This window comes from Acomys minous (assembly GCF_964271855.1).
Source record: "Acomys minous genome assembly, chromosome: 15".
Taxonomy (NCBI): Eukaryota; Metazoa; Chordata; class Mammalia; order Rodentia; family Muridae; genus Acomys; species Acomys minous.
In genome coordinates, this window is record NC_140497.1 from 81411694 (window position 1) to 81482172 (window position 70479).

The 70479-nt window shown below is 47.5% G+C and overlaps 4 protein-coding genes and 1 pseudogene across 5 annotated transcripts; 4 read left to right on the forward strand and 1 right to left on the reverse strand.

Annotated features, from left to right (window-relative positions):
* Window positions 1–1304: 1304 nt before the first annotated feature.
* On the forward strand, window positions 1305–2246 carry OR1I1 (olfactory receptor family 1 subfamily I member 1; the record flags this gene model as incomplete). Its single annotated transcript, XM_084759259.1, has 1 exon — window positions 1305–2246. The coding sequence occupies one exon, from the start codon at window positions 1305–1307 to the stop codon at window positions 2244–2246; it is 942 nt and encodes a 313-aa protein (XP_084615385.1).
* Window positions 2247–12280: 10034 nt separating this feature from the next.
* Window positions 12281–12619, forward strand: LOC311584870 (large ribosomal subunit protein eL39-like). Its single transcript, XM_084759553.1, has one exon. It carries the CDS (start codon window positions 12379–12381, stop codon window positions 12532–12534), a length of 156 nt encoding a protein of 51 aa, XP_084615679.1. The 5' UTR covers window positions 12281–12378; the 3' UTR covers window positions 12535–12619.
* Window positions 12620–26024: 13405 nt separating this feature from the next.
* On the forward strand, window positions 26025–33125 carry SYDE1 (synapse defective Rho GTPase homolog 1). Its single transcript, XM_084759756.1, has 8 exons — window positions 26025–26198; window positions 27772–28113; window positions 28270–28914; window positions 29090–29304; window positions 30132–30258; window positions 30541–30701; window positions 31315–31540; window positions 31745–33125. Exons 1-8 carry the CDS (start codon window positions 26111–26113, stop codon window positions 32146–32148), a joined length of 2208 nt encoding a protein of 735 aa, XP_084615882.1. The 5' UTR covers window positions 26025–26110; the 3' UTR covers window positions 32149–33125.
* ILVBL (ilvB acetolactate synthase like) lies at window positions 33123–43362 on the reverse strand. Its single transcript, XM_084759757.1, has 16 exons — window positions 43203–43362; window positions 42652–42796; window positions 40871–41072; window positions 40610–40737; window positions 40388–40526; window positions 40183–40294; window positions 38486–38585; window positions 38050–38147; window positions 37803–37939; window positions 36403–36537; window positions 34490–34604; window positions 34229–34398; window positions 34084–34154; window positions 33924–33995; window positions 33653–33758; window positions 33123–33565 (listed from the first exon to the last, which is right to left on the reverse strand). The coding sequence occupies exons 2-16, from the start codon at window positions 42784–42786 to the stop codon at window positions 33387–33389; spliced, it is 1899 nt and encodes a 632-aa protein (XP_084615883.1). The 5' UTR covers window positions 42787–42796; window positions 43203–43362; the 3' UTR covers window positions 33123–33386.
* On the forward strand, window positions 42970–59984 carry LOC311585031 (elongation factor 1-gamma-like; annotated as a pseudogene). The gene is made up of 2 exons: window positions 42970–42997; window positions 58724–59984. The product of its transcript is annotated as an elongation factor 1-gamma-like (transcript).
* Window positions 59985–70479: the final 10495 nt, after the last annotated feature.

A 70479-nucleotide genomic window follows, 5' to 3' on the forward strand; every position in this document is an offset into this window, starting at 1 on the left:
TAACCACAGCAACCCTTAGAAAGGAAAGCATTTAATTAGGGCTTGCTCATAGCTTCAGAGATTTAGTCCACATCAGCATGACAGAAAGCACGGTGGGAAGCAGGCAGACGTGGTGCTGGAGAAGGAGCTGAGAGTTCTACATCCAGATCTGCGGGCGGCAGGAAGAGAGAGACGCTGGGCCTGGCTTGAGCAGTTGAAACCTCAAAGCCAACGCCCTGTGACACACTTCCTCCAATAAGGCCACTCACCACACCTAGTCCAACAAAGCCACCTCCTAAATCCTTATCAAGTGGCGCCACTCCTTAATGACCAAGCATTCAAATACATGAGCCTATGGGGGCTATCCCTGTGCAAACCACCACAGTGCTCTTCACCAGGTTGGTTGGTTGGTTGGTTGGTTGGTTGGTTGGTGACAGAGTTTTTCTGTGTAGCTTTGGCTGCCCTGAAACTTGTGCAATAGACCAGGCTGGCCTTGAACTCAGAGATGTGCCTGCCTCTGCCTCCCAAGTGCTGGGATTAAAGAGATGTGCCACCCTTTCCTGATGAATAGCAAGTACTTTTAACAGACACTTCTCCAGCCTTCAGATTAGTTCTTTTTAGTAGAAATGTAGAAGGGCAGGATGAAAGGAGAGGGAGAAAGCTCTAGGAAAGGAAATAAAATGAGATGCCAGGTTCCTTTCACTGTAGATGTTTTAAGTTGAGATCTGATGCATGTTAACTTTCACTGACTATCCCAAAATACCTAAGATAATCAATTTAGAAGGAGGAAAGGTTTATTCTGGCTCAAGGTTTCAGAGGTCTCAATTTATGGTAAGTTGGCCATTACATCACAGTGGGAGATCCTGGTGGAGGTCTGTCCAGAGGTCAGACAGACACCCAATATGAGTGCTGGGAATCAAACATGGGCCCTCTGCAAAAACAGCAAGTCTTCTCAACTGATAAGCCATCCCTCCAGTCCCAGAAACACCTTTTATCACCTCCCACAGGCTGGCCATCTGAGCTTTTACCATGTGGGTATTTGTGGAACTTTCCAGAACTGAACCATAGGCAAAGGTCACCAACTTTGGACAACATCCAAATTGATCATGTACCTAAGTTAGAAATTTGAGACACTAACTACTGCAGATTTAGATAGCTTGGAGGTAGCTTTAATTTTTTTATTTTTTTATTTTTATTTTTTTTACTTAAAGGAGTAGATGAATTTTCACAGAATCTTACAAGTTTCCACAGGCTTAGCGTCTCATCTCTGACTCCAGCTCTATGTTGCTTCCAGCCCCTTCTGTTTCTGCAGACACAAGCTCTCTATGGCACCAGAAAACGAGACAACAGTTTTGGAATTCCATCTCATAGGACTCTCAGAGGACCCAGACTTGCAGCCCATCCTCTATGGACTGTTCCTGTCCATGTACCTGGTCACTGTCTTTGGGAACTTGCTCATCATCCTGGCTATCATCTCAGACTCTCACCTGCACACACCCATGTACTTTTTCCTCTGCAACCTGTCTCTGGTTGACATCTTTTTCTCCTCCACTACTGTCCCCAAAATGCTGGTAAACATCCAGACTCAGAGCAAAGCCATCCCTTTCGCAGGGTGCCTTGCCCAAATGTATGCCTTCCACCTCTTTGGGACGGTAGACAGCTTCCTCCTGGCAGTGATGGCCATTGACCGGCTGGTGGCCATTGCGTACCCACTGCGCTACTCAGTGCTCATGAACCCACGTATCTGTGGGCTACTGGTGTGTGGGCCATGGGTTGTTACTAATCTCCAATCCCTGGTACACACTTGTCTCATGGCCCGACTGACCTTCTGTGCAGGGTCAGAAATCCCTCACTTCTTCTGTGACCTCATGCCCCTCCTGAAACTCTCTTGCTCAGACACGCACACCAACGAGCTGGTGATCTTCGCTTTCGGCATCGTCATGGGCCTCAGCCCACTGGTGTGCATCCTAGTCTCCTACATCTGCATTTTCAGGGCAGTCTTCCGGATCCCTTCTGCTCAGGGAAAGTGGAAAGCCTTCTCCACTTGCGGCTCCCACCTCACTGTTGTGTCACTGTTCTATGGGACCATCTTTAGCATGTACTTACAGCCAGCATCCCCCACCTCATCCCAGAAAGACAAGACGGCTGCGTTAATGTGTGGGGTGGTCATCCCTACGCTGAACCCCTTTATCTACAGCCTAAGGAACAAGGACATGAAGGCGGCCCTGAGGAAGCTTAGCAGAAAAGCAGTCTCATGCCAGTCCTAACGCAGAACAGTAACCTGGTGCCCGCTGTGTTTCGGGACCTCTGCTAAGTGCTTAGGATACAGAGATGAACCCCATCCTGTTCCCAAGTTGTACAAAGTCCAGCATGGAAAAGAGCCACCTAATAAAATCTTACAGTACAATGTGGTAAACGTGTCACAAAGAACTAGATGAGATCTGTGGCTGTGGTTAAAAGCACTTGGTATTTTTACAGAGGACCCAAGTTCAGTGTCTCAGCCTCCTGAGTGTTGGGGTGATGGGTGAGCAACATCTGGATTGGAAATTTTATGGAGTTCCTTTTCTGTGGCAGTACTAGGAAACCCCTGTGGGTCATTTGGGAAGATTTAATGACTTGCAAAGACCATGTCTAACTACGTCAGGTCCGTGACCCATCCTGTATCAAGGAAAAACAGGTGAAGGATTAAAAATTCTTTTGCCTGGTCTTGGGACTCTTTTTCTCCCACTGAGTTGCCTCGCCCAGCCCTGATACCTAGTCTTACTGTATCTTCTTAGGTTATGATTGGCTGATATCCCTGGGAGGCCTGTTCTTTCCTTAAGGAAAAAAAGGAGTGAATCTAGGGGACAGTGAAGGTGGAGGAATGGAGCGAGGGGAATTTGTAGTCAGGATATATTGTATGAGAGAAGAATAGATCATTTTTAATTTTTTTCACCAATGTGCTTGCTGAGTATCAGCATAAAAAACAAACAAAAATGCTGAAACCATAATGCTGAAAGCTAGGGTTCACATCAGCTAAGTACCAAGCCCATTGTATCTGTCAGTCATTACATTTGTTTGTTTTGAGACAGAACCTCTTTATGTACCTGGCTAGCCTTGAACTCACTTTGCTGACTAGGCTAGCCTTGAACCTGTAGAAATCTAACACCTCTGCTTGCCAAGGGCTGAGATTAAAAGCATGAACTACTATGCTGGGCAAGTTAATTATCACATTTTAAATAGTATCCCTACAAGATAAGTAAGTGGCCTCTGCTGAGGGCTGTGGACTGGATTTGCCCTGTGGGCTGCAGCTTGTCAACCCTGATCTATTAAACATTTGGAGCCACATCCTTGTCAAGACTAGGGGTCCACAGCCTGGTTGTGTAAAGTCAGCAAACTGGGGGTGGGTTTTACATTTGTCTGTGTTTATTTTGTTCTTATGTCTGTTCTTTGGGGTTTGTTTTTGTTTCTTAATTTATTTTAATTTTTTGCCTTGCCTTGGTGGTGCACACCTTTAATCCCAGCACTTGGAAGACAGAGGCAGGCAGATCTCTCTGAATTCAAGGCTAGCTTGGTCTACAGAGTGAATTCCAGGACAGCAACATAGTGAGACCCTGGCTCAAACAACAACAGTTTCTTTTTTTAATTATGAGTATGGTGGCAAGGATGTAAGTATGCCCTGCAGTCCAGAAGAGGGTGCTGGATCTCCTGAGACTAGAGGTACAGATGTTTAAGCTCTCCTGAGGCTAAGAGGTACAGATGTTTAGTCAGGTGGGTGATGGGAACTGAACTCAGATCCTCTACAAGATCAGCAAACACTCCTAACCTTTGAGCCATCTCACCAACACCTTGTGTCTATGTTTGACACAAAGTAGCCACCAACTCCTGATCCTCCTTCCTCTGCTGCCTGGGTGCTAGGACTACAGGCTTAGACCATCATACCCCCCCCACTCTGGTTGTGTGTGTGTGTGTGTGTGTGTGTGTGTGTGTGTGTGTGTGTGTGTGTTATGCCCGTTGTTGTGTATATGTCCATGTGCACACCTGTGTGTATGAAGGTGACAGGTCAAAACTAGATATCTTCCTCTCTTTTTCGTGTCAGGGCCTCCCTCTTGATCTGGAGCTTACCAGTTGGCCACACTGGCTGGCCAGCAAGCTCCAGAAATCTGTGTCCTCTTTTCCCTTCCTGCTGCCTGCCCCCCTGCCCCAGGGCTAGGGTTACAAATTCATCACCATACCCAGCTTTCACATGGGTACTGCTGATCTGACATGAGGTCCTCATTCTTTCTGTTGTTCAATAAGCTTTTGTTGCTCAAAGGCATGTGCAGGGTGGTATATGAGTTCCTGCAGGGGGGACAAGAAGAGATTCAGATGGCACACAGAAGGTGGCCACGTTCTGCTGGGATGTGTTACCTCAGTGGAAGCCCTTGCTACCGTTGGGTGTATGTCTAAGCACTCTTCCCCAGTCACACTAACACACACTAACGTGCACACTGTGAAGGAATGTGACAGAGAAAAATGGCCCAAACTTCAAAAGGAGCAAAACTTTAAGAAACTTCACTCTGGAAAAATGGACATTTGGAAAAGAGATCCAGAGTACTCCACTTGGGCTCCACGACCAGCTTTGCAAGAGCAAAGCTCTCAGAAAGCCTGCCAGAGCACTCTGAGCTTCCCCAGCGGGGTCTGAGCTTAGCTCTTTTGATGTCTAGATCAGTTTTTGTTGTTGTTGTTGTTGTTGTTGTTGTTGTTGTTGTTGTTTTGTTTTTTGAGACACTGTCTGATATAGCTCAGGCTGGATCTGGGCCCGGGAGGTAGCCGAGCTGATCAGCCCGCTGGCTCCCCCTTATCTGCACCACCAGGGTTAACTCTCCAGCATTGCTCCAGCTAAGTCACCCAATGTCACCATTGGCAGGAGGCAGGAGGCAGGGTCAGTTCCCCTGCTTTTGCCTTTAGGGAGGCTCACCTATACCCCCAGAGCCAGATCTACTGTGCAGCTCAAGCGAGGTGCAGGGCCCACTGTCCTGAGTGTTGCAGCCATCAAGGGGCAGAGCCACCTCACCCATGCTTGTGACCCCCAGGGTCAGTTCTCCCAACTGTTGCAGGTGACAAGGGAGGGCATCGCACCTGCACCCACATCACCTCACAGCAGCTCTGCTGTCCTGTCCTGGTGAGGTGTAGGGCCCACTCTCCTGAGTGCTGCAACTGGTTAGGGGCAGGACTAGCTCTCCATAGCTCCTGATCCTGTGGGCAGCTTTCCCGACTGCTGGGGGTGGCAGCCAGGAGAGGGGAGGCATCATCTTCTTCCTCACCTGTGCCACCTCACAGCAGATGAGTGGCAGGGTCAGCTAGCTCCCCCACAGCCCCGCCACCAGGGTCGGCTCCACTGTGCTGACGATGTGAGGTGCAGGCCCCAGTCTCCCGAGTGCTGCCAGCGGTCAGAGATGAGGCCAGCTGTACAGAGCACCACATCCAGCGAGGTAGAAGGCCAGTTATGTACAGCCCCTGGATATTCATGTGGATGCCGGTGGCTGCCTCGACCAGGGACACCTCCAGGTTCTCTAGTAGTGATATGAGCCACAGACATCGACACCGACCTCTGCCACTGCATAAATGGGCCTCAGTGGCAACTCGGGCGTGCTCCCAGGTGATGCGGACGGCCACTCACAATAGGCCAGTCCTCTCCACCCTCCAGGCTCTTGCTCCATCTCTCAACACCATGCTGGCGCTTCTCCACTTCTCTTTCTTTCCCTCCTGACCACCACATACTGGCATATTGTGGTGGCTCCCTCTGCAGGCTGGACAAATGGCTGGCAGGCCCCGGGTGACATTCTCCATCTGTGTTGTGTAGTGTGGCCACAAGCAGGTGTCTAGGGGGCCACCTGTGCTGTGCACTGGAGGCCAGACCTGTGGACGGCATAGCCCTAGGCATAAAATAGCTTTGGACACCAAGTCAGGCATCAAGCTGGGATGAACAAAGGACTGCCATCTGCTTTGCCCCTGACTGATATAAGAACACCACCAACAACAAGGTGTCTCTTTGCCCAGTGCCAGGCATGAGGGGTAAAGTGTTTGTTTGTTTGTTTGTTTGTTTGTTTGTTTAACTTTTATTTTACTCTCATGAAGATAATTTTAATATTTGTTTGTTTACTTACTTTTTTTTTTTTTTTGGATACAGGGTCTTACTAAATAGCCCTGGCCCAGCCCCAAACTTGCTCTGTAGGCCAGGCTGAACTTGAACTCACAGATAGCTGCCTGTCTCTGCCTCCTGGGTGCTGAGATTAAAGGCCTGCATGGAATTTTTAAAAAAATTTTTTTAAAGATTTACTTTTATTTGAATGTTTTGCCAGCCTGTAAATGCACCACATGCACACAGTACCTGCAGCGGTCAAAAGAGGGCGCTCAAACGCCAGGAACGGGAGTTGGTCTGCTGCAAGAGCACCAGCTGCTCTGAAACTCCAAGCTGTCTGTCTTTCTGCTCCAAGTATATAAAATTCCATATAGTTTCACCCAAACATCACCGCACCGGTTTGTTTATACATCTTCTATGGCTTCCTTCAGCCTTCTAGGCCAGAGCTGAGCTGTCTCAGAGCTCTTACACACAAAGTCTGAAATGTTTCCTAGCTTGACCTGATAAACCAGCCTGCCTCCATCTTAGGCTTAAAAGCCATCTTATAGTAAAGACAAGCTAGAGTCATTCCTGTTTATGATTAAACCTCTGTTTTTCAAGGATTGGGCTCTGCCCCACCTGTGACCTTAGGTACAAATGGTTCTGTACCGCCTGTTCCAGGAACGGTGTGATGGCTCTTCTCAGGTGTCAACTTAACTACATCTAGAACAGATTCAGAAATGGAGGGCACACCTGTGATCTGGATCTTGTGGCCGAAGACAACACACCTTTGATTCAGGTCTTGAGGTTAGAAGACATAGGCTTTTGATCCAGATCTTGAGCCCATACCTTCCACTGAAAGCCTATATAAGAACAATGGGAGAATTGAACACTAGCCCAAAAGGGGTGTCCCGTGAAAGTTTTAACTTACCAGGAGATTGGGATAGATGCGGGGACTTCCTATTGGGACTCTAGGTGAGAGAAGTATGGGAGAATGGGGAAATGGAAGGATCCACAGGGTCCTAGAAACCTACAAGAACATCATCATGATGGGCGGATCTGGACCCAGAGGGGTCTGCTCAAACTACTGCACCAACCAAAGACAATGCATGCAGTAAACATTGAGGTCTCCTACTCAGATCTAGCCAATGGACAGGACATTATTCACAGTTGTGTGGAGAGCGGGGACTGACTCTGACATGAACTCTGGTGCCCCATATTTGACCACTTCCCCTTGGTGGGGAGGCCTGGTGGCACTCAGAGGAAGGATAAGCAGGCTACCAGGATGAGATTTGATAGGTTGTGACCATATGGTGGGGGAGGAAGTCCCCTTCTGTCATAGACCTAGGGGAGGGGAATAGGGTGAAAGAGGGAAGGAGGGAGGGAGGGAGGGAGGAACAGGAGGATACAAGTGAGGAGATAACAACAGAGATATAATTTGAATAAATTAATTAAATAAAAAAGGAGCAATGGGAGAAGGAATGGTTCATTCCTTGCCCTCCCTTTGCCAGCACATCCATTCCTTCACTGGCATTGGAGCTTACGTCTTTGGGATTCCAGCTCATACAGAAGAGCAGCTGAGACACACAACCTCATGGGACCGAGCAACTACTGGATTCTTGGACTTTCCATCCACAACTAACCATCGTTGGATTAGTTGGAATGCAGCCTGTAAGCCATTCCAAAATATCCACATATATGTAATCTATTTATATACATAGATATATATGGAATATATGTGTGTATATATATATATGAGTCATTCCATACGTTTTGTGATTCTAGAGTACTGACTAATACAAATGGCAATCATATCTCTGTTTCAAAAAGTTATTTATAACCATCTTACAACACGACCTTTGTTTCAAAAGGTTATGACCAACTGTCACGCAGGTGCACCTTGTTGGTGGTGTCCTTGTATCGGCCAGAGGCAGAGCAGATGGCAGTCCTTTAGTCATCCTATCTTGATGCCTGTCTTGGTGGCCAAAGCTGTCTTATGCATAAGACTTATAAAAATCCAGTCAATCCAGGCATGGCGATGCACACCTTTAATCCCAGCGCTTGGGAGGCAGAGGCAGGCGGATCACTTTGAGTTTCGAGGCCAGCCTGGTCTACAAAGCGAGTCCAGGACAACCAAGGCTACATAGAAAAAAACCCTGTCTCGAAAAACCAAAACCAAAAGAAAAAAAAAATCAGGTCAAATCAAATCAAACCAAATCCAGGCAGCACACCTGCAGAGACAACCTCATTATGACTACCTGTTGTCATGACTACCTTGTTATGGCTATCTTACAATCGTGTCTTTGTTTCAGAAGGTTGTTAGGACTAACTTGTTATGCTTATGTTCTGCTCCTGTAACCGTGCCTATTTTGCCCACTAAACTCCCTGCTTGAAATCAGCCCCCTATCTCAGAGCTACAAAAGCTTGCCTTCCTCACATCCAATGCTGACCTCTTAAACTCTGCCTTAGGGAGAATCAGCCACGTACATGAACAAGAAAGCCTTGCTTTAATTAATGGCCATGATGATTTGGGCCAGTGGTCTTTCTCCTCCCATCTTTGGGATTACTTAGGACTCTGTGTTGTACGGCGGCTTTCTTGGAACTGAAACACTGTCGTCAAGAAGAGTCTCCTGAAATAACATGCCACCCCCCGCAACCCCCGTCCCAAGCTGAAAAGCTGAAGTATACAAGATTTACCAGGGCTCCTCCATGAGGATATGGACACTTAAACAACTGTTGGGGAAGGAGGCACTTATCAGAGGCTCTGAACCCTCTCTAGCTGCCTGAAAATCATACAGAAAGCACCAGGGTTGTGGCTTTATTAAACGGTGGGCTTTTCAGTGATGCAGCTCATGAGCATCTTTGCTCATGTAAGTAACCTCTCACACATACTATTGTTAATAAACTCATTAGTTCTCCAAGTTGGTGCAATGTTACTTTGGTCTCTTGTGGATTCTCTATCTTTGGGGTGTGTGTGTGTGTGTGTGCTTGTGTGTGTGTGTGTGTGTGTGTGTGTGTGTGTGTGAGAGAGAGAGAGAGAGAGAGAGAGAGAGAGAGAGAGAGAGAGAGAGAGAGAGAGAGTGTGTGTGTACACACATATGCACGTGTGTTGATGTTTCTTCTCCCCAGGAAATGCCTCACAGAACAGTCTACCAATTCTAAAAAAGTAAAGAATTTGGATACAGTTCAAAAAGTTCTTTTTTCCCTATTAGAGATAGTAAACCCAACAAGGACCCATATTTCTTAACCCTTTCTTTTCTCCTTTTACCAGTTAGCCAATCTCGTCAGCTTGTGAAATCCTACCAGTAGATTGGAGCACAGTCACCATCTATGCCAGTGATAAAATGTCCTACATTTGGTGGTGGCCTGCATTCTGCATCTGGCAGGCCAATCCAGGTGCTGCTTGCTTCTGGACGGGAACAGGGACCTCAAGACCAAAAATCCTGTTTCTCTCAGGGGCAATTTAGGACACTCAGGGTGAGGCCTGTGCACTAGGCAAGGCTCCCAGTCTCACTGGGAGAGGTGGAAAGGAATTTTCCACTGGGTGTTAGAGCTAACTCTTCTAAAATGAAATTGCTGGTATCAGACAGCAGTGAAAATTTGAGAGTTTCAAAAGCCCATGATTATACCAAAAGTGTTACAGCCCTTTGTTAAGCTGTGGAGCTAACCACAGAGGAAGAGGGCAGTGAGATGCAGGCTGGGCAGGTGCTTCGCTGGTCGTCCACACCAATCTTTCAGCAGGAGTAGGCTTCAGCAGCTGCTAAGACAGCTCTGCCATCGATTCCCAAGCCCTGCACATCCATTAGTGATTCTTCCACAAAATAACTGATGATGCTCAGAGGGCCATGGTGGAGGGGTGGAGTGGGAAAGCAAGCCAACCTTTATTCATGAATTTATAAACCTTGGGCAGTGGGGAAGGGTTTGAGTTTGAATGTGTCTGATTCGCTAGGGCTAGAGGTGCCATGGATACTTAATCTACTTATTACAGAACAGCCCAATCACAAGAAGGAAAAAACAGTATTTAATTATCCTACAGTTGGGGGGGGGGAGTCTCCAGGTGCAATTAAAAGGCCATTGATTGAAAGCCAAGACACTAAGACATCCTATTAGCATAGTGTGGGTATCTCCAGGAATGCCCAGGTACCTGCTGAACAGGTTCCTTATCAGGAAAAGGTCAGGCTTGTAATCTTCCCTGAGGGCTATGTGGCTCTCCTTAGGTAACCTAGGGTCCCCCAGATCAGGCAAAGAGGGAACCCCACTGAGAAAGGGAGTCCTTTGTTTTTATACTGAGCGCAGAAGCTATCCGGAAATGCCAGGCTTCAACCTTCCAGCAGTGCCCCACAATAAGAAAGCCATTTTGGCCAGTGTAGTTGCCACCCCAGTTTGGGTTATAGCGAACTCTTTTTGAAAAAAAAAAAAAAAGACCTTGCTGAGTTACATTCACTTTGTTCATAAGTTCCTTTGTTTGACACTGAGATTGTTCTTTCTCCAATACTGCTGGCATGCAAAAATCCTGGCCTCAGTGCCAATGCTGAAAGAAAATAACAGAAAAAGTAGAGCCTGAATGCAAAGTGTCCATCAAGCAAGGCATCCTCAGGGCAGCTCATCAGGACAAAAGGCTCAACCTCCAACCCAGACCAGACCACCAGATCATAAAAGTTCAACATCCCCTGAGGGATTCAGATGACCCCAACCATAAAATTACTTTCATTGCTACTTCATAACTGCATTTTTGATATTGTTATGAGTCATAATATAAATACTTGATATGCAGGATATCTAATATAAAACCCCTGTAAAAGGGTTTTTCGACATCCCCTCCCCCCCAGCCCTAAGGAGTCTCAACCCAGAGGTTGAGAACCACTGATCAAATCAGACTAGGTTTAATTGAAGCTGCAGTTGGCTAGAGCACCTGTCAGCAATAATGTGATTTACAAACCAAATTTGAAGTTACACTGCCCAATCTCCTCTTGCCTGGCTACAATGTATTTTGGGGAGGGAATTCATGCAACATTGCCTTGTGGAGAAAAAGCATAAGAAGCCCAGAGAAGTCACAGAGAGCCGAGTGGCAGGGGATGGATCTGGCTTTGCTGGGCACTATAGAGCAGTGTCCCTTACCACTGGGATTGGTCCAGAGCAAAGGGGATAGTAACGAGAATCCAGCACTCACAGGTGGCCTTAGGCTTCAGAACAAGCCCATTGTTAAGCCACATCATACCTTAGACACAGCAGATTTCTCTGCCAAGAACCAAGTGGCCGTTAGTTTCCAGTGCAATGATTCTGCCCTGCAGCTGAACCATTAAGGCAGCCATAAACCATCCCATCAGGGAACTGGCTAGTGAGACTTATGAACACTGAGACCTGAGCTTCATATTAAGTGTCCACGGGACTGTTATTGATTAAGTAATCAGCATGAGCTAACTGGCGACAAAGCTATAATATGTAAATGCGGGGTTTTTGGAAGCGGCACAGGAGTGGGAGGAGAAAGGGGGAGTATGGTCTGGGGGTGGGGGGAAGGGAAGGAGATAGGGCAGGGAGGTGGGGGAAAGGGTGAGGGCGGCAAGGGCGGTGAAGGGCAAAGGGGGCGGGGTATGAACCCAAAATGTCTGGTTTACATAATGAGTCTCTGAGAGAGGGGAGGCCCCACCCCTAGGTACAGGGCAGGCCATGCCAGCCACGCCCTACAGCAGGACCTAACATCTCCAGCCTTTTGTTGATAATAAATGGATAACAGGAAAAGAAATAACTTGGTTTTTGACTGCTTCCTGCTGACAGTAGGGCAGCAACAGGGGGTTGCAAAAGGCTGAAATGTTGGCCATGTCCCGGGAAAAACAGGCTCTTGTATTTGCTATTCAGGATCTGTGAGACCATCTGCAGCTGGGAAAACAAAAACAAAAACAAAAACAAAACAAAAACAAAAACAAAAAACAACAAAAAAAGAAAAACTGTAGGTCAAGCTGATGGAAGCTGTGAAGTTTAGGCCAGAGCCCCACATTCTGGATGAGGCACCTGGCAGTATGCTGGAACATATAATATATGCTAGGAGCAGAAGAGAAAATTAGGGAGTTTACATTTGAAACTTTAAGGCCCGTCCATGGTCTTGGTAGCTGGGGAAGGGAAATCCCAAACCTGGGGACTGGGGGAGGAATCCCACCCTCTGAAATACGAAATACTTACCTGGAGTGTGACCTGTGGATTCGAGTGGATCTCCTGAAGCTTACGAGAATCTTTTTAAGCTAGACAATTTAAAATCTGATTAGCTCTTCTTCTCCTTTCCTCTGCCATCACACGCTGTGTGTCAAACTCAGCTTCTCGTTATGTCTTCTCACAAGACTTTCAGAATCATGCGATTCCTGGCCAAGAAACAAAAGCAAAACCGGCCTATTCTTCAAGGGATTCGGATGAAAACTGGTAACAAGATCAGGTACAACTCCAAGAGAAGACACTGGAGGAGAACGAAGCTGGGACTGTAAGGATTCAGAGCAGCGAGACTGAGGCTTTATACTGAATCAATCAATCCTGCCAGATGGAGTTCAGTATTTTTAACCCCGGGGGGACTTAGTCTAAATTGGGGGTGTGGCTTGTCCAGTAATAAAATGTAGACAGTTTCAAGCCAAAAATAAAATAAAATCTGATTAATGTTAAAGCTCTGAACGGTCTAAATACAACAGTAGCATGGGGGGGGGCAGTATGTACCTTAAATCACTTTATTAACAACCTTAAAACACCTTCTCGCCTTCAAACACTCTTAGATCCTCAGACCTTACATAAACTTTACACTTCTCTGAGAAGGTAGCTGAAGGCTTGGGTTTTACTGTTAAAATGATCTTCATCAGAGACCTAAGAAAGATAAATTACTGCAGGGAGCATAATCCAAGTGGCCTAAGTATTCATCAATATGACAGAGGCTTACCCATTATCCAGGCAACCTTTCCCGGTAGGCTCCTGTGGTGTCAGTGGCTTCATTCTGGGCAAAGATCTAAATGCAGCATCGCAGCATCAGGCCTGGCCCAGCATATCTGAGAGATCTTTCTGTGGAAGAGGACTTTGGGAGACCAAACTTATTTTGTCTAGGCAAAACAGAGCAGTCAATTATCTCTAGGTGTCCATAGTTTGGGCAGGACCTTTGCAGTGGGCCAGTTGGGGAAGATTTGCCCAATGTCACAATCCAGGTGGAGTCATCTCTCATTGCGTTCAAGTCTTCTTGGAGGCCTTGGGGTCACCACTAGACGCTGGGGTCTCTGTCCCATTAAGCTTATTCTGTAGATTCTCTGACAGGTTTGAGGACCATCATCTATAAAGTATAACTGATCTAAACAAATAGTGGCTCCAGGCGAGGGGAGTTGGGGCAGTCCTGAGGAACTGCCTCAGGAATGTGGAGGCTTTCCTTAAAGGGGGCAGGGTTGGAAAGAGGGAATAGGATTTGTCAGACCATGTTGAGGAAGGGTCAGAGCACACTTTTTTTAAAGTGTGGACAGATGCAGTTTGGAAAAAATTCTTGCAGACACCCAGTGGCAACCCTGTCTCCCACTTTTTACTGAATTATAGGGATATAGACGTGGCATCCCAATTTGCTATCCTGTTTTATGATTAATATAAGGAGAATGATAACAGAGAATAAGATAAGATAATAAGGTAATAAGGTACCAGGTGCCAGATATTATGTTATAAGGAGTTTATTAAGTGAGCATGGGGAGAGAAGGAAAGAGGGGGTACCCCAGAGAGAGAGAGAGAAAGGGATAGAGACAGAGAGAGTAGAGAGAGGAACAGTAAGGAGGAGTAAAGAGAGGGGCCATGAGGAGGGTTTGTCCTTTTATATAGCCCTGGGCAGGGCCACGCCACCGTGGCAGGTAAGCAATGACATCACAGGTGGGCAGACTAAAGCAGAACTCTAACAGCCTGTGGTTGGTTAGTTTGGTGAGGTTAAGTCCATCAACAGATGTCTCTGGAACATAAGATTATCTCATAACAAAGACCTGGATTTGATCTGGTGGACTCTCACATGACCATGTCTTCACAGAGCAGAGTTCAGGGTTGTCCTGGATGCCCCCCCCCCAAAAAAGACACCAGGTACCTCTTGGCAGCAGCTGAGATACAGGATAACTTACCAAGTGAAAAGTTGCATCAGGCAGAGAGGGAGGTGGGGGAGAAGCCATCCCCATGTGGCCCTGAGTCGCCAGGCTGGGTACTCAACATCTCCCAGGTTTAACGAGGATCGAATCAGAGCAGGCGGAGAAAGATGAGGTATAGAGAGAGGCCCCACAAGTCCGGCCTGCTGGGCTGGATGGGGCTCAACTTTCCCCGGGGTCACGGATGCCAGATGATTGATTAAATAATCAGTATGAGCTAATTAGAGACGAAGCTATAAAATATAAACGCAGGGTTTTTTGAAAGCGTTCGCTGGGGGTAGGGGGGAAGGGAAGGAGAAGGCAGGGAGGTGGGGAAAGGGAAAGGGCAGTAAAGAGCAAAAGGCGGGGATGAAACCAAACTGTTTTGCATGGTGAGTCTCTGGGAGAGGGGAAGCCCCGCCCCTAGGTAGAGGGCAGGCCATGCCAGCCATGTGCTGCAGCCGACTGGATCTAGAATCACCTAGGGAAGAGTCCCTGGGCATGTTCTAGAGGGACTATCTAGATTTGAGGAGCTTTTGCCAAAGCCAGTGACTGATTTTCTTTATTGGGTTCATTGAAGTGGGAAGATCCGCCCTTAAATGGAGGCAACACCATTCCACGGACTGGGGTCCTAGACTGAAGAAAAAAAGAGGAAGCAAGCTCAGTGCCAGCATTCACTGCTTTGTTCTTCCTGACTGCAAGTGCAGTGTAGCCAGCTGCCTCTCAGCAGCTCCTGCCGTCATGACTTTCTTACCATTGCAGACTGTCCCCTTGAACTGTGATACAAAATAACTCTTCCTTCTTTAAGTTGCTTCTCGTCATGTATTTTATCACAGCAAAAAGAGAACTAACTAATACAACACTGTAATCATTTTCAAAAAAAGATTTTTGTTGTTGCTTTTGTTTTTGGAGACAGGGTTTCTCCATGTAGCCTTAACTGTCTGGAAACTTACTTTATATGCTAGGCTGGCCTCAAAGTCAGAGATCTGCTTAATTCTGCTTCTAAAGGTGTGTACCAACACCACATGGCCATTTTTTTTTAAACTAAGCTGTTCTAGCTCAAGGGATGGCTTGTCTTATTATGGGTCTGGGGTCATTCAGAGATTTGTAAGTCTGATCATGAATATATTTCAACAAAGAAGAGACTGTTATTATTCAGGTACTGGTACCACGGCTACACCCAGACTCAGAAATCCCAAATGTAAGGTGAACCCGCATTAGTCAGGAGTTTATATTGGCAAAGAACATAAAGTTACATCGTATTTATCTGCAATCACACATCTTGCCATCAAAAGGTTACATTCTTGTTTGCCTACAGATGGCTTGCAGGTGTCTTGGTTATTTCCCAGCAAAGCTTTTGTGTGCAAAAGCAGAGACAGTCCATAGCCTTATGACCTATGATCTTGCATAAACAACAGTTTTGTTAACATTATACAAGACCAAACAATTACAAAAAACCAACATTTGGAGGTTCAATTTTGCTTTGTAGTTCTCTCAAGGCACAGTAATTTTTATAATTGTAAGCATAAAGTCAGCCGTCAACATAACATTCGCTCTAACAATCTGGAAGGCTACCCTTTGTCAATCATGGGGTAGATATGTGACTTCTCTTGCAGAGACAGAAGCATCACTTTACCCTCGATAGGGCATCAACAATCTGGGTGCGGCATTTTTGGGGGCTCGTCCGGGATTCCCCCCAAAGAATCCCAGAAATGCCAGAGACTGGTGGTAAGCTTACCCAGAAACCTGGGTAAGAGCAGCTGGCTTGGCCAAGTGTTCTGTCCTTGTGTCTTTTGTTCTGTGTGCTCTGGTGAGTGCTGGAAGCAGTGTGAGCCCACAGCTGGTGCTGAGTGGTTAATATGGCTGTGTGCAGTCACTGATAGACCCTGGAAGACGTTCCAGGATACCACCGCCACAAGGAGTCGAGGGGACACCCTAGACCCTAGGGGAGATGGAGAGCCCCAAGAGTGGGACACTGGGTCCCAATAAGGGGCGATAGAGCACCCCAAGAGTATAAGGTTGAGTCCTCAAGACAGTCTAATTGACTGCGGCGGGGGCGGGGGGGGGGGGGAAGGAAACAGGACACTTCCACATTCACCTGGAAGAATTTGTTGTCTAGCCTTGTGTTTCTCTGTCTGTCTGTTTATCTGTGGTAATTGTTCTTATTAGTTTGGACAAGACTAGGACATATGATATGAAACAGACCCCATTTATATCCCTAGACTCAATTCTGGCTCCTTTCCGAGAGAGCCTAATTACTGGATAGGCCACTTTGAGTTTGGTTTCTGGCAGAATGTGACAGAGCCTGCTGGCTCTCAGGACAGTCACAGTTCTGAATTTTGGTTCTTTTCTCTCACTGTACCAGTACATTCGTTTTGTGTTCCTGTTTGCTTGTAACCATCTCAGTTCTAGAAATGGGCCAGGTTTCAAGCATGGCAGCTTGAGCCTAGTGCCTCCCACTTCCTACTTGAACACACAGTTGCTGCTGAGTCCTTAGTAGAGAGGCCCTGTCCCAAGCTCAGAAGGCCCTCTGGGGGCCCCTGCCTTGAACATGGGGGCTATTGGATCCTTGCTGGTTAGAAATGCCTGAGCTCTCAGCCAGCAATGGCACGCCCTCCTCCCTACCTGCTTGCACTCTCTGGCCTGAGTGTGCAACGTTAGGAGAGGGGTGGAAACAGGATTGCTAAGGTCTGCCTACTCCCTCTTTGTCTTTTAAAATGTCCCACCACTTGCCCTGAACAAGCACCAAGATGACACTGGAACTGCAAGGTTTTTGGGGGCGGCTGCTGTTTGGCCTTGGTGAAGGCTTTTCCCAGCTTGCAGCCTGGCCTCAAGCCTGACTCTCCAAGGATGGTATACTGGTCACCTGACCCAGAACATTGCTGGAAAGCCCCAGCTCCTGCCTGCATCGATTGGGTTTAACACATGACAAGGTACTTTTCCCTTGAAATTACATCTAGAGAAAGTTTTGTCTGCCTATCTTAAAATGTATTAATGTATATCCTTGATTTTAAATGTATAAATTTATTATGTTCTATACACCTTGCTTATAAAGTACTGGTTATAAAGATGGGTTTTTTGTTTGTTTTTTGTGGGGTGTTTTGGGGTTTTTTGTTTTGATTTGTTTTGGTTTTGGTTTTTCCAGACAGGGTTTCTCTGTGTAGCCTTGGCTTTCCTGGACTCCCTTTGTAGACCAGGCTGGCCTCAAACTCACAGGGACCAACCTGCCTCTGCCTCCCAAGTGATGGGATTAAGGCATGAGCCACTACCACCCAGATGAAGATGGTTAACAAAAAAAATGATGAAGATGATTAACAAAAAAATCTTTAATATCTGTAGCAAAAAGGTTAACTTAATCTTGTAAGTTAGAGTTGGTGCCATTCTAAGCAGCAAGTGGCAGAAGCCAACAGGTCTCTAAAGGTACTTTTAAACTAAAGTTTTTGTATAATTATTGTCCTGTATTTAACACTAAATTTATAAAAGATAGGATTTAAAACAATGTTTCCTTAATAAGGTATTAAAGCTTCACAGCCAGGCTATATAACTTAAGATTATACTATGAACTCTTATCTAAAGATTTATAATTTGCTTATTGGGTATGATGTTTAATATTTAAGTTCAAATGCTTGCTCAGAACATATATGTGTGTATATGTGTTTGTAACACAGGTGTTTTTAAATAGCAACTATGTGGACCACATGATCTGTAGCCTGCCATGTGACTCCACCATCTTGAGATAGCCACATGGTATAGGACAACAATTTTAGAAGCTTCTTGGTCCTAATGAGCTCTCTACTTGTTATAAAAGTTGATTCAGATGAACAGACTGTTATAGTGCAGACTTTTTAAAAAATGAGTGATTCTAAAAGATACCTTTAAGTTGAGATATATTAACATTGCAGATACTCAGTTGTTTACACTGTTAAAAATCTGGTTTTGACTTCTGAAAATCATGGTTATATTCTATGACTTCACTCTTAAACAAATGTGTAAAAAAATTGTATTAATTATGTTACAGTCACTACAGAGTACTAGTGACTTAAAGGAAACTTCTGTAAATTGTAAATTAAATATATATATATTAACACTGATAAATTTTCTTTTAAGAAGAATGTTGCATTCTATGATATGCCATATGGGAGTCAGGAAAATTTCCAGCCCCTATATTTAGAGATGATAGTGCTGAAGTAAAGGAGCTCCGATTTAATGGTTGTCCTTTTAGTGTGGACTGTTAAAAATAATTGAGATGTACAGATTATCAGTTGTCTCATAAATGATTATATTTTTAAAATATCTTTAACTTGCTTATGGTCATGATTGATTGCCAGGATTAGATTTATTTGGCCTCCGATGCTTGTTTCAAAATTAAAGGTAAATAACTAAATTATTACATATAACTGAGAGAGACAAATTGATGGTCAGCTGTCAGTTAATGAATGGTTATATTTTGACTATAGCATGCTATGTATCAACTCTTTTAAAGTGTTGTATGTAATTCCTAAAATTGATATATAAAAGTCCCAGTCCTTTTTAAAAGCCACTGTCACAAACTGTTTAGGATAATTAAAATGTATGGTTTATAGTTAACCATAGATGGCTTCTAAAGTAACCAGTTAATACATAGCTAGAAACCAGCAATTCAAATACACTAAAATTAGACAGGTATGGTCCTCTAACGCTTATCTGCAGATTATAGATTATAACATTGTTTTATGTTTCTAAGATGTAGTTTACAGTAGCTGAAGACAGACAAGGATTGAGCACAGATATGCTGGCCCTCAAGCTTGTCAGAGATCTGCTGAATGTGGCATCGAATATATTTAAACTAATCATGACAGAGAATCCTACGTCCTAGAAGTAACCCCCAAGGTCTCTGAGAGGATTTGGCATGGCGGATGACTCCAACTCTGGATTGTGGTCTCTAGCCACTGAGCAAAACTGCTCCATGGATCAGCCTAACTGTGGACAAACTGGACACCCGGAGAGTCATTGTCTCACATTGCTGAATACAAGGTGAGGTCAATCTCTTCTGTGTTCTCCTTCCACAGAAACAGCCTCTGGTCTTCTGTGCCTCTGTGCCTGATGGCCAGACTGTCTCTGCCCATGGCGCCATGTTACCACAAGAGACAACTGGGACAATTGTCTAGGTACCAGGATGTGCTTAGTCATCTGTCATTTTGATTGGTACATAAAATCATCCAGGTTACAATTTATGCTTCTCAGGTCTCTGGTTACATTGATGGCTAAGCTAATGGTAGCTTGACAGCTAAAGGACAATTAGATCTACTGTTAGTAGATTAGCCAATTTATTAGCTAGTTAAAACTACTAGGTACTAGGCCTCTTCCTTTATTTAGAAAGACAAACAGGCTTGCCTTGCTCACAGGCTTCACGTTAAATGGTAAACAGTTTTTAGTGTAACTGCCTGTGTCTCCTGGTGAGTAACTGGATTTTAAAAGGTGTGATTTATATAAGGTCTGAGAATATGAAAGTTTAGATTATGCAACTCTAAAGTACTTGAGGGTTAAGAAAGCATTTAAGATTGATACATGCAAAGTAAGAATGTTAGAGGATCTAAGAAAGTGTTCCAGGAAGCTGTTTTAAGATTGTCTTGTAAATGTTAGAGGGCCTAAGAATGTGTTTCAAGTTGATAAATGCAAGTTATAAATGAAATATGTGAGGGTTATGAAAGTGTTTAAATATTGGTAAGTGCAAGTTACAAAAGTTAAAGAATCTTAAGAGAAGTTTTAAGGCTCATAAATGCAAGTTACAAATTTAAAATGAGATCAATAGGGTTATAATATGCTGGTAGAGTTACTGACTGCTTATCAATAAGCCCCAAGCTCAAGATTTTAATTTCCCTCTGGTTGTATTCTAAATATAGACTTAAGGATGCTTCTCATCATGCTAAAAACGTGTCTGTCCAATCTTTATACTGGGTCTCAAAGACACAAGCCTAGTCCAGCCGTTGTCTTACAGACACAAGTTTGACTGCTCTCGCTAGTCTCTACTTGTCTTAGCAGATGGCTAACAAATTCCATCCAGGCATCACCTGTGGATTGAGAGCTTCTGAGATCACATCATTCACCCTAATCCCACTCATTTTCCCATCTTTGTATCCACTCCCCCCCCCCCAAAAAAAAAAAACAAGGTAGGGAAAAAGGCTGTGGAAGATGTAGTTTGTCACAGTGTGTCACACAGCTTACTATTTTGTCCACCCATCTTCCCTTTAAAATGTTCATTGCAACGAGTCACTGGTCTGTTTGCTAGAACAGACTTTGCAGAACAAGCTAGACACAAGTGAAGACAGAGTGAGCCAGAGAAGGAGAAGGAGCCAGAAGATTAAAAACAATTGCTGGAGTTAGTTTGAGGCTGGAGGGCTGGAGTGAGGCTGGATCAGATCTCTACAGCTCAGCTCATGGTGCTGAAATCCCAGTATCAGCCCTTAAGCCCCACTGAAGGATTTGAGATGGAACAACACTCAAGGGGGGAACGTGAGGACCAGACATTGCTAAAGGGTCCAAGGTCCAAGGGTCAACAGCAAATACACCAAGCAGTCTCCTCCGAGCTACTGCGTTGAAACGTTTCTCTCCATCTAGCCCCAAGCCATGACATCTTCCATCTCTGGTCTCTCCAAACAACTACATGCCACATGCCACATGCCACATGCCACATGCCACATGCCACATGCCACATGCCACTTTCTCTCTGTGGCCTCTCATATTTCTCTTCCTCAGAGTCCTAGACCACACCACTCTCTGTGCTGCATGAGGCAGCTGGCAAAGACCATGCCCCACAGGAAGCAATTATCAGCTGTGGATATACTAAAGCCCAACCTAAAATCCCACACACTGGGGATTAAGACAAAAACATAACTGACTTTGCAAAGAAACCAAAACTTCCATTACAGAGTTAATTATGGGTGTATGGTTTAAAGGTTACTTTCAGGAACATGGACAACATCAAGGCATCACTGAAAGCCCACTAGCACGAGTGATGAGTCAAAGAGACAGAACCCTGTAGCTCTCTACATGACCTAGAGATAACTCAACAGGTTGGAAAAGCATGCTCTCTTTGGCAGCCCTTACTCACAAATAACCTTGGAGGAGGCAGAAGCCTTGTGAACCTGATAAGTTTCAGGTATTTCCTGAGATTTATGAGCTTTTTCCTTCCTGATTCTTAGTGGACTTCTTTATAAGATACAGTGTTTCGATGCAATGGAAAATGCTACACAGCTGAGTGACTCAAGATCTTGGAGATTCGGGCACTGAGTCTCACAAAGCTAAAGTGACTGTCCCAAGACCACATGTCAGATCAAAGACATGGAGGATTCCAATTCAAGTTGATGTGGACGCCCCCCAAGCACGCCCTACTCATCATGAAGTGGTAGCCACTTAGGTGGGCAACATCTGTACCTTGGGATAGCTTAGGGCTGTCCCTAAGAGGGAGAGACCCAAAAATGATAGACAAGCTGATGAGAGCAGCCAGAGAGCCACCTCCAGCACACTGTGAGAAGAGTTCACTAAAGCTTTGTCGGGGGTGGGGGTCCCATGGAAGTTCTAATTGCCAAATGTCCATTTTTTTCCACTGACTGGGGGAGATCCTTTCATCTACGTGTATCTGTTTAGAACCCCCACAGAACCTGCTCGATGACGCCATAGAGGGATCCACAGACCTTGACAATTAGTTTTTTCACAGTGCTTAGGCTCAGCCTAGGGTCTTGCCCATACTAGGAAGTCCTCTGCTACTGAGCTACATGTGTTCTAGCCTAGAGAGAAAATCATTCAGACTCACCCAGGAAGCCCCGTTCTAGCAATTGTTACTGCTTGTCTAAACCTGGGGCGAGGCCTGATGAATCTTGTAAGTTTCAAGAGCTTCCTGAGCTAAGTGTATATACTTCCCAAGTCTTAATCTAGCTTGACTCCAGGAAAACTTCAATTTGGGTGAAATAGAGACACAACAGGAAGACCCAAACTGAAACCATAGTAAGTGAAGGCTATAGCCAGAGAGTGTTAGGGAAAGGAGTGGCCCCCTGATATAGAGTTTTCTGACAGCCGGCAGGCTTGAGTCTTCAGGGCAGAAGAGCTGCAAACTGCCATAGCAGCCACCCTCACCCCCACCCTCTGCTTCCCCTGCAAAAGCATTCGTGCAGGCACATGCATGCGCGCGTGCGTGCACACACACACACACACACCCTGGTAGAAAGGAAATAGCTGGCTGAAGGAAGCAGCAGGTTGCCTGCAAAGGTCAAAGTACTAACTAGGTGTAGGCAGAAACTTTCTATGTAGTTTTCCTGCCTCTGCAGAGACAGACTTGCAGACCTGATCATGAACTTCGGACTACTTTTGGCCAGCTCAGGGTTCTTTCCTTCCCCACCAGATTTGACAGATTAGTCCCATGTCTTTCTTCTTATTCACATGCCCACATTTGCACCTAGCTGGCATCTGTATAAATCTGGGCATTTGGGGACAGCAAAGCTGGAGCAGCTGCAGAAACCAATGGAGAAAGACTTCAGAGCTCAGCTTCCCCCCTCTAGCTGAAACCCCAGCCCCAGGTGTTCTGGCCCTCTTCAGAGGAAGAAGCCTGAAGATTTCAGAGTTGACTCACCTGGACAGACTCACCCTATGCCTGAGGCTTCTGCCCTCAAGCCAACCTCCCAGCTGGGCTGACCGACACTATGCTGAGTCAGAGTCTGGCTCAGCCGTCAGGACTGCACGCAGATAGTCTGCAGAAGAAGAGTTCCTCCTTACGGCTGCTTACAGCCACTAAGACCCACCTCTCCTGAGGTGGTGGCTTCAGACTTCTAGACCTGCAGCTTTGGGGAGCTGTGGCCTCAGCTTTGAGAATTCCTGTCACCTGCTGCCAGTTCCATTTCAATCTGGCATGCTTAAAGTGTATGCCATTAAAAGCTGGTAATCCCAAATGGACAAAATAGTACTTCCTCCCGCTTGGTTTTTTTTTTTGGGGGGGGGGGTGTTGTTTTTGTTTTGTTTTGGTTTTTGGTTTTTGGTTTTTTGAGACAAGATTTCCCTGTGTAGCCTTGGCTGTCCTAGATTCACTTTCTAGACCAGGCTGGCCTCGAACTCACAGCGATCTGCCTGCCTCTGCCTCCCAAGTGCTGGGATTAAAGGCATGCGCCACCACTGCCCGGCCCCACTTGTACTCTTAAAGGTGGGTGGGACAAGAACTTGGCTGGAAATGAGGAAAGGTCTCCACCAACCGCTTCAGTGGGACCAGAGAATTCATGTAGGTCATGTGGCAATCTAGACCTTCTCCGGGTTGGGCGGGGTGAGAGAGCAGTCGTGAAAAGACTTTCAGCAGGAGTGTGCCTTAATCTGATTTGAGTCCCAAGTCCACCCTGGGCACCGATGGAGCAGGAAACATGGGTGTGAAGCCACAACACTATCTCCTGCCTGGATTGCGCACAGCAGCGATGAACACCAAGGTTCACCAGTGATGCAGCCGCGTCACATTAAAGAAGCAAAAGGTCTTGGCTTTTGAGTCCTTTAACTACAGCTGAGTCCACATTTGAACTTCCTGCCATGCCACCTTTGTCTTCTATCCTGTATCTGTTGCAAGAGTCTGAATGTATGTTTGCATCTGTACCTGTGTGTTTGTTCTGTCCCTGTGTTGTATGAGCTGTGTGGGGAATGGGGGAGGGGGGAGGGGGAGGGGGAGGGGGATGGCCCTGTATGTGTTAAACAGCACAGAAGGCATCTCATGGGAAAGAAAGGGGACACTTTACAGAAATGAACTTTTACAAGGGATTAAGTTGTTTGTTTGATCTTGACTGACCCAGATAACAAGCATCACTGTTTATCAACTAATATCCAAACATGGTTGCTTTCAACCTCTTTGGCCGATGTTAGGAAGCTGCTCTCAACTTCTCTATTTGCTGCTTTCATATGCAGTTCTGACTCGCGGCGGGGGGGGGGGGGCGGTACGGAAGAGTACCTAATTTAGGATTACAGCTTTGCATTGCACTGGGTTGTAAAAAGTTGATTACATGGGATGTCCAAGGCGAGTAAAGTTGATTGCTGCATTGTTCTCTTACAGGCAGGTTAAACAACCATCTGAGCACACAGGAGGGTAGCAATCTTAAGTGGCTTCTAAGTGTGTTACTACCTCTGGCTGTGAGGTCCATCAAAAGTTCCAGTCTCTTAGAACGCAAGAGATCCTTTCCTAATAGTGCATCACCCCCCCCCCCACCACCCCCACGACTCTCTCCTTCTACCTCTGCCTGGGCCGGCTCAGCTTGCCATGTCTCCCTTCCGCTGCTCTGCACTGTTAACTTTTAGAACGTACCCACCTAGGAGGAAATCCAGTTACCGGACTGGGAGGGAGCCAAGGGAGCACCGTTCCAGTGGAGGTCCAGCCTGCGACTGTTCGTGTGTTCAAAGTTTAGTCCTCCATGTGGCACTGTTAAGAGGCTAGACATGGCGACAAGGGCATGCCATTGGGAGTTTACCTTCAGGAGATAGTTCTCCTAGGACCAAATTAGTTCTTGCAAAAGTTATTTTGTGGGGCTGGAGAGAGCTCAAGTAGTTACATGTTACACCTATATGTCAGGTGGTTTACAATTGCCTGTAACTCAAGCTCCAGAGGGGTCTGATTCCCCTGGTCTTGGTGGGCACCCAGACCTGCATGATGTGCACAGAGAGGCGCACACATACACATACTAAAAAGGGAAGTAAACTCTTTTTCAAAGTTTAGTTGTGGGCTGGAGAGATGGCTCTGCAGTTAAGAGTGCACTCTGTGATTCCAGAGGACTGGGTTCAAATTCTAGCACCCACATGGCAGTTCACAACTGTGTTTGGCACCTTTACACAGACATACATGCAGACAAAATACCAATGCACATAAAATAAAAGTAAATAATTTTTTTTTAAACTTGTTTTAAGAATGAGCCCAACCCTAGGTTTCTCTCTCTCTCTCTCTCTCTCTCTCTCTCTCTCTCTCTCTCTCTCTCTCTCTCCCCCACCCTCTCTCTCCCTGTCTCAAGAGGCGCCTCTACAACGTCATCAGCTTTGAGGATGTCATCAGATCCAATATTATGCATTGGCCCTTCATACCCGTGAGCTCAATCCAAACCGGGTGCAGCTGAGCTCGGTGGTGCACACCTGTAGTCTCAGCACTCAGGGAGGCAGAGGCCGGCAGATCTCTGGGAGTTCAAGGCAAGCCCGGTCTACAAAGCAAGTACAGGACAGCCAAGGCTACACAGAGAAACCCTGTCTTAAAATACACACACACACACACACACACACACACACACACACACACACACACACACACACTGTCCAGACTCAGGCATTTCATTACTAATTTAAAAATAATACAGCCCCTGACCGTACACATGTCTCCAGATGATCCATCACCACGTCTCATTTTCGGGACACTCCTACCCTTGCTGTGTTGTGGACTAGTAACTAGAGTTGGGGAATGAGAGAATTGGGATGGAGCAGCGGCGTCGCAGGGGGCTGGGGGGTGGGGGTGGGGGGGAAGAAGAGCAGATAAGGAACGGTACTGGGGTGACCAAGTAAGAGTGTGGGCAGGGTACTGAGTGAGGGACAGGAGGAAAGACGTGAGATTATATGTACCCTGGATGCGTTTTTTGGAGAACCGGCAAAATTTGCTGCATGCCATCACACACAAAAGGACGGTTAAAAAGGTCCAACCTATGTCACGGCATCCGGCATCCGTAGTTGAAGAGTGGCTAATTGGCCCAGCACCCCGATCATGTACCCTTCTGGCCCTAGGCGACTACATCTCCCAGCATCGCCTGCTCGGGCCGCGGGAAGGGAAAAGGGAGGAAAAAAAAAAAAAGTTAAGGCCAAGCATTCCCGGAATGCGCTTCCTGCTGGTGCGGACCGGGGGGCGGGCGGGCCGGGCGGGGCGGGCGGCCGCAGCCCTGGGACATGCACTCGGCCGGGCCGCGGCCCCAGCATGGCCGAGCCGCTGCTCAGGAAAACCTTCTCCCGCCTGCGGGGCCGGGAGAAACTTCCCCGGAAAAAGTCAGACGCCAAGGATCGCGGTGAGTGCGGGGGACTCGCGGGGAGGAGGAGATGGGAGCCCCGCCCGGCCTGAGGTCCCCTGTAGGGTATGCAGAGGGACCTAGTGGGTAAGCCCGGACAGAGTCCTAAAGTGGAAGAGGGATATGGACCCGATCTTTGCAAGGCGGGGGCCGCGGACCGTTATGTGCGGCTGGCCTGACGTGCCAGCCCGGTGGGTTCCTTGCGAGGCCCAACAGGGGGCCTCGCCTCTGACAGGAAATGGGGCCTGGACGGGGCGCCCGGAGGGTAGTGGGGGGGGGGGGACCAGCTGTGTGACATCGACACGGCCTGTCGGGACAGTGGGCGTTGGATCCCTGGAGGATTAGTGATGGGGGGGGGGGGGGCGCACTGCTCTACCCGACTGAGGTAGTACGGGTTATATCTACTATTGCAGCGGTTAACCTACCTCCGTGCTATCATCGCACCAGAGGCTGCAGCCGCACCCACCGTGGGCAGCCTCAAGAAACTGCCGTCTTTATTCACACAGGGAAACTGAGGCATGTAGTTGTTGGGTGATTTGTTCAGGGACTGTAAAATCCTTTCAACTATGCTGGTGACAGAGTCCTGAAACAGTGCTAGGGGGTGGAAATAGGAGGTGCTTGAAGGGGGGCGGGGGTCTACAGACAGACAGAACATGAGAGAAATGAGACCTGTACGGGTAGGGGGCCTGGGAAGGAACCACTCCATGGGCTTCCCTGGCCTTTCCCAGTGAGTCCCAAGTTTCCCAGGGTCAGAGAAGGGACCCGGGTGCCCACACATAAACACACACAGGAAATCAACCATGATGTCAGGGAGAGAATGGAGCCAAGACTGGAGGGGAGGCGGGAGATAGGGGGGTTCTTGACTATAGAAATCTGGCCTGGGCTGAGGGGCAAGGTCCGCGAAGATCTTGGGGTCGAATTTGGAAAATGGGAGAGGGGGCTAAGTGAAAAAGAAGGCAGCAACCCCTTGTCACACTTCCTGTCCTGCCTTCAATGCAGCAACACCGTCTACTGGGGCCTGTGAGCAGGGCTACAAACGCTATTGTTCAAAACTACTTCTCACACTGAGCTCCCTCAAGCCTTTGGGCCAGGTAATATAGAATCTAGAATCTTCTCATAAACAAGACATGGAGAAGCAACAGGAAAAGTGACTTGCTCAAGGCCACTCAGTGAGAAGTGACAGCGATAAGACTCTATACCAGGATTGATGAAAGGATTAATGGAAGAGGACAGCCAAAATGACCTAAGGTCCCAACATCCGACCTGGACTCTTGAGGCTGATTCACAGTCCCCTTTGAATGCTAGAGGTGGGGGGGGGGGGCGGGGGGGCCAGGAAGACCTCAAACTAGGGACTGCAAAGGTATTGGCTAGTTGCTGGGACCAAACAAAACAGCAGATCCCAAGGGGCAGTGATTTAGGCTCCAGGATGAGCCTTAAGTGCTTCCTTGCTGTCAGTCGGTTGTGTGAAGTTAGGGAAAGCCAATTAGCTGGACTGCTGCTCTGGACCAAGGCTGTACTGGGGGAGGGGGGGGGGGGCTTGAGAGTTTGGTCTGCTCTCTGTATTCTCCTCCAGGCCGCCCAGCCCAGCGCTCACAGCTCAACCCCCCAGAACCAGAGCCTCAGGTTCTTGAAGGTTCCCAGGCTGGAGCAGAGGGACCTCCCAGCCCCGAGGAACCTCGGAGCCCTGCTCGCGGGGCCTACCTGCAGAGCCTGGAATCCAGCAGCCGCCGGTGGGTGCTAGGTGGGGCCAAGCCACCAGAGGAGATATCTTTGGGGCCTGGGACACCTAGCAGTGGGGAGCCTGCTGGTGAGATTTGGTACAACCCCATCCCTGAAGAAGACCCTAGGCCACCAGCATCTGAGCCCTTGGGATCACAGCCAGCCTCCTCTGAACCAGAAGGACCAATGGTCCAAGGTAGGCACAAAGTGTTAAAGTCACAGTCACACCTGTAAGTGTGTACGATCCTTATACCCCAGTCTCGAGGTGTGCCCAAGCCTCATACCCAGGCCCCCGGGGAACCACAAGCCTAATACCCCAGATCCAGGCCTCTAAGGTTTCCTCTCCCTACAGGTGCAGCCCCTACCAGCCCCCCTACCAAAACGTCCCGCACCAAGTCCCCAGGCCCTGCCCGGCGGCTCTCTATTAAGATGAAGAAGCTGCCAGAGCTGCGCCGCCGCCTGAGCCTAAGAGGTACCCGCACTAGCCGGGAACGAGAGAGGACTGTCCCAGCAGGCTCCGTCATCAGCCGTTACCACCTAGACAGCAGCGTGGGGACTCCTGGGCAGGCATCAGTGGCTGGAGGCACTAGGAGCCCAAGGGGTGGGTACCTCAGTGATGGTGATTCTCCGGAGCGTCCTAGGGGACCGCCATCACCCACTGCCTTCCGGCCCTATGAGGTGGGCCCATCAGCCCGGGCGCCTCCAGCTGCACTCTGGGGGCGCCTCAGCCTGCACCTATATGGGTTAGGGGGTCTGCGGCCAACTCCAGGGGCCACTCCTCGAGATCTCTGCTGCCTTCTGCAAGTGGATGGCGTCGCTAGGGCCCGCACGGGGCCTCTTCGAGGTGGACCAGATTTCCTGAGGCTGGACCACACCTTCCACCTGGAGCTGGAGGCTGCTCGGCTGTTGCGGGCCCTGGTACTTGCATGGGACCCTGGTGTGAGGCGGCACCGGCCCTGCGCCCAGGGCACTGTGCTACTGCCAACCATCTTTCGAGGTAAGACATGGGACTTCCAGGAAGGAAGAGCAAGACACAGGACCCAGCTCAGGGCATCCTCTTCTCCCACAGTGCCCATGGGGTCGGGCTTTATGAGTGAAGGGCTTCGTAGATGAGGGGAGCCAGGACACAAACCTTTAAGACAGAACTGGTTCAGTCCTCTTTGCATCTTTAGGGTGCCACGCCCAACAACTGGCCGTTCGTCTGGAACCCCAGGGACTTCTTTACGCCAAGCTAACCCTGTCGGAACAGCAAGAAGCCCCTGGCTCAGCAGAGCCCCGTGTCTTTGGGCTCCCTCTGCAGCTACTGGTAGACCGTGAGCAGTCCCCAGGCCAGGTGCCTTTCATCATCCGAAAGTGTGTGGGGCAGATCGAATGCCGAGGGCTACGGGTGAGCCCCTGCCCCAACTCCTGCTACCTTAGAAGTGTTCCCTGAAACCCCTTCACCAACCTGAACTCTTCTGGGATCCAACACTCACCAAAGGGAAAAGAAATCCTCTGTCCGTTTTATTACACAATTTCAGAGCGCATGGAGCTTAGTCTTTTGGAGTGAGAGAGATGACAGTTCACGAATGTCAAAATTAGCTGGGAGGGGAGTTAAGAAAGGAGGTAGCCTAGCATGATGGCACACACCCCTGTTTCAAAGAACCTAAGGGGAGTGGGCGGGGGAGGGGGATCTGGTCCAGCTTTAAAGTAGGCCCTGACTCGCTAGGGTTAGTAAGAGAGGCTCCCTGGAAAATGTGAACTGTCAAGTCAGAGAAAAGGGACTTTAGACAAATGGTGCAAACTGAGGGATGTGGAAAGCTAGGTTATGTGTCTGGGGTTTTTTGTTTTTTCCATGGTGCTGGGGATGAACCAAAGGACTCACGCACACTCAGCAAGCACTTTACCAATGAGCTGTATACCCTCAGGCTTCGTCTTACTTTTGAGAGATGGTTTCCCTAAGTTTCCCAGCCTTGGCTTGAACACACTCTGTAGTCTATAGCCCAGGTGACCTTCTGCCTTGGCCTCAGAGTGCTGAACTACTAGGCGTGGGGTCAGGGGTACTTGTGAGAGCTGTTCCAGCAGTGGGGAGGAAGCCAGTGAAGATGCGTGTGGATGGCCCCACCCTTCCAGGCCACAGTCACCCTTGTCCAAACATCCAGTCCCAACCCAGCAGGCCTTGCTGTCTCTGGGCAGGAAAACGTTCTCTCTCTCTGTATGTGTCTTTATGCCCAGGTAGTGGGGTTGTACCGGCTCTGTGGCTCAGCAGCAGTGAAGAAAGAGCTTCGGGATGCCTTTGAGCAGGACAGTGCGGCCGTGTGCCTGTCTGAAGAGGCATACCCTGATATCAACGTCATCACAGGTCAGCACGGCACTTCTCCCTTGCCTGCTCATTCCTTTCCGCCGTCACCCCCAAGCTGGCAGGGAGGCCCCAGTCAGACCTCTTCTCTCCTGTGCAATCTTGTGTTTCGTTTCTTTTTTTTTTTTAATTTTTATTTTATTTATTAATTTATTCATATTACATCTCAATGGTCAGTGTTTCGTTTCTTAAACCTACCTTCTTCCCACTACCACTGTCAGTACCAATGACCCCTTGGCTTCAGAAGCCGGGGTTCCTTAACCAGAGGGAACCCTCTGTCCACAGGCATCCTCAAGGATTATCTGCGGGAGCTGCCCACTCCACTCATCACCCCGCCCCTCTATCAGGTGGTATTAGAGGCCATGGCCCAAGGGCATCCAAGCAGGGCTTCCCTGGGTCCTGAGGGCACCAGAGGGCTCCTCAGCTGCCTGCCAGATGTGGAGAGGGTGAGTTGGCCGTGCTTGCTGGGAACTCTGGGGCATAGAGCAAGGGATACCAGTGGAGTGCTTTAACCATGCCTGGTGGTACAGGACCTCCCAGCAAAGTACTTGCTATTCCTCTGTCAGTTCCTGTGTTAGGAAACCAAGGCTCAGTTTAGTGACTTGTCCAAGATTTGTCGAAACCACACACTCTAGCCAGGCATGGTGTTACACGCCTCTAGCCCTAGCACTCAGGAGTCTGAGGCAAGAGGCCAGCCTGGGCCACACAGCTATTTCCAAGCCAGGCTGGGCTGCCTAGCAAACTGAGCAAACAGGTCTGCCAACCTAACACAAGCAAAATTCCTGGCTGTGAGATCTTGGGAAAGCCCTTGAAACTCTGCTTCTGTCCGTCTGTAAAGTAAGGCTCTTGTTACTATTACCCTTCCGTTCCACAGCTAAGTTGCCCCTGGCCCTTAATCTCAACTTAAGCAAAATACATTCCTAATACTAACACCTCCTCTATGGCTGCAAGCACCTGAACCGAGGTTTCTCCACTCGAAGGCACCCCTGAGTGTCCCGCAAGTGCAACAAGGGCCCAGGTTTGCCCACCTCACGCTCACCCTGGCAACCCTCTCCACAGGCCACACTGACGCTTCTCCTGGACCACCTGCGCCTCGTCTCCTCCTTCCATACCCACAACCGCATGACCCCACAGAACTTGGCAGTGTGCTTTGGACCAGTGCTGCTGCCAGCGAGACAGACACCCGCCCGGTCCCGACTCCGTAGCTCCGGCCCAGGAGTCACCAACGCAGTGGACTTCAAGCGCCACATTGAAGTCCTGCATTACCTGTTACAGTCTTGGCCAGGTGAGCACGGCCCATCCCTGTCGTCCTCCCTACCTGTTTCCCTACTGGCCAATCATGGGCTGGTCTCTAAGGAGGACCACACCCCTTGGGGGCGGGAGTTAATCTTGTAAACTTGCCTCTTGAAAGGCCAATCGGGGCACCTATATGCCACTCCTTTGTGTCACATCTGGAAACCCCTCCCTATGGACTCTTTCCTCCCAACAGATACCCGCCGGCCCCCAGAGACCCCAGAAGTTGCACCGTATTTGCGGCCCAAACGACAACCGCCGCTGCACTTGCCACTGGCGGGTCCCGAAGTTGTGACTCGGCCCCGAGGTCGCGGAGGCCCTGAAAGTCCCCCAAGCAACCGCTATGCGGGCGACTGGAGCGTCTGCGGACGAGATTTACTGCCACGAGGGCGGGACTTCCTGTCCGGACCTGACTATGACCACGTAACCGGCAGCGACAGTGAGGAAGATGATGATGAGACTGGAGAACCAAGGGGCACTACTGACTTTGAGGATGAGTTTGATGCGCCCTTTAACCCACACCTGAATCTCAAAGACTTTGATGCCCTCATTCTGGATCTGGAGAGAGAACTCTCCAAGCAGATCAATGTGTGCCTCTGAGCCCTGGTTACTAAGGAATTGCTTCCCGGTTGCTAAGGACCAGGTTCTGATTACTAGTGACTTGGTTCCAAGTTACTAAGGCAGTACCTTGATGACCTAAAAGGACCTGACCAGAGTTGCTCAGACTGAGCTCCTGAAAGTTGCCAAGGGACCAGCCTTCCATGCTAAGAATCATTCCCAGCTCCTGGTGCCATTCTTTGGGCCCTAGTCACAAAGACCAGGCTCTTGGCATTTTAAGCATTGATGCCATGGCCCCTCTCCTGAGCACAGGAGCTTCTCCTCTTGCTGCCGGAGACAGTTCTGCTTGCTAGTCTGGCCTCTCTTGCCTCCCCTTTGCAGGGGACACCAATTACTGTGAGCATCACCGTGGGGTGTTGGGACATCCCTAGACAACACTCTTGCTGCTGCCAACCAAACCAGTATTAGCATTGCCCTCTACACTCTCTCCCTCCTTTGAAGGACAATCGGAAAGTTCTGCTTAAGGGAAACAGCCCCAGACTTCGCCTCCATCTGTGAAAGAGCAGCCTGGGGCTTACAGAAGGACAGCAGATTTACCCCAACCCGCTCTTCTAGGGAAGACCCCAAGATGAATCTCCAACCAGCAAATGGAGACAGAGCCTGACCTTTCTTTTCCCCAACAGCCCTCCACCACCAATCCCCCCCCCCCAAAATTGAGCACTTAACCCCTTCTCTCTGGAGGGACCCCACCTGAGGTATCAGGCTGGGGGCACTTTGGTACGGAAAAATATTTATTGCCTCCATGCATGTGTGTGTCTGTGTGTGAGGATTCGTGTGCACTGGCCTGTCTGGAGTGGGCATGTGGGACTCTTTCAGGGACCATAGAGTGGGATAGGATTTGCCATCCCCTGGCACCCCCAAGTCCCTCAAGTGGGAGAGTTGGGGCCCCTTCCTGACTCCTCCTCCTTTCCACCATTTCCATCTTTGTGGACAATAAATAAACCAGTATTCACAAGTTCTGTGACTGAGCCCTTGGGCTCGTGTAGCCAAGAAGTTTATTCATTTTCTATGAGGAAGAAAGGGCCCAACTGGGACTGTGGGAAGAGCTACCCAGGGTTGCCAAGGTGCCTCTTTGAGCTTTGGTCCCTCCTCTCCCAACTCAGAGGGTTATAGAAATGTTGGACTTTGTGAGACAAGCTCAGAGCATACAAGGATGAAAACTCCAGGTAAGGCCAGGCATAGTCCAGGTACAAAGAGCCAAGTACAGTAACCCACAGGCTCTATACAGAAATGGAGCCATCTCTGAAATCTGTCCTCCCGATCAGGATGTTGATGACAACGGCATGGCCCTCCTGGCACAGCTTCTGGCCATCTCGAAGTACCTTGGCCACTTGATCCTCATTGTCCCGTGACAGGATCAATCCCTGGGCCCCGAGGCCCATGGCTGCTTTGTGATAATCTAAGGAAAAATAAGACAGTAGCAGAGAATCCAACCAGGAGAGTAAAAGAAGCCAAGCTGGGCCCAAACCACTCTGACCACTCTCACCAGTGTAAGCCAGGCTACACGCCACATCACTGCCCAACCTAGGCACCTGCTCCCGAGAAATCTGGGTCCAACCGGCATCATTCCCTATCAAGGCCATCACTGGTACCTATAGACAAAAAGAGGCCAGACAACAGCCTTCAGTCCAAAGGTGTGACCAGCCATAAGACAGGGCCTGTGGCCCACGGAGGAAGTCCTCCTGCCCCCCAAGCCATCCTGGATGATGTATCCCAGAACTCAGGGCATAAGCATCCCTCTGGCAGAGCCCAGTCACCTTGTGCCTGACGAACGTGTCAAACTCGATGAGGCTGTAGCCAAAGGCTCCATCCCCAAAAAGACACCAGACCTGAGAGGGAAGTAGGGAAATGACCCAGGGCAGTTAGGAGTAGTTCACAGGCCAGAAGGCAGCGAATCTCCCACATCCAGTGCCTCACCTCGGCATCCGGCTGACACAGCTTGGCCCCAAGTGCAAAACCTGCGCCAACTCCCAGAGTCCCAAATGCCCCTAGAAAGATAAGGGCAAATTGTTGTGATGGGTCCATGTAGTGCAAGCTGCCCCGGGTGTGACCCATTCCTTACCAGGATCCAGCCAGCGCAGGGGCCCTCGGGGCTGTACTAAGTAGGCAGCAGTGGCCACAAAGTCCCCACCATCGACCACAAGAAGTGCGTTGTCAGGCAGGACCGCCTCCACCTGCTGTAACACCCACACTGGGTTCAGGTGCTGAAACACAGGCATTAACGCCTTGTCCCTGCCAACAGGACGACAGAGGTCAGTAGGGCTGGCTGGCATCAGCCCCCTCCACTCCTTACCCTCGCCATGTCCACTCTACCCAGACTGACCGGTAAGTCTGCTCCTTTTCCTGGTCTGCTTTCCGAAGCTCCTCGACCCAATCTGAGGCCCACATCTGACCCTGAAGGCCTTCCGCCAGCTTGATCAGGAAGGAGCCCACATCTCCTAGGAAAGGAAGAAAATATAGCTGTGAAGCCATCTACAGGGCAGCAGCTCTCCCCCCTCCCCCTGCCCTTCCAGGACCAATTATTTGGGGTCCAAATATAACAGGAAGCCAACAGTTGCAGCTGAATGGCAACAAAGCAGGTGAAACCCCTCAAAGAGCCTTTGAAGAACGGTGAGGGGGTCCTGGCAAGAGGGAAGGCAAGGTGTGGGAAATGAGGTATAAGGGACATTGCAAGCCCATGCATGCCTCACTACCTCCCTGCTCCTCACGTCTCCAAGTGGCGCCAAGTCCCCATCAATTCTGCCTTCAAAATATGTCCCCCACCAAGGAACTCTTTCCAGCCCAAGAACATGGGAACTTAGAGCAAGCACTGAGAAGTGAGCAGATCCACATCCAGAGTTGTGGCTTCTCGAGCAGTCTGACCCCACACTAGGTCATGTAACGTCTCCCTGTCCCGTCTGTTAAATCTGCAGTACTAGGGACCAAACACAGGGCCTGGAGCATCCCAGGTAAACACTCCAGCACCGAAAAATGCTATTTCACTTATTTACTTACTGTGTGTGTATACTGGGGCTTTGGGATGCTGAGAGTTTGGAGGTCTTTTTGCCATGTGTGTTCTAGGGCAAAATTTCAGGTCATCAGGTTGGCAAAGCCCTGGCAAGCAACATCTTGTCAGCCCTATTTTGGTAGTGGGGGTTTTTTTCCCCTTGTTTATTTTTGTTTTGCTTTGTTGTTGCTGTTGTTGTTTGTTTGTTGGGCTTTTTTTTGTTTTTTTGTTTTTGAGACAGGATCTTACTATGCAGCACTCGTAGCCTAGAACTCTCTTAAGTACAATAAACTGGCCTTGAAATCTACCTGCCCTGGCCTCCTCAGTGCTAGGATTAAAAAGGCCTGTGCCACCAAATTTAGCAACCACCCCACCCCACCCCCAAGGCATTTTCCTGAGACAGGATATCACATTGTAGCCTGGGATAGCCTTAAACTCACTGTTCAACTAGGGTGTGGCTCAAACTCAGTGGTCCTTCCGCTTCTTTGTGTACCACCATCCATAGGCGTGGTAGCACACTCCTTTAATCTCTGCACTCAGGAAGCAGAGGCAGGTAGATCTCTATGAGTTCGAGACCAGCCTGGTCTACGGAGTGGGTTCCAAGACAGCCAAAGCTACATAGTGAGACCCCATTTTGACGGAAACAAACAAAACCCAAGTGTGTGCTACCCTGTGTGGACACTCGGTTCTTTTTATTTTGAGATAGCTCTTGATAAGTAAGTTACGCCAACAGACTTCAAATAGATAATCATCTGGCCTCCCTTGCCTCCCTCCCACCAGGTAGCCCGGTCCCTGCCTCAGCCTGCCCACTGCAGTCTGCTGCCACCAACTTCTGGGAGAGATCTTCCCAAACACACAAAGTGGTAGCCACTTCTCTGGCTAAATCCAAAGGACTCTGTTGGCTATACAATAGGAGAGTCGGGGTCCTTAGAACACTGGCAGAGCATGGACATGGAAGGGAAGCAAAAGTCAGGGGAGCCAGAATAGCAAGGAGGCTCAAGGACTATGGTCCAGCTGAAAGTAACAGACAGCATTCAGGAGCTGATCACATGCAAAAGTGCCAAACCTCCCTCTGCACCCACTCTTTCTCTCTCTGTCCTTTCAGAAGCACCCATCAGTCTGTAGGCTAATGTGTCTCAGGTTGCCTAAGTGTCTCCTGGTGCAGGGAACGCTGAGCTCAAGCTAGCTGCAGTGGAGGCAAGATGCAAAGAAATAATGCACATTGTGGGGGCTCTTGGTGGGATGCTCACCCTGCACGGCCTCCTGGGGCTTCCAGAAGATGTCAGAGTTGAGCAACAGGTCATCCCGGTTCCGGTTGACGATGATGATTTTGCTCTTGCGATTGAGGACGCGGCCATAGGACAGGCGGAAATCACACACAGCCCCTGGGGTGACAGGCAGGGCGTCAATGGGCACTACCTCATTCCCAATTCACTGTGGCATATGCAATGTACAATGGTCCCCTTTCTTTACTGGCCCTCCACTTGTGCCATGTGCAGGGACTTTACAGCTGTTTGTATGTATTGGGGGGGGGTTGCATGCACTATGACAGAAGACAACTTGCAGGGGACAGTTCTCTCCTCCCAGTCTATAGGTTCCAAGGATGAAACTCAGGTCATCAGACTCAGCAACAAGCGCTTTTACCCACTAAGCCATCTAACCAGCCTGACTTTGCGGCTCTTGTGTGGCAGCCCTCTTGAGTGACAGCTCTGATCGATCACGGGCAAGAGCAATGGTGTGCCATACTGAAGCAGGGGTTCAAGAGGCCATGAAGGTTGGGGTGTACGTGGCTCAGTAGCAGAAAACTTGTTTAGCATGGGCAGGGCCCTGGGTTCTAGGTTCTAGCCTCAATACCACAAAGAAGAAAAAAACAAAACAAAACAAGAAGCATGTGTCCCAATCAGGCTGGTCTTCGGGGCGTGGGGCTGGGGGGCAAGGGACACACAGACCTTGAGGAGTGGTGTGAGGGGCACAGGTGGAGACTCAATTCCCCAACCCGAGGCATACCTAGGTTAGCCACAGAAACAAACACCTCACCTCTCACCAACTCCTTGCTCATGTATGAACCCAGCCAAACAGAGAACTCCTACCTAACTGCTGGTAAGACATGAGCAATCATGAACTTATCATAAACCACTGAATGTGGGCTGCCGCTACAGCCCTGCATAGCCTATCAAAGTTTTAGTCAGTAACAGTTCATACACTTGATTGTGGTCCTGTGAAAGACATGGTCTAGCAGTGTCCCAGCCACCCACGGGCTTCTGTATGCACACTCAAAATCCACGCAAGAAAATCACCTAGTGACACATTCCCAGAATGCATTCTGTCATTGAGCAGTACACAGCTGTACAGAGCAAAAACTGATGGGGGGGGGGGAGGAAGGGGGCCACACCTATTTTGTGATGGGATCTAATATGCTTTGTATAAAAATGTGTGTAAAACACAGCAAGTGCCCACAGAGGGGTATGCATCCTCTTGGGAAAGCCAGGTCACACAGCACAGAGCTGCAGCCTGGGGTGAGTCGGCTGGCTTGCATAGTCAGGCTTGTTCAGTGGCCTTCAGAGAGACAAAGGGCGGATGCAGAGAAAGACATAAGAAGGGGATGGGCATGGGCAAGGCTGGACGAAAGGAAGGAGAAGACTGAGCCCACCTGCCAGGATAACAACATCTGCTTTCTTCAGGGCAGCACTGCGGTTCTGCCGGATGTGGAGAGGGTGGTTGCGCCCCAGCAGTCCGCGAGACATCCCCCCCAGAAAGCAGGGGACACCTAGGGTCTCCACAGCAGCCCTGGTTGGGGGAGGGGGGTTTCCAAGTAGAGCAGATGTCAGTATGGCCAACGCCACTGGAACACCGACCCAAGACCACAATTTTAAGATTTAAGGATGGGAGCTCCTCACCTAAGCTTGTTGGCAGGGGTTGGGGGCAGCAGGGCCTGGCTCCCCAGAACCAGGAGGGGCCTCTTGGCCCGGCTCAGAATCTCCACACAGCGTTGGACCTGGGTTGACAGGTAGAGATCAAAGGGCCATCACACAGGCTGGCAAGACAGCTGGCAGGTAATAGCACTTGCCTGGAAAACCCGAGTTAAGTCTCCAGAACCCACGTAAAAGCAGAAAGAGAGAACCAGCTCCATGAAGTTGTATTCTGACCTCTACATGCAAACAATGGTATACACAGGACACGCAAACACACACATACATTTTTTTAAAAATGCAAAGCGCCATCCTGGGGTCATGACCAGCCCACAAGATTTGAGGTCCCAGTACTGACCCAAAGAGAAGATCTTTAAGGACTCGCCAGGTGGGAGTCCTAGGTCAGGAAAGAGAGGTGATTCACCTGCTGGGGAGGTGCCTGGGGAATGTCCAAGGGCAGAGGTCCCTCAGGACGAGGCTCCCAAGCCCCAACAAAGAGGTTGGCCAGGCAGTTCTGTAAGTACCTGTAAGTGAGAGCATGGAGAAACCGGTTACCATGGTTAATACAGGATTCTGGAGGCTGAGGAAAGCAAGGAGCCAGGAAAGCAATCAGGGAGGATAAACCGTGATACAGGGACACTAAATGGGCCGAGTTTCCAGCTGCTGAAGTGTCCCTTCAGGTAGCCACTGAAACACAGCTCCCAGAAACGTGTAATATGAGCAGAGAATGCCAGCACAGAAACCAGGGCTCTGAGGTGGAACCTGGCCCTACAGCATCCCAGCTGTGTGGCTTTGGACCAGTTCCTTCACCATCCCGAGCTTCCCCCTCTGTAAAATGGGAACATTTCCATATCTACCCTCTTAGGTCATAAGGTGTGTTGTGGTCTGGGAGTTTGGCTCAGCAGCAAAGCCCTTGCCTAGTGTGTGAAGCTTCAGGTTCCATCTCCAGCCCCGCCACAAGAGAAGGAGGGAATCACTTTACAAATGTTTCATCTGTGGCAGTTATCAATGTTACCAATTCACTTCTTGGAGTGCCTCGCTGTCTCCCTACTCAATGGGCCCCAGGCCCTGAGTTTCCAAGGCCCTGTGACACAAAAAGAAATCCTGTCCAAGCCTTGCCCTCAAGGAACACTCAATTTCACAAAGACAGAGACATGTGAGTGTCAGCAGGAAACAGTCAGAGCTGGGAGCCAAAGCCTGTTTTGTCTGTCAGAGTCAAGGCTTGCAGGGAGTTAAGATGCAGGAAGACAGGAAGCCATGGGGATGCAGTTTAAAAAGGAAAGAACAGTCCAGCACTAGAGATACTGAGGCAAGAGGAGTCACACCACTTGTGAGCCAGCGTGGCATACAAAGCTAACTCCTATCTCGTAAAAGCAATAAAAATAAAAAGATATAAAGGGGAGGCAAGGGAAGAGCCAGCCTTCCAAGTGACACAGAGAAAGGAGAGGACAGGATAACCAGGAGGCCAGGGAACCTTAAGAACAAGACCACAGACAGACCTGGGCCATCTGTCTATGATCACTGCATTTAGGAGGCTGAAAGAGGAGGATTTTCAAGTTCCAGAACTTGTAGCCTGTGCTACAGAGTCCTGGGCCAGGATTTATGTGCACGAGGCCACAAAACAAAATGGCTTTTGCTAGATCTGGCCCTCGGAGCAGTTCTTGCACGCCACAGCATAGGAACCTGAATGCCTTGTCCACTGGTGTCACCCTATGCCCATCCTGCGATCTAGCACATAGATCTGGCATAAGTATTTGGGAGGGGCGTGGCAAGGACCAAGAAAGGGAGAAGCCAAAGCAAACCAGGAATGAGGATGTAGCAGAGGCAGAGGAAGAGGAGAAAGGAAAGGGAGGATGAGGTAGACCTCTCTCGGGCTCTGTGCCTGCCTCTCTCCTCTCTCCGGTCACAAGGGCCATGCCTCGCTTTGCTAGACCTACCAAGTTCCCTCCCGCCTCAGGACCTTCGTGCAGGCATTGCCTTTTATGTACACATGCACAGGCTCTCCCTATAGTTGGCTCCCCCAAGCCCATGTGTACTCAATGAGTAAGTCAAAGAAGGAAGGCGTGCACTTGGGGAGAATACTGTGGGGAGAGGCAATATAGTGGGGATGGCAGTACTCACCAGACAACTGCTCGGCCCATGAGGCCTTTGGGCACCTTGGCTGGTATCATCTCCTTCTCGACCATGAAGTAGGGATACAGCACATCAAGAGGGAGTTCCACAAACACCGGACCTGCAGGGAGAGGGAGCCTCGGCCTGTGGTACCTGCAGCAGCCACCCTCAGCCCCCAGGGCCTTATGACTGTCCAACTCCCTCCTCCACCTACCTGGGGTGCCGGACTGGGCGGCAGCTATTGCAGCCCTCAGGGTAGGGACAATGTCCCGCACCCTTCGCACAGAAGCACAAAACTTGCAGAGTGGCCTGAACAGAGACATCTGATCAATGGCCTGGAGTGCGCCCCGTTTCTGGCGGAGAAGGGGTAGGACAGTTATCAGGTAAGCTTAAGAAGCCTTCCTGGGGACCCCGCCTACCCTTAAGGACTAGGCACCTGCAGGAGGGTGCTGGCAGCCCCGCCCAGAAGCAGGATTGGGGACTGCGCCACCTGTGCATTCTTCACTGCGGTCACTGTGTTGGTGAGGCCAGGACCAGCTGTCACTGCTGCCACGCCCACTGTCCCTGGAAGACAGAGCTCATGACAACCACACCACCCTCCCAGCCATTAGCCAATCCCCAAAGCCCCCTGCCTCTCATTCACAGTTCCCACGTCACTGTCTTGCCAGCCCCCAGCCCCTCTCTGGGCCACCCTTACCAGTCAGGCGGGCCACAGCATCAGCAGCAAAGACAGCAGTGACCTCATGGCGTGTGTCTACAACTCGGATGCCTAGCTTCTCACAGGCTACCAGCAGTGGGGAAATGTGTCCACCGACCAATGTGAAGACAAAACGTACACCATGGGCTCTGAGCACAGCTGCCACACTCTCGCCACCATGCCGGATGCTTGTCTTGTCCACCTGGGCCAGAGAGGATGAGGCGCAAGACAGTCAGTCAGAGACCAGACCAGGAGGACATGTAGGAGCAGGGTCAGAGAACAGAGGAACTTTGGTTAGAGACTCTATACACAATATTCAGAGATGGTTAGGCTGTCTTAGCAAATCTTATCCCTCTCTTTTTCCTACAGCTAAGGGCACTAAGACTTGCCTAAGTGCCAGACTCCAACAGAACCCACATTCCTTTTGTAGTAACAATCCTGGAGATTAAAGTCTAGGTATAGACCTCAGTAGCTCTACCACTGAGCTATATCGTTAGCCTTATTTTTATTTATCTTTGGTTGGTTGGTTTTTGTTTTGGGGTTTGTTTTTTATTTGGGTTTTTTTTTTCTTTTCTTTTTGGTTTTTCAAGACAGGGTTTCAAGACAGCCTTGGCTGTCCTGGGCGGCCCGCTTTGTAAACCAGGCTGGCCTCGAACTCACAGCAACTCACCTGCCTCCGCCTCCCGAGTGCTGAGATTAAAGGCATGCACCACCAACCCCGGCTATTTTTATTTATCTTGAAACAAGATCTCACTAGGCTTCCCAGGACGGCTTTGAACCCCTTGTGCAGCCTAGGCAGGGCTTGAACTTGTGACTCATCTTTCCCCAGCCAACTAAGTAGCAGGCTGAGATGCAGCCTGTGCTCTTAAGTGGCTCAGGAGACTACACTGCCTGCTCCAGAGATCCTAGGCCAATGGGGGAGAAAGGAGATGGATGGCAGAGCTACAGAACCCAGGGGAGTTGGCATGAGGCAGAAGGCCCTGGCTGGGACTTGTGCCTGCTTTCAGGTGCCCCTGCAGGGCCTGGCACCTGGAGTGCTAATTCTATCCACCCTCTTGCCTCCCTGTCTCTGCTGATGAGGCTCATGTCCAGCTGACAGGCTGCCAGCAGCCACATGCCTAGCACGGAAGTGACTCCTGGCGCAGGCTGCTCTGAGCATCCAAGCCTCAGCAGCTTCACAATCTCCACACACTTCAAGGTCAACAACACTGCTCCTGACTACAAGAGAAAGGGCTGGGTGAGGGCTACAATTTCTCAGAATGGAACAAGCGGTTTAGAGGATGACTTGTCGGGTCAGGTCCTTCCAAACCTGTCAACTGGAGCAAATACTAAACTTTTCTGTGGATCCGTTTCCGCCTGTGGGCACAAGGGCAGAAATGATAGCACCTCCTTCGGGAAAGGTGGTAGTTGATAAACTAAGAAAGCTCCTCCCCCCGAAAGGCTTAGTCCCAGCGCCATTCCCTCCCCTTTGCCTACCTTCAGCCCACCAATCCCACTGTTGTAAAAGCCTGTTCTGTTAAAATGACACAGGCGCCTGGCTACAGAGGTATGTGGAGTGTGTGTTATCCACACACAACGACAGTTTCCCCATTATCTCGGACTAGTTACAAAGTCCAGGCCCATACACAGTTTGGCAACGGGGCAGAGCTCTATAAAGAATCTCCTAACTAGTCACTCTGGACTAGTCGGGACTTGCTTTCCCCACCTGCACAGTGGATGAGCAGGAGAAGCACCTTCAGTCCCCTCCTCCTTACCCCTAGCCCTCCTCCTGCCCTAAGCACCTTGTGCATCAGCTGATAGAAGAGCCCCAGTCTGTGAGCGACGCCCAGCACCGCAGCCACCAGTGTCCCAAACGCCAGGAGCAGGAACGAGGGGAAGAAGGCCCCGGCAGGTGCAGCGGCTGCAGGAGTTTCCATGAGGCAGACCCTAAATGAGAAAGCGCATAGCCAGAATGTGAGAGCACTATAATCGAATCCGGAAGCAGGATCCTTCGCCGGGATCCTGAGCCACTCCTCGGACCTGCCAGGCCACGCCCACAGACGCATCTAGACTGGGCTGGAGCCACGCCCCTGGTGGGGCTAATCCCGCCCCCTGACGTCATGGCCTTCAACCTAAAAGTAGGCCACCGTAGGTCAGGCGATCGCAGCGGCCTCGAAACGGGGTTGTGGTCCCTTATCTATTTGTTAATGAACCCGTAGGGGATCCCCGCCCTCCTCACAGCAGGACTCGGGCCTCAGTGGAGAACCTGTCCCGCGTTTACAGCATCAAGTCGTAAGGCCACGCCCCCACTAAATCGCGCATACCAAACACGCCCCCCAACCTGACTCTTGACCTTTGGCCTGCGGCCGAGGTCACTTTGCAGTAAGATGCTTCTCCAACTCCTCTGCACAGAGGCCCCTCCAACCAAGGGCCTATGACCTTTGCCTGCAGGAAAGGTCCCTGACTCCAGAAGAACTCAGCCGCTTCTGGGTCACGTGACTCGGGCGTGTGCGGTAGTGCCCCTTGTGCCCACTTGGCTCAGCGGCGCCCCGTAGTCCAGCTTGACGCGCGTGCGCCAAACTGGAGTATCGCTGAAAGAGCCACCCATAAGAGCCGTTTAGCATTGGTCGCTTCTCTCTCCCCTCGCTTCTAATTGGCTGACACTGCACCTCTCCTTCCATACCCGCGTGGCCCATCCTGCTTCACGTTCCACGGGCGTGGACTGTGACACACCCCCACCTCAGCTCCCCAGAACTCCTCTATCCCGGACCTCAACACACGCAAGACCCGCCCCCGCCGGTGAGCCCGCCCATTTCTGGACCATTGTGTCATTTTGCTAGAGGTTTAGAGGAATCGCAAGTGTTTGGTACTAACCCTATTAAGCCATCTTCCAGATGTCCAGCATCTGGAGACACCATCACCTTTTATTCACTCCGATCTATCCCCACAAATCCCTTACTCCAATCATCAATAGATATTTAACAAGAGACCGTGCAAACCGGTGTGATGGCTTGTTCCCTTAACCCCACCACTCCGAAGGCAGAGGCAGGCAGATCTCTTAAGTTCCAAACCAGCTTGGTCTATATAGTGAGCTATAGGCCAGACAGAGACTGCATAGAAACCAACCAAAAACATGACTGCCTTGGCTGTGTCATATCCACAAGATAACATTGCACAGCACTTCTCCCTGTCTTTTGGCTCTTGAAGTCTTTCCATTCCTTCTTCCTCAGTGTTCCCAACCTTCTCAGGCCATGGTCTAAATGCCCTGGTTAGAGCTGATCTTTAAGCCATCCCTTATCAGCATCGCTGGTCTCTGTTCAGTGGTAGAACATTTGCCTAGCCCAGGCGAAGCCCTGGTACAATTTACCTCCCCCACCAATAAAAACCCACAAAACTATTTTTAGCGAAATTACTGTATGAATTATTTATGTTTATTGACGGTGAGTATGCCTCAACTTCCTCTTGAATCAAACAGAGCAGGCTCTTCCCTGCCACTCCACACGAGTTTTTTCAGATTATCCCATCTATCTGCAAATTGGCCCTGCTCCCCTCTGTCTCTTAACTTCACTCTCCTTCTAGGAGCAGTGCAGGGAGCCACTCGTCTCCAGTCCTGCTTAGTGAGAACCCTTCATTAAAAGGATCAACCCCATGCCCCTGAAAGGGGTTTCTAGGTTCAATTGCATTTCGAGAGCCAGCAAATAAGAAGATAGTATTTGGGCTGGTGGTGTAGTTCAGTGGCAAAGCCCTTGCTTCTCATTTATGAGGTCCTGAGTTCTATCCCCAGTAAAACACACACACACACACACACACACACACACACACACACACACACACACACGAGAGAGAGACAGAGACAGAGACAGACAGAAGGAAACAGAGACAGAAAAACTAGTTACTCTATGTTGGCACACAGCCTTTCCATGCCTGGTTTCCTTTTTGTTTTGTTTTGTTTTTCAAGACATAGTTTCTCTGTGAAGCCTAGGACACCTAGATTTGCTTTGTAGACCAGGCTGGCCTCGAACTCACAGAGATCCACTTGCCTCTGCTCCCAAGTGCTGGAATTAAAGGTGTGCGCCACTACACCTGGCTCAGGTTTTTCCCTTAACTCATTTAACCCTCAATAGGATGCTGTGGAGTAGACTTGTTACTTAGTTACTTAGTCTCATAAATAAAATCAATTAAAAACTGACACAAAAATAAGCTCAAAGGCAATTTATTGAGGGATTGAGAGAAAAACAACTAAGGCAAGCTGAAAATCCTGGCAGAGGGGATGCAGAAAGAGTCATGTCTTTTAATTTATCCATGGAGGTCAGAGGTCAGTGAGGAACTCCAGAGTATCAGGCCACACATGGTTCTGAATGCTGAGCCACGAGGCATGGTGGCGCAAGCCTTTAATCCCAGCACTCAGGAGGCAGAGGCAGGCAGATAGCTATGAGTTCAAGGCTAGCTTGGTCTACAAAGTGAGTCAGGACAGCCAAGGCTAACAGAGAGACTTTGTCTCAAAAAAAAAAAAAAAAAAAAAGAGTGCTAGGCATGGACTTGAGCTCAGATACCATTTAATCCCAGGCTATTATGTCCTGGGGCAAAATAACTATACAGAAACTCGTACCTAGAAATAGAAATAGGGGTAGATTATTAAGGACAAGCATTCTCAACAGTGGGAAAGGGGCAGAGAGCTGAGGAAAGAGCCCTCAAAGCATCAGGCTCAAGAGATATGGCGCTTCCTACCCAGATCTAGCCAAAGGACAGGACATTCTCCACAGATGAATGGAGAGTAGGGAATGACTTTCACATGAACTCTGGTGCCCCATATTTGACCATGTCCCCTGGATGTGGAGGCCTGGTGGCACTCAGAGGAAGGATAGCAGGCTACCAAGAAGAGACTTGATACCCTATGAGCATATACAGGGGGAGGAGGTCCCCCTCAGTCACAGTCATAGGGGAGGGGAGTAAAGGGAAAATGGGAGGGAGGGAGGAATGGGAGGATACAAGGGATGGGATAACCATTGAGATGTAATATGAATAAATTAATAAAATATATTTTTTTAAAAAGAGAAAGAGACGGCTTTTATTGTCCCTACCTCTCCAGTTTGTATTTCACAGGCTTTTTTCACAGGCTTTTCTCAAGAATGCTGTTTGTTAAAAAGAAAACTAAGTAAGCAAAAGCTTCCAGTCTCTTTTTCCTTTTCCATTTTCATGTGTGTGTGTGTGTGTGTGTGTGTGTGTGTGTGTGTGTGTGTGTGTGTTATGCACGTGGGGATGCACATGCATGTGGAGGTACACAGTTGAGTCCAGAATCATCCTCCATTGCTTTTCTGCTTTATTCACTGTGATAGGTTCTTTCCGTCAAAGCCAGAGCTCATCAATACATGTGGTCTGCTTAGTGAGCTTACTCCAGAGGTGCCCTGTCCTGGTCCTCTGAGGCTAGAATTACACACAGCCCACCATGCCCGTCCCCCTCTACACACTGACTTCTTTCTTAGGTTTTAATTTTTTATTGTGCTGTATTTATTCTGTGCAAGGTACACCTGTGGAGATCAGAGGACAGCTTGGTTCTCACTTTCTAGCATGTAAGACCTGGGAACTGAACTCAGGTCTTCAGCAGGCACTTTTACTACTAAGCCAGCCATCACACTGGCCCCTGTCATGTTAATTTTTTTTTTTTTTTTGAGACAGGTTTTCTCTGCATTAGCCTTGGCTGTCCTAGACTCACTTTGTAGACCAGGCTGGCTTCGAACTCACAGCAATCGCCTGCCTCTGCTTCCTGAGTGCTGGGATTAAAGGAGTATGCCACCACGCCCAGCTTCATGTTAATTTTGATGTTTTACTTTCCATGTGGCTTTGCTAAGCTTTTCTGATTTTCCAAATTGCTTAGAGAAAACTAGCTTTTTCTTTTTTTCTTTTTCTTTCTATCTCTGGTGTCATGCAGTTGCTTATCCGCCTGATGGCTGTTTGCTGGCCTCCATTTCCAAACATCCCAGACTAATTCAAAAAGCTCCCTCTTCTCCCTCCTTCCCAGCAGCTTGCCTGCCCTGCTGTTTTTCTTTTAAATTCTAATAAATTGTCTCTGATCTTCCTTCTTAAATCAATTTAAAAACGAGGCCATGAACACAATGTGGGGTGGGGGGAGGTCTAAACTTCTCTGGTAATATGTGGCATGCCAGGCAAGGCTCCCCAAAATTTGGGACAAGAATTTCAAACAAGCTACTACTGAGTCAACATCTGGGAGCCTCCATCTAAGGAGCAGAGCTCAACACAAAGGCACATTCATAGAGGTCTATGAATAGATGGGTAAGTGCCCTGCCCTCCCTCCCACACAAACAGCAACAAGGATCAACCAGCATGTGGCAGAAGATGTGGATGGAAACTCCTGACCCTTCCCACTCCCTCTTGCACAGAAACATTGCCTGTTAACTGGAGAACTGAATTTTCAACGGCTTTCATCCGAGACAAGGCTGCTAAGGTTGCATAAACCTTCAACTCACATTTACCTGAATCTCATTTCATTTCAGAACTCATTTCTTCCCCTCTGGAGTAGCAAGGTCACAAGCCAATGCAGTTGGCCTTAACACAGACACAAACACCCCAACACACACACACACACACACACACACACACACACACACACACACACACATTTTTTGGTCAAGTGGGTGACCCACTCAGGGCCTTTATATGCTAGGTTAGTTTTCTCTCTCTCTCTCTCTCTCTCTCTCTCTCTCTCTCTCTCTCTCTCTCTGTGTGTGTGTGTGTGTGTGTGTGTGTGTGTGTGTGTGTCTTTCTGTCTCTCTGAGTGAGTGGGTGTGTGCATATGCTAAGGTCTAGCCTCAAACTCCTGGGCTTAGGTGATCCTGTAACTTCACCCTCCATAGTATCTGGGGCCACACGCTCATGTCACCATTTCCTAGGTATCACTTGTTAGAATTTCACACACAACCTTAGAGACACACACACACACACACACACACACACACACACAAATCTTGCTTTTCCTTTCCTTTTGTTCCTCATAAACTTTCTGTACTAGTTAGTTTCTGTCACAAACCAATCAAATTGGCCTCTGAGCATGCCTGGGGGATATTTTCTTGGTTGCTGGTAATGTAGGGGCACCAGACCACTGTAGGCAGTGCCATCCTTAAACATGTGGTCCTGGGCTGCATAAGCAAAGCAGGCTGAGCAAGCCATGGAAAGAAAACCAGTATGCGGCTTTCTTCCATGGATTCTGATTCAGGCCCCTGGGTCCTCTAGACGGTGGGGCCGTAAGCTGTAAACTGAAGTCAACCCTTTTCTCCCATAAGTTGTTTTTGGTCACGGTGTTTATCAAAGCCAGAAGAAGGAAAATAGGACACTTTCTGTGCTGGCGTAATTTTAGTTTTCCAGAAAACAATATGAAAGGAGTAATGAGAAGCTACTACATGTAGCTTTCACCAGTGTACCCCATTGGAGAACAGTGGCCGCTGGACCCCTAGAGGTGGCTGACTGACCATCCTAAGAGATCGGTATGCTCAAGAATCAATGAGAGACCCTGTTGGAAAACATAAGATGGGGACGGGGCAGATAAAGGAGACACCATTGTGACCTCTGCATTCCACCCACATACAGCCATACTAGTATTCACACAAATGAGCATACATGCATGCACATGCACGCACATGCTCATGCACATGCATGCCACAGCACACACTCACTCACACGCACACCGCAGTACACAATGGATGTTGGAAAAGCAAGTTTCTGAGAGCAGTCCTGTCCTTCTACCTCCAGAGTCCCATCTTTCTCTGCCAACAAATGAAGTGTCCTTCGCAGGTTTGATTTCAGAAGCCGCAGATGTGCACTCTGGAATTGTCCTCACAGTGTCAGTGCCTTGGGCTAATCTGACAGTGGCCCAGTTGCTGTTCCTGCCAGCAGGTACCGTGCAGTTGGCAAAGGGCTTTCCCGGTTACTGTGTTTACAACCCTGTGTTTAGTCACTCTTCCAGTATGAGTGGCACATTCACCCGTCCTGAACAACAGAACACATTTCTTCTCCTCTTATTTTTATGTTATGTGCATGGGTGTTTTGTCTGCATTTTGTCTGTGCAATACACACTGTGTACCTGATGCCCTGAAAGGCCAGGAGAGGCTGTCAGGTCGGTAGTAACAGACAGTTGTGAGCCACCATGTGGGTGCTGGGAGTTGATCTTTGGTCCTCTGGAAGGTCAGCCAAAGCTCGTAACCAGTGAGCCACCTCTCCAGCCCCTCTCCTACCCTTAATGACCATCAGACTCGCAGTTTCTACTCAGATACACTCCCAATGCACCATGGTCTCCCTGGGAAGGAGAGGCCATCCCAGCCTGAATTGGTTTTGGGTGCATTCACAATAAGCAGAATTGTATCCTCAGGTGAACTTTTAGGGTGAGTCTGCTATTTACCATCTTGTACCTGTGCAAATGAGTAAAATGGGATGAATTGTGAGAAGGGACGTGCACAGTAGGAAATAGATGAATATATCAACCAAAAGAGACAGCCTTGGGGTTGTCGGCATGACTCAGTGCTTAAGAACACTTTCTGCTCTTTCCATGGACTGAGGTTTAGTCCTGCATACACACGGTGGCTTGAACCCCTCTGTTATTCCAGTTCTGGGGAATCCAATGCCCTCTTCTTGCCTCTGCAGGCACCAGGAATTTATGAAGTGCACATACATACATGCCAGTAAAATACTCATACATAAAAAACAAATAAGTCAGAGAGAGAGAGAGAGAGAGAGAGAGAGAGAGAGAGAGAGAGAGAGAAAGAGGAAGGGAGGGAGAGACGGACAGACAGACAGACAGAGCTACCGTCACTATTCTTCTTTAACCCTTTCTTCTCTTAGTCTCAAATAATAATTAAGACCTATGAACATTGTCACTTATGTAACCCCACTTTTTGTTTGAGACATTGTCTCTCTACACAGTCTGACTGTCCTGGAGCTCACTGCATAGACCAGGCTGGCCTTGAACTCACAGAGATCATCCTTCCTCTGCCTCCTGAGTGCAGAGGATTAAAGGATTTGAAGCATATTCTAACCTGTTTTGTAGCTTGGCTTCAGTAAAGTTTCCTCACTAGTTTCCCATGAGTTTTCATGTCAGCGCCTTAAGTAAGAGGCCAAGAACCTGGAAACAGCAGATTGCAACCACGGGCAATGGCTTGAAAAAGAGCCGGAGATGAGCATAACTTTCTGACTGTGTGGGACTCTGCTGGATAAGGCGGGGGGGGGGGGGGGGGGGGGATTGCCACTGGAGGTCCAGTGGTTAGGCAGCAATGGCAGAACTGCCTCTGCAGCTGCTGGGGCCTGCTCCACCACTGCAGATAACTTGGTGCTGACCTGCCTGCCGGCTTGCATCTCACCAGGCCTGCCTGCCAGCAGGTTTCTGACATCAGCCTGCTTCAAGCACAGCAGTTCAAACAAGGAGCTATTAACACTTGTGGAACTCCTGAATCTCCACTGCTTTTTGAGACCTGCAGTCACGTTCTAGAAAGATCTAAGCTGTGATACCGTATGGAAACTTCATTTTCCATCTTTCCCAGAGAGGCTGGGAATCTGGCCTAGTGCCCAGGCTCTGAGCCTCATCCTAAAGCACTCTAGCTGCCCCCTGAGTGAGAAATGTTCCTCTCCGGCGGCAAGCAGTGCCAAGACCAACATGCAGGACGTGGGACCCAAGCCACCCGCTGCCGGATGCAGAATGACATACCATATACCAGCTACATTACTGTCAAGGATGCTGTTGGTGCATCCACCAGAATCATGTCATGAGCTTCAGGATTTTAAAGCTGTCCCAGATGGAGGAAATCATCGATGCTGATTCTGTAAGTAGTGAGATACCCAGGCGCAGAATGCATTCCTGGTTCTCAGGAGGTTGAGACAGGAGGGTTAACAAGTCCCAGGACAGCCTAGACTGCAGAGTGAAATCAAGGTCGGCAAAAATAAGCACCTGTCTAGCATGTGTAAAGCCTTGGGCTTACTCCCTGTACCGCCAGATGACAATGATGACAATGACAATAATGGATGAAATCAAATAAACAATGAAACTGGCAGAAAAGAAAGAACCTCCCATGTCTCATTCAGCGGTTCAGCAATAAGGAGATACCCAGATCTCCTGACTCAGCCCCTGAGGCAAGCGGTGCCTGTGGGCTTCGATGATTGGTTGGTTTGGGAATAGGAGGATGTTGGATTTGACAAAGCACTCTACAACTAATGATGACATCTTTGTGTTTCTCATGGATTTCCACCTTTGAAATAGCTCTGAGAACAGGCTTGCCTCAGGTCTCCCTGGTAAGTTTAAGGACATTGCTGAGGTTTCTGTTATTGATACAAAGATGTCAGCCATGGTCACAAAGTAACAGTCTTGTTGCCGAGGGGTTCACGAAACAGAAAGAGATACTGGAGAACCAAGGAAAAGCCTTCTCCCCAACATTTTGTGTTGGCTTCTCTAGGTGGGTGGTGCTAGGAAAGTATGCAGGGGAACAACTGACTTCATTTTATTTTCTAGCCATCATAGTAAAGGTACTACTGTAACCCTTTGACAGCACCCTCCACTTGGTTGGGTTATGCTACAGTCTTTTTACGTTGCTGAGGCTAGGTAACTCATAGGCACCAATAATTCCAGTGGTTCTCAACCTTCCTAATTCTGTGACTCTTTAATATAATTATTTTAGTAGAAGTAGTGGTGGTGATGGTGGTGATGGTGGTGATGGTGGTGATGGTGGTGGTGATGGTGATGGTGGTGATGGTGGTGATGGTGGTGGTGGTGATGGTGGTGGTGGTGATGGTGGTGGTGATGATGGTGGTGGTGGTGGTGGTGGTGGTGATGGTGGTGGTGATGGTGGTGGTGGTGGTGATGATGGTGGTGGTGGTGGTGATGGTGGTGGTGGTGGTGGTGGTGGTGGTGGTGGTGATGATGGTGGTGGTGGTGATGGTGGTGGTGGTGGTGGTGGTGGTGATGGTGGGTGGTGGTGGTGATGGTGGTGGTGGTGGTGGTGATGGTGGTGGTGATGGTGGTGGTGGTGATGGTGGTGGTGGTGGTGGTGGTGATGGTGGTGGTGGTGGTGGTGGTGGTGGTGGTGATGGTGGTGGTGGTGGTGGTGGTGGTGATGGTGGTGGTGGTGGTGGTGGTGGTGATGGTGGTGGTGATGGTGGTGGTGGTGATGGTGGTGATGGTGGTGATGGTGGTGGTGGTGATGGTGGTGATGGTGGTGGTGGTGGTGGTGGTGATGGTGATGGTGGTGATGGTGGTGATGGTGATGGTGGTGGTGGTGATGGTGGTGGTGGTGGTGATGGTGGTGGTGATGGTGGTGGTGGTGGTGATGGTGATGGTGATGGTGGTGATGGTGATGGTGGTGGTGATGGTGATGGTGATGGTGGTGATGGTGATGGTGGTGGTGGTGATGGTGGTGATGGTGATGGTGGTGGTGGTGATGGTGGTGGTGATGGTGGTGGTGATGGTGGTGGTGGTGGTGGTGGTGGTGATGGTGGTGATGGTGGTGGTGGTGGTGGTGATGGTGGTGGTGGTGATGGTGGTGGTGGTGGTGATGGTGGTGGTGGTGGCAGTGGCGGTGGCAGTGGTGGTTTTTCAAGACAGGGTTTCTCTATGTATCCTTGGCTATAGACCAACTGGCCTCAAACTCACAGAGATTTGCCTGCCTCTGCCTCCTTGAATGCCGGGCTTACAGGCTTGGCCTGGCCATAACATTCTTTTTGTTGCTACTTCATAACGTGTAGTTTTGCTACTGTTGTGAATTGTAATGTAAATTATCTTGTTTGTTTTCTGATTGGTTTTGGGATCCCTGTGATCGCCTAAAGGGTCGCAACCCACAGGTTGAGAACTGATGAATTATCTTATCCTGTGTCAGCCTTCCTGGGACCAATGGCACTTGACACCAACCCCAGAGACACCTTTTGCTCCTGAACATTCACTTGGAAAATGTTCTACCTCAAAGCTGCCCTCCAGCCCAGGATTCTATCGCTAAAGGAAGAGGAGGAGAAGGGCTTCTGGTGAATAGCTGCCAGCCCATCACATTTTTTTAAAGCTCTGAAACAAAATCACTATTTTCATTTTATTGATGAGAAACCTTGAGGCTCAGAGAGTTTGAGAAACATGTCAAACATGACACTGTTCCTACAAGGTTAAGATGGCATCCAGCCCCACATCATCTGTGCTCTCAAATAATTTCTTTTTTATTTTCTTTTTAGACAGAGTCTCATTATGTAACTGAGTGGCCTGGATCTTGCCACGTATATCACCTTAGCCTCAAACTCACAAAGAGCTCTGTGTCTTCCTCCATAGCACTGGAATTAAAGGCCAGAGTCACACTATTCCTGGTCTGTACTCTTAATAATCTTGACAAATTCATTGAGAGACAACTGTGGATCGAACCAAGAAATTAAGAAAGAATACCGAGCCAGGAGTGGTGGTGCACGCCTTTAATCCCAGCACCTGGGAGGCAGAGGCAGGCGGATCTCTGTGAGTTTGAGACCAGCCTGATCTACAAAGTGAGTTACAAGACAGCCAGGGCTGTTACATGAGAAACCAACCTGTCTTGAAAAACCAACCAACCAACCAAACAAACAATACTAGTCTGGTATGTAGTTTATTATAATTTAGATTTGTTTATTGTATGATATGAGTGTTTGGCTTGTATGTGTGCTGTGCACCATGTGCATGCCAGGTGCCTGCATGTGAGTCCTCTGCAAAACCAACTTCTCTTAAACACTGAGACATCTCTCCAGCCCATCTTTTACAAACAATGTCCTGTGTCAGACACAGTACAGACATCTATAATGGATCCCTGCCATGTAGTAGCAACCCATAGAGTCAATAGAATAAGACATGCTTCATCATCAGCTTTGCCTGTTAGGCTCCAGTGGGTTGGCTCCCGCTAGGAAGTTTTACTTCAGTTACAACACCAAATGTCACAGTAAGTACATTAATGCTTTTGTGAAGGACTTCCATTCCTCTCGGAACTTGGGTGAATCCATTCATCCACAAATGACTCCTTTAGCAATGTTTCTGTGGTGTTTTGGTTTCCCAGTTGTGTGATCTCAGGGTGGGGGTGAAGGGGGCGGGGAAGCTCTTTGCTCTGTTTCAGTGCATGGAACACGAGGTCCACTGGCCATTGTTAGATTGTGCCTCATGCAAGTGTAGGACAGGACATGACTCATGCCTCGGGAGAGCGGCTTTGGTGCTGCTGCTTTAGGCTCAAGCAAAGCTGGGTGAGCTAGGAAGGTGTTTTGGTACCTTGGTCTCCTCGATCTCTAACCTACAATGCTACAGTGTGTGTGTGTGTGTGTGTGTGTGTGTGTGTGTGTGTGTGTGTGTGTGTGTGTGTAACAGGAGAGAGAGAGAGAAGAGAGAAGAAGGAGGAGGAGGAGTCAGTTCTCTACTGTGTAGCACTCAGAGGCAACTGTACCTACTGAGCCACTGACTACACTGTGGCCCTCAAAGAAGCATGCATCCCTTTGAACCCTTTGCTCTTTCTTATAAGCCTGCAGTGAAGAGCCAAGCTTGGACTAAAGAAGCATCTTTAGTGGGAAGCCGTGATTTAAGGAAAACAAAGCTTCTTTAATAGCCCACGAACCACTCATCTTCAGAATGTTCTATGAGCAAGATACAACTTCCCATCCAGGTCGACCTGCTGGGCTAGAGGGTGTCCTAATTAGCCTTAACTATCAACTTAACGCAGCCTAGAGTCATCTAAAAAGAGAGCCTCTACCCAGTAATTGTCTATCTAGATCAGATGTGGTCCTGTCTGTAGGGGATTGTTTTGGTTGTTAACTGACAGGGTGAGAGCGCCAAACACTGTGGGTGGCACCATCATTCCTAGGCAATCGTGAACTGTTAAAAAGCTAGTGCAACGTGAGCCAGAGCAGGCCAGCAAGCTGCACCCTCCATGGCTGCAGCGGCTTGTCTCCGGCTCTGAACATGAATTCCTTTGTTGCAGGTAATGGTGAAAGGAACGGCAAACTGGAACTTAAAAGTTCCTGCCTTGACTTCCCTCGGTGATAGACTGTGACCCAGAGTTGTAAGCTGAAACAAACCTGTCCTCCTGCAGTGCTACGAATGAGCATGGCCCGTGTGTCCCGTGCACTGAAACAGGGCAAAGACCCCACCCACCACCACCACCACCAAGATCACACAAGTGGGAAACTGAAAAAAACCACAGAAACGTTTTAGCCTTATATATTTGGATGCATGGTTCCCAGTAAGTGGAACTGTTCAGGAAGGATTAGAAGGTGTGGCCTTGTTGGAGAAGGTATGTCACTAGGCTTAGAGGTTTCAAAACCCATGCCAAAACCAGTCTCCATGTCTTGCTCCCTGCTGCTTGTGAGTCTGTATGTAAAGTTCCCAGCGATGGCTCTAACACCATGCCTGCCTGACTCCCACTACGATAACAGACTAGCCCTCTAACGCTGTAAGCAAGCCCTAAATGCTTTCTTCATAAAAGTTGCCCTGGTCATGGTGTGTCTTCGCAACAATGGAAAAGTAACCGAGCCACCTTGGCTAAGTTGCTCTTGGGTACCTTTATCCCAGCAACAGAAATGAAACTACAACAGAAGAGCTCTTGGTTTTTAGCAACTTACACTGCACAATAACTTAATAAAGAAGTGACCAAGAGGTGACAGAGAGTTGGTACATGGAAAACTGGGGGGGGGGGGGGGCAATTCAGGTGTCTTTTCTCGGGGACCATCTACCTTAGTTTTGGTTTTGGCTTGAGACAGGGTCTCTCATTGGCCTGGAGCTTGCTGACTGACCAGAAAGCCCCAGGAATCCACTTCTTTCTGACTCTACAAAAATGGGATTACACACCTGTACACTACACCTGCACTTTTTTCTCCATGAGTTCTGAGAATACAACTAAGATCCTCATGCTTGCTCAGAAAACATTTTACCAATTGATCTGGGTTTATTTTTAAGACTTTTAATAAATTATTATTTTATGTCTGTGTGCTAACTGCGTATATGTCTGCTCACAGTATGTGTGCAGTGTCCACAGAGGGTAGAAGTCACTGGATCTCCTGCAGTTACAGATGCTTGCTAGACACTATGTGGGTACAAGGACTTGAATCTGGGTCCTTCTGGAAGAACAACCAGTGCTTTTAACTGCTGAGCCATCTCTCCAGCCCCCCGGGCTGTTTAGTTGTTGTTTTGGTTTGGCTTGGTTTCATTATGTAGCCCAGGCTATCTCCAAACTCACATTTCTCCCACTGCAGCCTCTCCAGCACTGGAATGGCAAGTGTGTGCCACCACTACAAGCCGTCCTGAGAATTCACTCTGTGAGACTAGCAAAAACTGGTGATGCTCCAATAACTTATTTACCTCACTAAAAGCCACGGTTGGGCGTGTGTGCACGCGCGTGTGTGCGCGCACACACACACACACTGCTGCACAAGGCCTTAAATCAGAAGCTTGTATGCCAACCTAGGGGCTATTAAGTGAAACCTTGAAGAGGTGGGGCCTACTGGCAGAAGGTTAGTCGTGGGGTTACAACACAGAAGGGGATGCTGGAACCCTGCACCATCCTTTTTTTCTTCATGACTGCCTTGAAGTGAGCATTCCCCTCAGTCACAGGTCTTCACCATGAACTCTCACCTTATTAGGGGCCTAACCTCAATGATGCTAATCTACCATGTTTGGCTAGTTTGTACCTTCCAAAACCAAGAGCCAAACTAGCATTCTACTTCTTCACTTCAACCAAGACAGGGTTTCTTTGTGTAACCTTGGATGTCCTGGACTCACTTTGTAGACCATGCAAGCCTTAAACTTAAGGAAACTCACCTTCCTCTGCCTCCCCAATTGCCAGGAGGCTTCTCCTTCTTTAAAGTTATTTATTTCAGCTATAATGTCACCATAATTAAAAGTTAACATGTCTCAGTTCTTCCTTAATGAGACTTTTATTTTTAAGAATTTTTTAAAATCTGTATTATATATGTGTACGGGTGTATATTTCTGTGAAGGATGTCACATGCATGCAAAAGCCAGAAGAGGATGTCAAATGCTCTGGACCTGAAATCACAGGTGGTTGTGCGCCACCAGTGTGGGTACTGAGTATCAAACTCTAGTCCCCTAGAACAGCAGGAAGTATTCTTAGCTGCTAAGTCATTTCTTCAGCCTGCAGTTTTAAAGTCTCTAAGGTCTATGCACTTCTACATTATCCTGGCTTCCATGACTGTTGGGATATTTTTTTTTAAATAGGAGGGATGGATTTTCTTTCTTGTTTTGTTTTGTTTTGTTTTGTTTTTCAAGACACGGTTCCTCTGAGTAACAACCTGTCTGTCCTGAAAGTCACTATGTAGACCAGGCTAGCCTCCAACTCACAGAGATCCACCTGCCTCTGCCTCCCAAGTTCTGGGATTAAAGGTGTGTGCCACCACACCTAGCTTTTGAGGATTGGGTTTTTCTAGCTATGATTTTACTTTATTTTTTTTCAGGGGGTGGGGTTTTTTAGTTACATTTATTTGTTCTATGCCTTATTTATGTTTGTAGGGGGGTAGAGGTCAGGTGACAATTTGCAGGAGCCAATTCTTTCCTTCTATCAGATGGGCCATGGGGATCAAACTCAAATCATCTTATTTGGCAGCAAGCTCCTTTACCTACTGAGTCGTTTTGTAGACTCTATTTTTATTTTTATTTTTTTGAGACAAAGTATCACTCTCTATCCTGGTGTTTGCTACATAATCCAGGCTGTCTGCCAACTCACAGTAACTCTCCTTGCCTCCCAAGGGCTGAGATTACAGGAGGGAGCCACCACCATAACTAGCTTGGTTTTACCATACACATTGTGTGTAGACTAGAGGGCTTTACAAAGTTCATAGGTCACCAGAACATGAGAAAACATCCCAAGTGTTGATTGACAGACATAAGCTGGATGCAGGAAGTTGATGACAGGTTAGATGATGTCCTTTGGAGAAGAATGTCCTAGTTATGAAAAGGCACCTGACTATTGTATGACACTTGATGCAGTCAGCCTAGCCTGTTTGGAAATGTGCTTTAGGCCAGTTAAAGCCAAAACACATAGAAGATGAAGAAATCTTTCTCTTGATAATATTGGCCTTCATCCGTGTTATAAAATAGTTTATTTTTTACTGTATCAAATACATGGAGCATAAGCTGCATTATCTTGGTCACTTTTTTAAAAAACCACTGTATTTATTGTTGGGGGCAGTGTTTATATGCCAGGACACATGTGTGGAGGTCAGAAGACACCTTAGGGGTACCCACACTCTCCTTGGGATCGAGCCCAGGTCATCAGCCTTGGCGGCCAGCACCTTTACCTGCTGAGCATCTTACCAGCCCTATCTTAACCACTTTTTAAAAGATTTATTCTATTTGTAATTATGTGGGCCGGGAAGGTCATGCTCATGATTGTAGGATCAGGTCCACCTGGAGCTGGGGTTGCAAGAAGTTATGAGCCATGCATTCTGGGAATGGAGCGCAGGCGCTCTGTAAGTGGTCTTAGGGCCTGAGCCATCTCTCCAGCCACTGCCTTAACTGTTTCTAAGTGTCCATCTCAGTAGCATTAAGGAACCTGACTTTGCTGTGCAGCCCAAACACCACCTGCCTCCGCACTTTCTCAGCTTGCGAAACTAAAACTGTGTGACTGTTGACCATCTGACCAAAGGAAATTACCGTGTTTTTCAGACTATAAGACACACCTGACCATATGACACACTCAGTTTTTAGAGCAGTAAAGCAAGAAAAACAGTAAAAACAGCAGACCATAAGGCACAGTTGAAAGCTTTAGAACAAAAAGAAAAATTTATATATATATATATATATATATATATATGTATGTATGTATGTATGTATGTATATGTATATGTATATGTGTGTGTGAACACTGCCTGTAACTCCAGCTCCAGGTAGACCCCACTTCCACTTTGACCAAACCAATGGCATCCCCGAATTTCTCCTAAAATTTCCTGCTGACAAGGTTCCAGCATTTGAGGGTGATGATGCATTCTGTGTGTTGGAGAATAGTGCCATCGCCTATTACGTAAGCAACGAGGAGCTGCTGGGAAGTACGCCCGAGGCAGCAGCTCAGGTGGTGCAACGGGTGAGCTTTGCTGACAGTGAGGTCGTTCCTCCAGCCAGCACGTGGGTGTTCCCCACCCTGGGCGTCATGCACCACAACAAAAAGGCCACTGAAAACGCAAAAGAGGAGGTGAAGCGAATCCTGCGGCTTCTGGACACTCGCTTGAAGACAAGGACTTTTCTGGTAGGTGAGCGAGTAACACTGGCTGATATCACAATTGTCTGCACCCTGTTGTGGCTCTATAAACGGGTCTTGCAGCCTTCTTTTCGCCAGGCCTTCCCCAATACCAATGGATGGTTCCTTACCTGCATTAACAAGCCCCACTTCCGGGTAGTCTTGGGGGAAGTGAAGCTGTGTGAGAAGGCTGCCCACTTTTATGCTAAGAAGTTTGCAGAGAGAGATCCTAAAAAGGACACGCCGAGGAAACAAAGGGGTTCACAAGAAGAGACGCAGAAGCCACAGGCTGAGCGGAGTACCTCTGTATTGGATGAGTTTAAGCGTAAGTACGCCAATGAGGACACCCTCTCTGTGGTGCCGCCATATGTTTGGGGGGATTTTGATATGGGGGATAGTCCTTGTGGTATGCGGAGTACCGCTTCCCTGAAGAGCTCAACCCAGACCTTCACGAGCTGCAGCCTCATCACTGGAATGTTCCAGTGGTTATACAAACTGAGGAAGAATGCCTTTGCTAGTGTCCTCTTTGAAACCAACCACAACAGCTCCATTTCTGGCATTTGGGTCTTCAGAGGTCAAGAGCTTGCCTTTTAGCTGAATCCTGATAAGTCACGTGGACTATGAGTCGGGTGTGCATGGCGGAAACTGGATCCTGGTAGAGAGGAGACCCAGACCTTGGGTCGAGAGTACATTTTCTGGGAGGGGGACTTCCAGCACATGGGCAAAGCCCTCAATCAAGGCAAGATCTTCAAGTGAACATGTCTTGCTGTCACCTAGCTGCCTGCACCCACCCTTCAAGGGAGATGGGGGTTATAAAAGGAAACTGAACATTGAAAAAAAAAATAGGAACAGCAACAAAGAAAATACAAAGAATCAATGAAACAAAGAGTTCTTTGAGCAAATCAATAAGACAGACAAACTCTTATCTACATTAACTAAAAAGTGGAGAGAGATGATCCAAATTAGCAAAATTGGAAATGAAAAAATGGGATGTGGGGGAAGTACATGACAACAGATACTGAGGAAATCCAGAGAACCATAAGGAAATTCTTTATTTAAAAAAAAAAAAAAAAAAAACCTGTACTCAAATAAATTGGAAAATCTAAAAGAAATGTGTAGTAGGGTTTCTTTATGCAAATATGTTTTTGCTTTAATCTCAAGTGTGAGATATGGGGCTGATTTTAGTTTGCCCAGAGCTGTTAAGTAGGATCGCCTCATGCAGGCTCGGAGTGGTGTATGATCTTTGCCAGCTGCAGACAGTTTAATTCTGAAGATTCTAAGAGGATATACATTCTAGAGCACTGGAAGGAAAAGCTCTCCCGTGCTTCTCCGCCCCCCTCCCCCGCCCGCTGCTGCTCCCCTAACCCCCCCCCCCCGCGTGTTGCTCCTACCCCCACCCCCACCCCCCGTGCTGCTCTCTGCGCCCCCCCACTCCACCCCCCACCCCCCCAACCCCCACCCCCCCCAACCCCCCACCCCCCGCGTGCTGCTCCCGGTGCTGTTGCTGGTTCATCCCTCTGTTGTGTTTGCTGTTGCTGCTTTACTGGACAACAATACTGACCATTGAGAGTGGTATTGTCCCATAGAACCTGATGACCCTAACCAGCTGGAAGTAGTAAAGAGACCTACATCCCTTCTCCCCACTACTAGCTTTCTTTCTCGCCTACCTAGTGTTGGGGGTTTGGAAGGTATTTGAATAGATAAAGGGAAGAAGGGAGGAAGAGGATTGAGGAATGCAAATAAAATAGTTTTAAAAGGGTGCTACAGAAATGGATACTTTTCTTAGCACATACCACTTACCAAAGTTAAATCAAGATCAGATAAACTATTTAAACACACCTATAACCCCTAGTGAAATAGAAGCAGTCATTAAAAGTCCCCATGCAGGGACAGATGGTTTTAGCACAAAATTCTACCAGTATCCTCCTCGCCCCCCCCCCCCCCCAGGTTTTCAAGACAGGGTTTATCCATGTAGCTATCATGGACTCATTTTGTAGACTACGCTGGCCTTGAACTCACGGAGATCGGCCTGCCTCTGCCTCCTGAGTGCTGGGATTAAAGATGTGTGCCACCACACCCGGCCCTCTACCAGTCTTTCAAAGGAGAGTTAATGTCGATATTCTTCAAATTACTCCACAAACTAGAAACAGAAGAAACATTGCCCATTTCCTTTTATGAAGCCACAGTTACCCTGATATCCAAACCACATAAAGACCCAACAAAGAAAGAATTAGACACCAATTCCCTTATGAACATAAATGCGGAAATAAAATACTTGCAAACTGAATCCAAGAATACATCAAAAAGATCATCCACCAGGAATAAGTAGGCTTCATCCCAGACATGCAGGTATGGTTTAATACACGAAAATAGATAAATGTAATCGACCATATAAACAAACTAAAAGATAAAAGTTCATCTCATTATACTCAGTAAAGGCCTCTGACAGTAGCCAACTCTCCTTCATGATAAAATTCCTGGAGAGTTTGGCATATAAGAAGCATACCTCAAAAGAAGGAGGAGGAGAAGAAGACCCCAACATAATAAATGTAGTTTAGGGAAAGCCCATAGCCAACGTCAACTTAAATTGAAGAAACTCAAAGCAATTCCACTAAAATAAAAAACAAGATAAGGCTGTTCATTCTATCCATATCTATTAATATAATAATTGAAGTCCTAGCTACAGCAACAATTCAACTGGTGGAAGTCAAAGGCGACAAATTGGAAAGGAGGAAGCCAAAGTATCTTTATTTGTATAGGATATGATAGTATCAATGAGTGAACTAAAAAACCTCACTGAAAAACTCCTACAGCTGATAAACACTTGCAGCAAAGTAGCTGGATACAAAGTTAACGCACACAAATCAGTAGCCCTCTGATATACAACTGACTACTGAACTAAGAAAGGAACCAAGAAACAACTCCTTTCACAATAACCTCAAATACTACACAATATCCTAGGGTAACTCTAATCAAGCAAGTGAAATTTTTTTTAAAGATTTGTTTATTTATTATTATATATACAGCGCTCTGCCCGCATGTACATCTGCAGGCAGAGGAGGACATCAGATCACATTATAGATGGTTGTGAGCCACCATGTTGTTGCTGGGAATTGAACTCATGACCTCTGGAAGAGCAGCCAGTGCTCTTAACCATTGAGCCATCACTCCAGCCCCCAACAAGTGAAATATTTGTATGATAAAAAACTTCAAGTTTTGAAGAAGATATCAGAAGATAGGAAGATCTTCCATGCTCATGGATCAGTAGGACTCATATAGTGATAATGTGACCCTACCAAAAGCAATCTACAGATCCAATGCATTCCTCCCAAGTTCCAACATATTTCTTAAAAAAGATCTTGAAATGACCATTTTTAATGTCACACAAAAAAAACCTAGGATAGCTGTAGGTAGTCTGTTGTATATATGTGTAATTATAATAATATAAATAATATAAATATAGATGTAAAAAATTAAAATAAAAATTATAAAAAAAAGAAGTATCACTAGTGCCAATTTCAAGTTGTACTATAAAGCTATAAGTAATAAAAACAGTATGGTATTGGCACAAAATAGACAAGTTGATCCATGGAATTGAATTGAAGACCCAGACATAAACTCACCTGGTTTTCAATTTTTGATTTAAAAAACAAATGGAAATACACACTGGAAAATGAAAGCATCTTCAACAAATGGTGTTAGTCAAGCTAGATGTCTGCATGTAGAAGAACGCAAATAGATCCATACTTGTCACCTTGGATAAAACTCAACTCCGAAAAGACCAAAGACCTCAACATAGCACCAGGTACACTGAGCCTGTTAGAACATGAGGAACAGCCTTGAACTCAGTGGTACAGGAAAAGATTTTCTAAGCAGAAAATCCTTACCACAGGCACTAAGATCAGCAGTTGATAAATGAGACCTCACGAAACTGGAAAGCTTCTGCATGGCAAAGGACATCATTATTTGGACAAAGTTAGGCATCGGGTGGAGGAAGTAGGATTATTATTGGCTTGCAGACAGGCCAGATGGACTCAGAAATATGAATCATCACCCAGCCAGCAGGGTGACTCTTCAACACATAAGAAGATAAGAATTGCCCGGGCAATGGTGATACGCCACTAATCCCAGTACATGGGAGGCAGAGGTCAACCTTGTCTACAGAGAGATTTGCAGGATGGCCTGACTGCATAGATTTTTTTTTTTTTTTTTTTTTTGAGGATGACAGAAAGTAGTCACGTTTTCCACCAAAATATCACAAGATTGGTCTCTAGGCCACTTACTAATAGTCTTCTCCTGGAAAGCCTCTTGAGCCAGGCCCTCACATTCCACATGGCCTTAAACGCCACTATTTTCCATACTCCTACAAGTATGATCCATTAAGCCCCACTTAAAGTACCCAACCAACTCTCTAGCCCAAAGTCGCAAGGTTTTCCATATTCCTCCAACAAACAGCATGGCCAAGCTTGTCACAGCAATACCCTGTTCCCTGGCACCAACTTCTGTCTTAGTGTTCCGCTAATGTGAATAGACGCCCCGACCACAGCAACTCTTGCAAAAGAACACACTTATAATTAGGGCTGGCTTGCAGTTTCAGAGGCATGGTCCAAATTCATCATGGCAGGGCACATGGTAGCTAACAGGCATGCTCTGGAGCAGTAGTTGGGAGCTACATCTTGGTCTGCAGGCAGAGAGAGATCCTAGGGAGATATCCTAGCCTTGGCCTGGGCTTTTAAGACCTTAAAGCCAGCCCACAGAGACACACTTCCTTCCATAAGGCCACATGTCCTAATACGTACAAATAGTGCTGGTCCCTGTTGATCAAGCACTCAAATCTATGAACCTACGAGATTATTCTCACTCAAGCCACCACAGTTCGTCTCAGTTGCTTTTTCTATTACAGTGAAGAAACACTGCGGCCAAGGGAAATCTAGTAAAAGAAAACATTTAATTTGGGTCTTGCTTACAATCTCAGAGGGTTAGGGCATTATCATCATGGCAGGAAGCATGGCAGCATCCAGGAAGGCAGGCATAGACTGAGAGCTAACATCGTGATCCACGGAAAGGTAGTCACACCACCTAATACGACCCAAACGGTCTCGCTAACTGGACAAAGCACTGAAAAATATGGAGCACTGAAAGAACGGTCTCCATGCAGTCCATTTTCACTCAAACGACCATAATTCCTTTGCTGTATTTTGGACAATGCCACCCCCTCTACTCCTCCCATACCCTCCCAGTAAATCTACATTTACTCCCAGCTCCATCATAACATCTTGTCTTTTTTTCCTTTCACCGAGTCCAGTGTGCTGTGGTCACGTACTCATGGGTCTGGGGACACCAACTAGCGAGAAGGCTATACCCTTTACAAAAAAAAAAAACAAAAAAAAAACAAAAAAAACTGACTTGCCATCCCCCCAGGAGCTATCAGGCATAGCAGCTCCGTAGTTACTGATGGGTACTGGAGGGCTCTTTGTACATTGCTTGTGACTGTATTACTTTTACCACTCTTAACCAGACACTCACGTCCTGTTCCCAACACCCAACTATCTGATCCACACGTACATCCGTCTATGTTAGGGTTTCTATTGCTGTGCTGAAACACCATGAACTACAACAATTTGGGGAGGAAAGGGGTCATTTCACTGAAAATATCCTGACTAGAATCTGTCATGAATGACGTCGGGGGAGGAATCTGGAGACAGGAACTGAAGTAGAAGCCATGGGGAGTGCTGCTTACTAGCTTGCGCTCCGTGGCTTTGATTGGTTTGTTTTCTTACATAACCTAGGACCACCTTCCCGGGAATGTCACCACCCACAGTGAGTGGGGCACTTACACATCAATCATCAATCAAGAAAATTCACCACATACTTTTCCCCACAGGCCAGTATGATAGAGCATTTGCTCAGTTGACATTTCCTCTTCCCAATGACTCTAGCTTTGTGTCCAGTAGATGCAATGCTAACCGGCACAGCATCAGATAGCTCTTGCAGCTCCCCACATTAAGAAGCTTAATTTTATCTCATCTACAGAACACAATAGGGGCAAATTGTATGCAAATTCCCTTAGAACATAACCAAAAATTGTTGTCTACTATACACATCATCAAAGGTAGAATCTGATTTCAATAACTTGTTTAAGTATAGAAGATAACATCCCTTCTATTCCCTATTCTTTTTAATTTTTTAATTTAATTTTAGTTAATGTGCATTGATGTGAGGGTGTCAAATCTTGGAGTTACAGACAGTTGTGAGCTGCCATGTGGGTGTGGGGAATTGAACCCGGGTCCTTTTGAAGAGCAGGCAGTGCTCTTAACCACTAAGCCATCTCTCCAGTGCCCTCCTATTCTTGAAAGTTCATATCCTTAGACAATAAATAAAAATTATGAGTGACATGTTTGTGTGTGTGTGTGTGTGTGTGTGTGTGTGTGCGCGCATGTGTGTGTGTGTGTGCGCATGTGTGTGTGTTTTCAAGACAAGGTTTCTCTGTGTAGCCTTGGCTGTTCTGGACTCAGATGGATCTGCTGCCTCTGCCTCCCTGAGTGCTGGGATTAAAGGCATGCGCCACCACATCCAGCTGTCTATTTTTTAAGAGAGAGAGAAAGCACATAAATTTGGGAGGGTAGAAAGGTGGGAAGAATTTTGATAGAAAAAAATAAGGTCAAATATATTATATAAAACATTTTCAAATACAAAATGTAGGCTTTGAACTTTTTCAAAGCTACTTTATTTCGGGTTCTTTAATGCTTATACCTCCTTTCCAACCCACTTACCCTAAACAGGAGAGAAAAGAGGTTAACAGGAGAGAAAACAGGAGAAGAAGACCTTTTTAGACTCAGTTCCTTGAAGCAATTCTACTGGTGTAGTTGGCTGGATTCCAGCATACGTGTTAAACAGAAAACAGTAATTCAGCAAAGGTGACTGCAACTGTAGCTGCCGGAACCCAGAGCAGCAGCCAGAACTGAGAAACATTCGCTGGAACAGATCCCTCTAGGAGCGTCTCAAAGTGGAGTGATGAACAGACAAACAATATGAAATGATGCCAAGATCAAAAAGCCCAGCCTCTTGTTTTGTGTGTGTGTGCATGTGTGCATGCGTGTGTGTGTGTGTGTGTGTGTGTGTGTGTGTGTGTGTGTCTTCTCAGAATCCATACTAGGATGTTTATCAGTTGGCAAAGACCACGCCCCCATAAGAGGCAGTTCCTCTTTTAGTGGACAAACATCATCTGTTCTCTCGCAAGTCTATTTCCAGTGGAAAAACACCACACACTCTAACACAAGTCTATTTCACATCCCACACTTGAGATCAAAACAAAATTTTTAAAAATTAAACAATAAAATAAAAAATATAAATAACACAGTATCGTGACAAAATGCATATGTTCATAAGGATCTTTAACCTTTATATACATGTAGAGCTCAAGAGTGAAAATGGGGAAGTCCCATAGAGGAAGGGGAGGAAGGATCAGAGGAACCAGAGGGGTCAGGAACACCAGAAGAACACAAAATCAGGGCTCACAGAAGTCAGGGAGCCTGTAGGGGTCCTCTGCATATATGTTATGGTTGAGTAGCTTGGTGTTCTTGCAAGGCTGTCCCTGACCTTTTTTTTTTTTTTAAAGATTTTATTTTGTACAGTGTTTCTCCTGTAAGTACACCTGCAGGCCAGAAGAGGGCACCAAATCTCAACATAGATGGTTATGAGCCACCATGTGGTTGCTGGGAATTGAACTCAGGACTTTTAGAAGAGCAGCCAGTGCTCTTAACCTCTGAGCCATCTCTCCAGCCCTTCTGTCCCTGACTTTTTTTTGCCTACTTGTAGGACCCTTTTTCTCCTACTGGGTTGCCTTGTCCAGCCCTGATGTGAGGTGTGTACCTGGTGTCATTACAGCTTGTTGTGTCATTTTTGGTTGATGTCCCTGGGAGGCCTCCTCTTTTCTGAGAAGAGGTGGAGAAGAGATGAGTCTGGGGGAGAGGGAGGGTGGGATGGGAGAGAAGAAGGGGAGGGAAACAGGTCAGGGTGTAATATAGGATAGAATAGTAAATAAATAAAGTGAAAATGGAAATAAATAACTAGGTTTAATTTTCAACTTGTTTATGACATACTGCTAAATTATGAAGAAATAGATAAAATAATATTAATAATTTTATATTTTTGTTTGGTCCTGAAAACGTTGTCAATTGAAGGAATATATACCGATTTAACAAAAAGTAATGCATTGTGAAAAAGTGTCTACTTAAAGGCTGTTTAGATGTTAAGAGTCAGAAAAGGGAGCATAGAGTCAGCTGATCTGTTCGTATCTGGACATTTGATGTACATCACCATAGTTAAAGCATTGTCTACACATAATTAAATACAAACTGATTGTTCTGGCTGTCATTTGACTTTGGTTTATAAAATGAGGTTAGAGGCCAATAATTTACTTGGTTCTCATTCAATAGGTTGGCATAGTATAATTTTGATGAAAAAGATGTGGACTTTAAAGAATTTGAATGTCTTTAAGATAAAGTCAGAACACAAATGAAAGTGTGAAATATCTTTAGAAGCATGCTGAAATATTGGTACACAGTGGTAGTATCAAAAGGCAAATTTACAAAATGTTTTAAAAACCTTAAATTCTACAGACATGACTCTTGAATCCCTTTGTAACCAACAATTGATAAAGAAAAGGAGCCTTTATTGGGATTCAGCTTCAAAATTATGAAAATATGTGAATAATGCAAGTACAAGAAAGCACAGGGCTGGACAGATGGCTCAGAGGTTAAGAGCACTGTCTATTCTTCCAGAGGTCCTGAGTTCAATTCCCAGCACCCACATGGTGGCTCACAACCATCTGTAATGAGACCTGGTGCCCTCTTCTGGTGTGCAGGCACACATGCAGGCAGTATACTGTACAAATAATAAATAAATAAATGTTTTATTTAAAAAAAGAAATCAGATTTTTATAGGCAAAATAAATCAATCTTAGAAAAATAAGAGCACATACAAAAGTTAAACACAAAATTACAACATATATTCCAACGTGAAAAACTAACAGTTGCAATACAAAGAGCCTAAATGGTTGAAGAAACAATAGCCTGTGATATCAAATAATATATCAGAATCTAACATGTCTGTCTGTCTGTCTCTCTCTCTCTCTCTCTCTCTCTGTGTGTGTGTGTGTGTGTGTGTGTGTGTGTGTGCACATGTGTCCAACGTTTTTAGTTCATTTGGTGAGCTTCACACTTATAAAAAGCCATGGCTGGCAACTTGTCTTGGTCAGGCACAATATTGTTGGGATTTCACTGGTGCATTTTTTCCTGTTATGACTAGAAGAAGCTCTCTAGATGCAGATCTCCTGAGCCTCTGGTTCTTAACAATCTTCCCACCCCTTCTGACATAGCTTCCCCTAAGCCATAGCTATGGGGTTGCATTGGAGGTATATGTTTATGGAATACTTATAAATGATCGCTGACATAACATATCAACTGCAGTTGTGCTCGGTAGTACTTTGAAGATCAATTATCTATCACCCCTATTTCTAGTGTGATGAGTGTTTAGGGAAGTATGGGATTTTCACATTGAGCATGTTGCCATGATAAGATTGAAAGGCTGCTTGGGATACAAAGTCTACCTTGAGTTAAAACAGGTTTCCTCCTTTGCCATAATACCTCATTCATCAGAGATGCTGACACCTGGTTTTGTGTTGAGCAACTCAGCAGGGAAGCGAGTACAGACTCTCCCGGGCCTAAAGGGCTAAAGCCAAAAACATTTAAACTACACAATGCTTCGTTGGAGGGCCAATCCCACACGGCAAACTACAATACAATGGGAATGTGTTACCTGCCAGGGGAGGAGCGCTATCTCTTTCCCGCTTCCACAAGGCTGAGCTTGTACTTGACTGGGCCACAGCACACACAGCACTGTACTCATTTGTAACTCTCTTTGCTCATGACCATGTCAAATATGTTCTCAGGCAATCTCAGGCAACATTGCCAAGGAGGCATTCGGCAGACAATTACCTAATTTTACAACCCTTCCTCGAATATAAGCAACTGAAAAATGAGTGCTATAATCCTTGAAGATAAAATGTCTTCTGGATATATTCGGAGGGGCTGGCTGTCCGTATAGAATGTGTAGAATCCAAATTTTCCCCCTGATGGTGTGAAAACTCACCATGCAATGAGTCTACCATAACATGTTCCTCTTCCTCGCAGTTATGCCCATTGTGAGTTCATGAGCCAGACTTTCAATGTGACTAACGTTTGCCTTAAAGTCAATAGAGAATCACCGTCCCCATAAATGACAACCACATTTGTTGATGATTCTAGCACGTGCCTTGGATTTTTTTTTCCAGGATTCTGTTAAAAAATGAGCTCCACTTTCTGGAACCATTGTGACAAGTGTGATGCAGATGTTGTTCCTCCTTCATCTCTCTTTTCAAGTCTTCTAGAACCTGAGCACCTTTTCAGTTGACTGCCATGAGCATTCCCACCTATGTCCAGCTGGAAATAAAGCGTCAAGGAGTCAGTGTCAAGTGAAAGATATGTGTCCTGGGGCGGGGCCATCTGGGACAGAAAAGGGCACTGGCCATGGTCACCCAGGATAGTACCAAACAGCCCAAAAGGAATCAAACCAGTACAAAGGAAAAAAAGTGCCATAAAACAGGATTTCATCACCACAGCACAGTAGCTACATTGTGACAACAGCCTCCTTTGCAAATCTGAGAGCTGCTGCAAAGCTGGAGGACAGGGCCTGAAGATTTTAAAGACACAAACCACAGCTGTCTCAACTCTGGGGAATTTTCTGGTTTGTGAGGCATTATCACGAGGCTTTGGATTTTCTTTGTTTTCTAAGCAAGAAGCAGTTAGGCAACATTACAGAAGCAGAATGCACATCTGGTTAATATTTTGGGATAACAATTATGCAATAGAGGAAGGGGAAACACTTTTGAGAAATGAACCAGGTGGCCTTGAGTGCAGCTTCCTCTTTAGACTGCTGCCAAGGTTCAACTGCTGACGGGGCTGACCTTAGGGTCATGGTCTAGACATCTTATTGTTAACAATCAGTTAGGGTAAGAATAAGGTTCTGATGACCCTCAGGCTTTTCTTTGCTTTTGCTTTTTCCTGTCTTAAAATTTACTTATTCATGGAAAAATTGTAAAAACCTAGGATAGCTAAAAGAATCCTATACAATAGAAGAACGTCTGGAGGCATCTCCATCCCTGATTTCAAGCTGTATTACAGGCAACAGTAATAAAAACTACATGGTATTGGCGTAAAAACAGACAGGTCTATCGATGGAATAGAATTGAAGGCCCAGAAACAAACCCACACACCTATGGACACTTGATTTTTTTTTCAAAGAAGCCAAACCCATACAATGGAAAAAAGAAAACTTCTTCAACAAGTGGCGACAATCTAAATGGATGTC

Bases quoted from the DNA above. Each gene is read 5' to 3' on its own strand.
- LOC311584870 (XM_084759553.1), top strand. From the start codon at position 12,379: ATGTCTTCTCACAAGACTTTCAGAATCATGCGATTCCTGGCCAAGAAA.
- SYDE1 (XM_084759756.1), top strand. From the start codon at position 26,111: ATGGCCGAGCCGCTGCTCAGGAAAACCTTCTCCCGCCTGCGGGGCCGG. The intron at 26,199-27,771 runs GTGAGTGCGGGG...ATTCTCCTCCAG, and splicing joins GTCAGACGCCAAGGATCGCG to GCCGCCCAGCCCAGCGCTCA. The intron at 29,305-30,131 runs GTGAGCCCCTGC...CTTTATGCCCAG, and splicing joins TCGAATGCCGAGGGCTACGG to GTAGTGGGGTTGTACCGGCT.
- ILVBL (XM_084759757.1), bottom strand. From the start codon at position 42,786: ATGGAAACTCCTGCAGCCGCTGCACCTGCCGGGGCCTTCTTCCCCTCG. The intron at 40,738-40,870 runs GTAAGGGTGGCC...TCTGTCTTCCAG, and splicing joins TGCTGTGGCCCGCCTGACTG to GGACAGTGGGCGTGGCAGCA. The intron at 40,527-40,609 runs GTGCCTAGTCCT...CTTCTCCGCCAG, and splicing joins CTGCCAGCACCCTCCTGCAG to AAACGGGGCGCACTCCAGGC.